Raw genomic sequence first — 72,089 nt, 5'->3', positions numbered from 1 at the left:
ACTCGGCGGTCAGTTTTAAAACCGATTCACTTGAATGAGTTTGTAAAGGTGACTGCCCGCGTCTGTATGCGGCCTGTCTGCGGGAAATCCGTTTTTATTTAAGCCGGACACAAAGTCGGACATGCAGGACTTTGTCCCCAGTTTCGCCAGGGCTGAAGACAGAAACCTGACGGAATGCACAAACCGGATACCGAGCGCAAGTTAAAGGAGTAAAAGGACCCCACAGTTTGGTACACAATTTCTAAAACAATGTAAATCTGTTCTGGGTGCTACATGCAGGTGTCAGCCCAAAATGGCAACTCTTTCCAGAGCCAACATTAATGAATGCCTTAATGTAACACTTTTGCCTCCCCATGCACTTCATTATATTGTCTACAAGCTTGTCAGGGAAATTAGAATTATGGGTTAGATACAACCTAGAACTAAGGAAGCTCCTTCCACAAAATGGACTTAGGCAGGTGTTCTTTGGTCTTTATCCAAGACTGACCTGTATAACTGCTTAGTATGTTTACTTGTGCTCTGTGAATCTTATTGTACATTTTATACATACTTCACTGAATATACTGTTATTGCATTGTATGATGTTACACTGTCACCTTCATTGTGTATTTACCACAACTACCTGATACAGTCTGGAATGAGGGCATTGTGAGGATTCTCCAAACTTAGGTATGCCCATTGGCTGTGCAGTGGGTGTTGTTCCTTTGATTCTGCTCAACATCTTCATGCATTATGACTTGTAGCTTTCATATAAAAGGGCGGATTTCCTTGGGGTTTTCTGTCCAACCCTCTTTTGGTACTGGTCCAACATTCCATCCATGTGATGTGATGCTGGAGTGAGCCTGTGCATCCAAAGGCTTGCTGTTGTGTGCCTGAGTACTAAGTACTGTGAGTGCTGAGAGCAAACCCCTGTGAGGACTGGGAAATTGCTGTGTGCACCTCAGGACGGCTCCCATGTTTAGTAATTTGATGTGTTCCTGTCACATTGAACTGCTGACGGTGATCCTGGCAGCGCCTAACTGCTAAGCAACTGGTGTTTAGATTTGTTGTGCTGACATCATCTACCTCGGTAAAAGCTGGTGACAGTGTCTAGCATGTTCATATCTACAGCCCCATACACATGCCTGTGCATTATCATGGGCCGCCTGTGTATGTGACAGTGAGCCCAGAGCAGAACACAGAACAAGTCCCATATATGTCGATTTTGTAACCAGGGCTCACTAAATGAAGTGAATAAGTCCTTGGAAACACAGACAGAATATGGATGTCATCTATGGATATCATCCCTACAGTGTAGCAACCATTTAATAACAATTTACTAGAGATGAGCGAACACTAAAATGTTCGAGGTTCGAAATTCGATTCGAACAGCCGCTCACTGTTCGAGTGTTCGAATGGGTTTCGAACCCCATTATAGTCTATGGGGAACATAAACTCGTTAAGGGGGAAACCCAAATTCGTGTCTGGAGGGTCACCAAGTCCACTATGACACCCCAGGAAATGATACCAACACCTCTGGAATGACACTGGGACAGCAGGGGAAGCATGTCTGGGGGCATAAAAGTCACTTTATTTCATGGAAATCCCTGTCAGTTTGCGATTTTCGCAAGCTAACTTTTCCCCATAGAAATGCATTGGCCAGTGCTGATTGGCCAGAGTACGGAACTCGACCAATCAGCGCTGGCTCTGCTGAAGGAGGCGGAGTCTAAGATCGCTCCACACCAGTCTCCATTCAGGTCCGACCTTAGACTCCGCCTCCTCCGGCAGAGCCAGCGCTGATTGGCCGAAGGCTGGCCAATGCATTCCTATGCGAATGCAGAGACTTAGCAGTGCTGAGTCAGTTTTGCTCAACTACACATCTGATGCACACTCGGCACTGCTACATCAGATGTAGCAATCTGATGTAGCAGAGCCGAGGGTGCACTAGAACCCCTGTGCAAACTCAGTTCACGCTAATAGAATGCATTGGCCAGCGCTGATTGGCCAATGCATTCTATTAGCCCGATGAAGTAGAGCTGAATGTGTGTGCTAAGCACACTCATTCAGCACTGCTTCATCACGCCAATACAATGCATTAGCCAGTGCTGATTGGCCAGAGTACGGAATTCGGCCAATCAGCGCTGGCCAATGCATTCTATTAGCCCGATGAAGTAGAGCTGAATGTGTGTGCTAAGCACACACATTCAGCACTGCTTCATCACGCCAATACAATGCATTAGCCAGTGCTGATTGGCCAGAGTACGGAATTCGGCCAATCAGCGCTGGCCAATGCATTCTATTAGCCCGATGAAGTAGAGCTGAATGTGTGTGCTAAGCACACACATTCAGCACTGCTTCATCACGCCAATACAATGCATTAGCCAGTGCTGATTGGCCAGAGTACGGAATTCGGCCAATCAGCGCTGGCTCTGCTGGAGGAGGCGGAGTCTAAGGTCGGACCTGAATGGAGACTGGTGTGGAGCGATCTTAGACTCCGCCTCCTCCAGCAGAGCCAGCGCTGATTGGCCGAATTCCGTACTCTGGCCAATCAGCGCTGGCCAATGCATTCTATTAGCCCGATGAAGTAGAGCTGAATGTGTGTGCTAAGCACACACATTCAGCACTGCTTCATCACGCCAATACAATGCATTAGCCAGTGCTGATTGGCCAGAGTACGGAATTCGGCCAATCAGCGCTGGCCAATGCATTCTATTAGCCCGATGAAGTAGAGCTGAATGTGTGTGCTAAGCACACACATTCAGCACTGCTTCATCACGCCAATACAATGCATTAGCCAGTGCTGATTGGCCAGAGTACGGAATTCGGCCAATCAGCGCTGGCTCTGCTGGAGGAGGCGGAGTCTAAGATCGCTCCACACCAGTCTCCATTCAGGTCCGACCTTAGACTCCGCCTCCTCCAGCAGAGCCAGCGCTGATTGGCCGAATTCCGTACTCTGGCCAATCAGCACTGGCTAATGCATTGTATTGGCGTGATGAAGCAGTGCTGAATGTGTGTGCTTAGCACACACATTCAGCTCTACTTCATCGGGCTAATAGAATGCATTGGCCAGCGCTGATTGGCCAGAGTACGGAATTCGGCCAATCAGCGCTGGCTCTGCTGGAGGAGGCGGAGTCTAAGATCGCTCCACACCAGTCTCCATTCAGGTCCGACCTTAGACTCCGCCTCCTCCAGCAGAGCCAGCGCTGATTGGCCAGAGTACGGAATTCGGCCAATCAGCACTGGCTAATGCATTGTATTGGCGTGATGAAGCAGTGCTGAATGTGTGTGCTTAGCACACACATTCAGCTCTACTTCATCGGGCTAATAGAATGCATTGGCCAGCGCTGATTGGCCGAATTCCGTACTCTGGCCAATCAGCACTGGCTAATGCATTGTATTGGCGTGATGAAGCAGTGCTGAATGTGTGTGCTTAGCACACACATTCAGCTCTACTTCATCGGGCTAATAGAATGCATTGGCCAATCAGCGCTGGCCTATGCATTCTATTAGCGTGAACTGAGTTTGCACAGGGGTTCTAGTGCACCCTCGGCTCTGCTACATCAGATTGCTACATCTGATGTAGCAGTGCCGAGTGTGCATCAGATGTGTAGTTGAGCAAAACTGACTCAGCACTGCTAAGTCTCTGCATTCGCATAGGAATGCATTGGCCAGCCTTCGGCCAATCAGCGCTGGCTCTGCCGGAGGAGGCGGAGTCTAAGGTCGGACCTGAATGGAGACTGGTGTGGAGCGATCTTAGACTCCGCCTCCTCCAGCAGAGCCAGCGCTGATTGGTCGAGTTCCGTACTCTGGCCAATCAGCGCTGGCCAATGCATTCTATTAGCCCGATGAAGTAGAGCTGAATGTGTGTGCTTAGCACACACATTCAGCTCTACTTCATCAGGCTAATAGAATACATTGGCCAATCAGCGCTGGCCAATGCATTCTATTAGCTTGATGAAGCAGAGTGTGCACAAGGGTTCAAGCGCACCCTCGGCTCTGATGTAGCAGAGCTGAGGGTGCACAAGGGTTCAAGCGCACCCTCGGCTCTGATGTAGCAGAGCTGAGGGTGCACAAGGGTTCAAGTGCACCCTCGGCTCTCCTACATCAGAGCCGAGGGTGCGCTTGAACCCTTGTGCAGCCTCGGCTCTGCTACATCAGAGCCGAGGGTGCGCTTGAACCCTTGTGCACACTCTGCTTCATCAAGCTAATAGAATGCATTGGCCAGCACTGATTGGCCAGAGTACGGAATTCGGCCAATCAGCGCTGGCCAATGCATCCCTATGGGAAAAAGTTTATCTCACAAAAATCACAATTACACACCCGATAGAGCCCCAAAAAGTTATTTTTAATAACATTCCCCCCTAAATAAAGGTTATCCCTAGCTATCCCTGCCTGTACAGCTATCCCTGTCTCATAGTCACAAAGTTCACATTCTCATATGACCCGGATTTGAAATCCACTATTCGTCTAAAATGGAGGTCACCTGATTTCGGCAGCCAATGACTTTTTCCAATTTTTTTCAATGCCCCCGGTGTCGTAGTTCCTGTCCCACCTCCCCTGCGCTGTTATTGGTGCAAAAAAGGCGCCAGGGAAGGTGGGAGGGGAATCGAATTTTGGCGCACTTTACCACGCGGTGTTCGATTCGATTCGAACATAGCGAACACCCTGATATCCGATCGAACATGTGTTCGATAGAACACTGTTCGCTCATCTCTACAATTTACTTAATGTATTGTGGCACCATACAACACATATGGCATGACTGCATACTACTTTTTTATGTAACATTTTTACTAGTTTGCATTCTAGGCAGTGGTGAACCTAGCCTCTCTGCTGCCTGAGGCGGACGATCAAAAGACGCCCCCCCCCCGTATTGAGTTTGGGGGGGGGGGCTTGTTCGTCTTATGATCATCTGCCTCAGACAGCGGGGGGATTGGGGGTGCTAGCAGTACCATTACATTGAACATTACAATAAATACAATGCAATGTGATATTTTGTGCAGTAATACTCACAGGAGACGTCTTCCCACATTTCCCGTCTCTTCCCTTTGGACTGCCATGACCACTTCTTCCAGCTGTGACTTGACTCTGTAAAGTTTGAAACATAGACATCTTTGACTCCTCACTTCTCCACACATCCAACCCATATATATATATATATATATATATATATATATATATATATATATATATATATATATCTCAGCAGCCCCTGCAGCCTATATTATGCCCCACAGTGGCACAATAGACTGTGGGGCTTAATAGAGGTTGCAGGGGGGCCGCTGTGGGGCATAACAGAGGTTACAGGGGCCACAGTGGACCCTTCAAGCTCTATTATGCGCCACAGTTGCACACCCATGAACTATTATTATACTCAGGGGTCTTTTCAGACCCCAAGTATAATAATCGGAGCCCCAGGGAAGGTGAGGGAACATAATAAACACTGTTACTCACCTCTCCTGGATCTGATGTTACTCCTAGCAGGCTTCGGGCCTATATGGTAATGTGTCAGACATCACGTGGTCTGGGATATTACCATATAGGCCCAAAGCCTGTGCTAGCAGAAACATATAGGCCCAAAGCCTGTGCTAGCAGTAACAGGCTATTACTACTAGCACAGGCTTCGGGCCTATATGGTAGTATCCCAGACCATGTGATGTCTTACCATATAGCCCCGAAGCCTGCAGGGATTAACACCGGATCCCGGAGAGGTGAGTATCAGTGTTTATTATGTTCCCTCACCTCCCCTGGGGCTCCGATTATTATACTCTGGGGTCTGAAAAGACCTTGCGCAGGTTGTGAGGGGGGGGAAAAAAAAAAAACTTCACATCGCCTCATTAGAGGTGCGGCCCTGATTCTAGGGGAAACATAAATCTATGTTATCCTTTACTTATCCATATCTATGGATTTTTTTTCAGTTGTTCAAATATAATATTACTATTATGCCTGCATACTATGCAGCAAACATTAAAGCTTAGTTCACAAGGGGGGCGGAAAGGTGGATTTTGGCACCGAGAGTGACGCGGCTCCCCGAGTCACTCTCGGGCCAAAATCCACCTGCCAGGACTGTCGCGGCTTCTCCCTCCGGAGTAGGCTCAAGTGAATGGGCCAACTCCGGAGGTTGCTGCCGGAATCCGCCTGAAGAAAGGGCAGCTCGCTTCTTTTTTGCCACTAGCGGAAAAAAGAATGCTAGCGGTCTCCATAGACCACCATTGTGAGAGTGCGGATTATGGCGTGGATTCCGCGCCATAATCTGCCCCCTCTGTGCCTATGTGAATGGACCCTTATAAACAAAATAAGAAAAGTCCCTTATAGGGACTAAAAACTAAAGGGGGAAATTTTTTTTTTTTTAATATAAACTTTACTACATGAACACAAAGAATTTTAAATAAGATATATGTATTGGCACTCTTGTAATTCTACTGTAATGATAATAAAATAATTAAAAAAAAAACTACATGTTATGTCTGCTGGAATGTGAGGAGGTAAAAGGTGAAATTCTTCTACTCCTTAAGTTCAAAATTGTCTTGAGGGGGTTATGAAGGTCAATGCAGTGACTGTGAAGTCTTCAAGTTTAAGCATGAATGTATGGTCTGTAGCGGAGCTTGTACAGCAGTTAAAATGCTTTTAAAGAATAAAACAGTCTGGAAGGCAATTTAAGGAAAATAGTAGAAAAAAAAAACAAAAAAAAACAGCATACAGGTGGGAGTTGATGGAGATATAAGAAATGTTAAAAACTTTCTATTTGTAAGCTATTGTGTGTTGTATTCTCACTATAATATCACCCACTAAAAAAGGTTAAAGGGCTTTAAAGGACTTTAAACTGCTCCCATAGTGCTAAAATAAAAAACTTACCTTTCTTAAAGGGGCTCTATCATTGGGAAAAGTCATTTTTAACTAATCACATCCTGGCATAGCCTATACAAAGGCTATTCCACACCTACCTTTGTATGTAAATTGCCTCATTGGTTGTTGAATGAGCCCATTTTTATTCATATGCTAATTAGCTTCCAGCCAGCACAGGAAGTTCCCAGCAGCATTCGTCTCTGCTATTCTTTCCTATCTGTGTGTGCAAACAGGAAGTCAGCAGCAGCAGCTTGTGCTGTACACATACACAGGAAAGAATAGGCAGATGGTGCACAATGAGACTTCCGGGGTGCACCGAGAGACTAATTAGCATATGAATAAAAACGGGCTCATTCAAAAACCACTGAGGCGATTTACATACAAAAAGTAGGTGTGGAATAGCCTTTCTAAAGGCTATGCAAGGATGTGCTTAGTTAAAAATGACTTTTTCCAATGATAGAGCCCCTTTAAGTTTCAGAGTCCCAGGGATGCCTAGAAAAAGCATTTTTATTCTTTATTCAAATGACGATCTTAGAGCACAGGTGGAGATTTCTTCTATTACTGAGCATTGCATCAACACCAAACACACCTATCCTACATTCAGCTCCTCCCCCTCAGGAGGAGATAAGCAGAATGCAACACATGTGAACTCACCTGCTAAAGAAGGGATTCCCCCAGTGCCACTCCATCACTGACATTGGGATCATGTGCACTACCATGCTGCTGGTGTAATGCTCGCACCTTGTCTCTGCCATGCACAGAAGTACATGGTGGGAATGCAGAGGTATTTACCTTTACCAGCACGGAGTATGTGCAAGTAGCATGATATGGTGGCGGCAGATGTAAGTTATTGCTACAAAAAGAGGCCGGTTGGATCCTGAGGACTAGGGCCCTGGGACTGCTTGGCCTTAACAACAAAACTGATATGACTCTCAGTTTCAATGGCTTTTTTTTTTTTTTTGGGGGGGGGGTATTCAAAAATTAATAGTTCACTTTAACATTCAATATTTAGATTAACTTGTCCTAGTGTGTGTGTGTGTGTGTGTATAATATATATATATATATATATATATATATATATATATATATATAGGAACCCTTTGAAGTCAATGGTAGGCTTTTTTTCAGCGTTGAAATTCCACACCAAATTCCTCACCATTTTCCTCCATGTGAATGGACCCAAATGAGGAGCAATATGTCTCTTAATAAGTTTGGCACGTTATACTCCAGTGTACTTCGGATAAGACCTAAGTATGATATACCGATCATCTTTTTATCCAAGTAGAAAACATTATTCAGTTTGTTATTGTGTTTATTAGATTTTTTATTGACTTAAAACTCTTTCAAAGAATAAAAGTATGGAGATTGTGATGCTAAACCTAAGAAGTCTAGTGCACACTGGTCAATTCATTATTAGACTATGATCAACTATACACTACATAAGATGTCTTACCGGTAGTCAGCCATCCTACAACTACAATACAGTGTGAAAATTCATGTCAGAGTTTCCGGGGGTGCCTTCCAAAAACTAGCCGTCTGTAATTAAGTGGACAGGAAGAGAAGACATTCACATTAAAGACTAAAAAGCCGCAAGTATAACATTTTTAGCAGGATGTTGGAAAGAGAGCATGTTGTACGCAATGTGATGTCCACATGTCATACCACATTTGTAGTGGGACAGTATAATGAAAAGCTCATATTATACTCTCTGGTTAAATGTGATCTAGTATCTCCGCCTGAGCTGACTCTCACATCAGTGCACATCAATGCATATAGAAATAAGAAGAGCAATGACAGATGGAATAAAATACATCACCCGGCATCTAAAATAATGACCTGAGGTGGTGAAAAAAAAAATGGGAACCTCTATTATAGACAACCAGGTGGCATCAATTTGATATTTAACTGAGATTGTCACTGGACTGGCAAAACTCTGCTTCCTTGAAGAACTGTATACACTTAATATATTTCAGCCCTTCTGGTGTATCACTGGACTTCTGGAAGCACTGAAGGATAAACAAAAAAACAGTTTCTTCCATGCCCTGTTTTAAGTTTTGCAGGAATCTGTAAACTGGAATGTAGAAAATGCAATTAAAATATTAAAAACAAATAAAACAAATATGTAAAGTATTAAAGTAAAATGCGGAAAATCAGTTAATGCATAAAATAAGTGTGTAATGAAATTGCCATTAGAGCCATTGCCCAGTAATGGAATCGCAGGAGAATGAGGCAGCACTCTCATTGGCTCAGTGTCTTAGAGCTCTAACGGGATGCAGACCCAACCACAGTTTCACTTGTAGGCATAGCAAATGTGAAGTGATGGCTGTGAGTAATGCTGCACTGAAAAGTATGGTAACCAATATTAAGATTCATAGCAGCATGTTTAATTTACAAATGGAATAGGGAATAAATTGCAGCCAGGTGCCACTAGTACAGATTTATTTGCAAAGGGAATAAAATGCTAAACGTCAGGTCCCCAAACTCTGTACACAATAGTTACCCACCAATCCTATGTACAGTTAGCTATAGGAACTATAGCCAAATCTGTATATGGTGTAATTAATTTTTTACTTTTTCTACTCATTTTTCATTTTAGCTGTGTAAGGATGCTATTACACATATACATTTTACTCATCTTAGTGTTTGCAGTTGTTTGTAATCACAAAGGTATTTTCCATTGTGAGGGGAAAAATATCTTTGGAAAGAGAAAGAGATTAATTTTCTGCCATCTTGGTTTGCAAACTCCATTTTGTTCTCATATTCTCCATTATATAACAAGCTGTCTCTCATGAAGTTTGCCTAAACCTTGAGATTTGTAGTTCTGCTCTCTTGTTTTATTTAGAAGAAAAGGTTAGAATGTTCCTAAGTATATCATGTCCCATAACAAGACGCAGCATGTCCATAAGATATAAAAGGCTGCGCTGATGAAGTCCAAAGAGACAGAAACAGAGCTGTCCGTAGCTGAGAAATTGATTTGGTTATAACCCCGCATCATGCAGTGAAGACTTCTGGGAAGTTGGGCATGTTGTTCAGGGTACTTGCTATAGAGGGCAGCATAACAGAGGCACTGTCTCCCTGTTTACATCTTGGGAGACAGATTTGCATACTCTTCCCACAAGATATAAAGTCAGTCTAAACCAGTTTTAATAGATCAAGGACAGATCATCCATCTTAGAGGTCTGTGCAAATACTTTCAGAAGACTAAAAAGACTAAAATGGTGGACAAGGACAACCATGTGTTAACTCATGAATTGCTTCTGGATGTATTTATCATTTGTAAACGCCCATTCTGTACTCTGACCAATGATAATTCCTATTTCTATGTGATGTAGTTTGTTATGCCTATATTAGCATACAGCCATTTTTCCTCTATAAAAGCTAAGTAACACGTAATAAATGTCAGATTACTTTGATATAAAGCGTCTGCGTATGTGTGTCTTTGTGTCCCCGAGCTCGGCAGCCATTTTGTTTTAATTTGGAACCAACGGCATCCAGTCCCTGGGGTTGTTCCCCCAACAGCATTTATGATCAGTGTTAGTGATTTTCATTGGTGTAGAAAAATAGCATGTGTGTTAAATGGAGCACACAAACCATGTTTATATGAAAATAGACCACAATCTAAAACCAAAAATGCATATCATACAATTGTCGTGAGACCACTTTGATCGGGGGGCATTAACTCTTTAGATGCCTCAGTCACACACTGCCATGTTTGAGAAGATCGTCATAATTCCTTAGGATTTTCAACAAAGCCTTTCAATTACCTTTATCGCACATGAGAAACTCGAACAAAAACGCGATGAAAAACTCAACAGAAAACTCATAAGACTTTGCGCAGCACAAAACTGAAAAACGCGATGAAAAACGCATGTACATGCACAGTTTTTTCTGTGACAGAAAATGCAGCGTTTTCTCTGTTTTTTTACGCTGCGTTTATTTGCTGCGTTTCCGCCCAGTGGGACCTTAGCCTTAAAGGGGTTTTCCGAGCAAAAAACCTATTTTTTTTTTAAAGTTTTTTTTGTGCTATTAATGGGTTATTAATTGCACCAAAATACCTTTAGCAGCGCTTTGAGTGATTTCTGGTTCTCTCTGGGAGCTCCTGACATTTGTTTACATGCTTCCTTCGCTTCCTGCTGTCCTAGCCTAAAACTCCCATGATCTTTCCTACTAGCCTATCTATCTACCTACCTCCCTCACTCAGCCCCAATCTCCCCGCAATCATACTTACCGGTCTTCAGTCCTGTTGGCATCTTCTTCTGTGGACTTCTTGCACATGCGTACTATGCGGTCTTCGCTTCTCCCGGCAACTGTACAATAAAGCTCTATTGCACATACGCCGGCAGAAGCTGAGGAAATGCTGCTTGGTGCCAGAAGAATGAAGATGGGTAAGTATGTAAGGGACGGGGGCGAGGGAGTTTTGGTGATGCTGTGTTTATGGAAATGCATAAATGAAAAGTCACCGGATCATCAGAAAATATGCCTGCGGCGGTCACATGACCGCCCCCAAGTATATAGGTAAATACAGATTTTTTAAAACAATTAAAGTAAATTAGAAGTTAGGCAGGGGGATGGGGTTTAGTTTAGGGATTGATTTTCTATTTATCCCGGACAACTCCTTTAAGGCTGAGGCCCTACATTGCGGAGATGCAGCTTTTTGTGTTGCAAATTTTGTTGATGTTGAGCCAAAGCCAAGAATCGCTACATCCTGCAGTGAACTAGCACTTCACCTTGTTTCAGGTAAATATGGCCTGTTTCTAATGATGTATCATATTATTAGCACCACTAAAAACCCTAGAATAAGAAACATAATTGTAAGGAACCTGCTGCTGCCATATTAGGTTTGTTCTCTGTGGTGGCATCCTTGTTCTAGTGATTGTCTGGGTTGATAGGGACATCAATGGATCCCTCCGTATGTTGTAGAGGTCCTAATTAGAGATTAGATCGCAGGCCTGGAGAAGTCACACACACAGCTGATGGTGTACCACGTGAATTCTAAATTTATTGTAAGAAAAAGGTAGTTTAAATACATTACAGACAAAGAGCTGGCTTGGCTATTCTAATTAGTATAACATGATTGGTTATAGAGATATAAGATAAGCCTGGCACATGACGATTGGCTGAGGCTCATTATAACTTTCCAAACTGGGATGGACTTTCCCATGAAACAAAGAAGGATTCAAAATACTTATGTGTGAGCTAACATCCCAGACTATGTCTATATGTATATATCATGGCAAAAGAGATAAGATGACATGCTCCAACCTAATTAACAATAAGCTACATAAACTCTGTGTCTATACACACTCTAAGTGACCTTCATATACCATAAAATATGACAGAGTGCCCAGATACCATAAGATTAATACTTTTGTTGGTTATGTGTCCATACATCATGTAAAGGAGATAAGAGATATACAAAGTCAGCTGCATCTTCTCAAAATGAGGCCCTTGAGAGATAAGGATTAGCAACCTATGCATTAACGTTCATTATCACATTCCTTAAAGTCTAACAAGGGGCCTCCTTGACTTAAGCAGAAAAATACATACTTATACAATTTATATGTGAAAGAGTACAAGATGGCTGCCAAAATACAAGATTAGAGGATTTGACTCTCACAGGGTTAATAATTGGAAACCCCATAGAGATAGATAGAATATCTAGATAGTCATACCAAGTATGGCTGGAAAACCCTTTTAAGGCTAAAACCCCACTTTTCACAGAAAGAGGTGAAGGACCAACAACTCCGATCCAGTGGGAATCCAGGAGTAAGGAACTCTCTTGTTTGGTAAAATAGCCTATTCAATTTTATTTACTTCAAAAACTCTCACACAACGCGTTTCGGGTGCTATACTGCGCCCTTCCTCAGGTGTATCGGTTTCTACAATTAAAATATATAGGTACAGCACATATCTGAGCATTATACACTCAAATGCATAAATACACATAAAAAATATAAAACTGCATATAAAATGCCTCAAAGATTTTTTGATAAACCATAACCATTAGAATCTGTATGCACCCTTAGGGACTAAGTTCCAAATAATCCAAACCCAGTCTGCCAATACCTTTACATACTATGTCACAAATCCTCTATACCATATGAGGCAATGGGTGAAACTTACTACTTCGTTAAGGGGCTATCCCCCTCTCAATTTGTGTTAAAATCCAGACTGCTGTCTGTATAATCCAGTGTTGGTACAAAGGACCCATAAAAACACATGAAAACACATGAATAAATAAATAAATTAGATGTCAGTCTTACCTTCCGCTGCTGGGCTGATAACTTGGCTGCCCGGCGGAAAGCAAGACTATTTATAACATTGGTGGAAGTGGTGGAAAGGAAGCTACTGCTTCCCGCGCTGGCGCATGCGCTCTAAGCTGCACGTGCGCCCGCATCGGACAGATGGATCGCGTCCGTGAGACCATCAGGCGCATGCGCCATCTGTTTGTTCTGCGCATGCGCCCGCTCCGGCAGGCGCGCATGCCTCCATCTCAGAAAGCTTTCATTTTAAAAGGTATTGAGTACATATTGACACACAACGTGTTTGAATTTGAGGGAGATATTTTCCTACAGACGACAGGGACCGCTATGGGTGCCCGGTTTGCACCGAGTTATGCGAACCTGTATATGGGAGGGTTCGAGGATCATTATATATATGCTGAATCGAAGTGGTCTGTCAACATAGTGTTCTATAAGAGATATATAGACGACCTCATACTGATCTGGGACGGATCAGAATTTGAATGTAATCAGTTCTTGACAGAACTGAATCTGAATACATGGGGCCTAAAATTTACGGGTTCTTCCAACCCAACAAGCATAGATTATTTAGACCTCACACTGAGATGTGAGGGTGACCGGATAGTCACCAGCACATTTTTCAAGAAAGTGGACTGTAACAGTCTCCTTAACTATCACAGCCTACATCACCGTAAATGGAAGGACAACGTGCCCTATGGACAGTTTAGGAGGTTGAGAAGGAACTGCACAAAAGAGTCGGACTTTCAGGTTCAGAGTATTATAATGAAAGACCGATTCATAGAAAAGAAATACCCTAAGGGTCTAATACAGGGAGCTCTAGCCAGAGTAAGTGATTTAACACAAGAAGAATGTCTGCAGCCCAAAAGCAGAGAAACAAAGTCTGACTTTAAACTTAATTTTTTAACAACTTTCAATGGTCAACATATAACGATAAGGAAGATCTTAAGGAAATATTGGCCAGTTTTACGAGCAGATCCTTTTCTGAAAAAAGTACTTCCCTCCAACCCGTGTCTTACCTTCAGGCGGGCACGTACGTTGAAATCTACACTGGCCCCTAGTAGACTAAAGAAAAAAGATCAGGCCAATGTGAACATCCATGCAGCTACTAAACCTTTAGGAAGTTGGAAATGTCAGGTGAAAAAGTGCAAGTGTTGCACCACCATTATCCATGGTGCAAAAAACATCTGTAGCACAAGCACGGGAGAAATTTTCAACATCAAACATCATCTCTCATGCAATTCAAAGTTCATCATCTATGTCTTGCAGTGCCCTTGCGGTCTACAATATGTGGGTCGGACCATAAGAACACTTAGGGAGAGTCTAAACAAGCACCGGTCAAATGTACTCAACAAATTCGAGAAGCATAGTGTATCAAGGCATGCTGCCCAATATCATAATTGTGAGTTTAAAGATTTCACAGTAGTTCCGATAGATCACATTCCAGAAACATATCATGATAGGTTTCAGCTTCTCCGTAAGCGAGAAATGTTCTGGATTTATCGCTTTAATACATTGGTTCCATCAGGGTTAAATGAGGCATTGGAGGATATCACTAAGTAGGATTTGTGATAGCCTCAGCCATACAGGCAAGCCATAAATCACCCGCTGACATTATTATTTTTTATTAGTTTTAGGTAATCCTTTTATGTAAAACTGTTCATAATTATTTGTACTATGCTGCACTAAGCTGATTATTTTTAAACATAATTTTTAATTACCTATAGCTGAACTAGTTTGGAGGAAAACTGGTACAGTGTGTTAGTAGTAATATCTACTGTGATCCAGTTGTTTGAGTAATTATTGCCAATGTGTTCTTTTCCCGGCTGATGAAATATTTCCCCCCATCAGTCTTATTGGTTTTAGCTTTTCCCTTTGTGTAAAATCGTATATAACTGGTTATACTATGCTACATCTAGCTGTTTATTTATTTATCTTCTAATTATTTTTTACTTATTTATAGATGAATTAGACCCATTCATTAACTCATAAGTTTCTTCTATTTGAAATAAGGTTGCCATATTTGCTTTAACTATTTTTAGCAAGTGAGACTCATCCAGTCTTTCAAGCCACTAGAAGGAGCGTCTGACCGGCCTTTTAATTATGTCAGCGAGCGGCCGCGTCGGACGCCTGCGCACTTGCTGCCCTGGGTGGTCTGTCTGTATATCGGGCAGCTCGTGCGGACGGTTTGAGTGCGCGTGCGCGCCTGCCGGAGCGGGCGCATGCGCAGAACAAACAGATGGCGCATGCGCCTGATGGTCTCACGGACGCGATCCATCTGTCCGATGCGGGCGCACGTGCAGCTTAGAGCGCATGCGCCAGCGCGGGAAGCAGTAGCTTCCTTTCCACCACTTCCACCAATGTTATAAATAGTCTTGCTTTCCGCCGGGCAGCCAAGTTATCAGCCCAGCAGCGGAAGGTAAGACTGACATCTAATTTATTTATTTATTCATGTGTTTTCATGTGTTTTTATGGGTCCTTTGTACCAACACTGGATTATACAGACAGCAGTCTGGATTTTAACACAAATTGAGAGGGGGATAGCGCCTTAACGAAGTAGTAAGTTTCACCCATTGCCTCATATGGTATAGAGGATTTGTGACATAGTATGTAAAGGTATTGGCAGACTGGGTTTGGATTATTTGGAACTTAGTCCCTAAGGGTGCATACAGATTCTAATGGTTATGGTTTATCAAAAAATCTTTGAGGCATTTTATATGCAGTTTTATATTTTTTATGTGTATTTATGCATTTGAGTGTATAATGCTCAGATATGTGCTGTACCTATATATTTTAATTGTAGAAACCGATACACCTGAGGAAGGGCGCAGTATAGCACCCGAAACGCGTTGTGTGAGAGTTTTTGAAGTAAATAAAATTGAATCTGCTATTTTACCAAACAAGAGAGCGCAGTTCCTTACTCCTGGATTCCCACTGGATCGGAGTTGTTGGTCCTTCACCTCTATCATTTACACCTTTAAGGTATCAGGAACATTGCTGCCTCGACCTAGGAGAAGCATTTTGTGGGTTGACATTTGCAAAACAGTGTTGTGGCTTAGATCCACAACCCTCCAAGGTGAGCTCTTCTGCCTAACTAGGAATATACCGTAATCTAAGAATACTACACTACGGTCTGCTCGGTGTTTTTGTCATTTTTTATCTTTGAGACTTTTCACAGAAAGTCTTTCTGCTTCAGTTATACCTATAGAGAAACTGCCAGAATTTCCATAGGTATAATTGACATGCTGCAATTTACAAAAATCTGGAATCCCATCCACTTTGCAGGCACTTGGTGCGATTTTTGCCGCGCTATTTTCTCCACGGTCAATCCGCTGAGTTTACGCCACCTGTGACCCTGACTTAAAGGTATTTTCCAAATATAAAAAAGTATTTTTATTATTGCTCCGTTGCTTCTGTTCTGATGCTGCCCTGGTTGAGGAATGACAGGAGCATGTTACTGCTGCAGCCGGTCACTGTCTGTAGACGTCACCACAGTGACCAGTGATTTGCTGCAGCAGCACAAGCTCCTCTGGTGACACGTCTTCATTGGAATAGGAAGCAGAGACCAGCAGGGGACTAAGGCTAGGTTCACACCAGCGCATGGGTTTCAGTTCTTCGGGTCCACTTGGGGATCTGAACAACAGAAACCTAATCCACTTTAAAAGCAGTTACCCGCAGGCCCCATGACTGTAATGGGGTACACTCGGGTTTCCCTCCGAAAAATGTGGAGAGAAAAGTCCTGCTTGCCGCATTTTTAAAGTGGAATTGGGAACGGAATCAGAAACAGAAAAACTGTTAAGCAAAATGATATTTATGATAACTTCATATACATAATGTAACCAATAATTTGTTGTGGAACCACTCTGCTACCAAACTGGTGTGGGCCAGTGCTAAGGGTATGTTCACATGGCAAAATTTGCAATCTGTCGTGGCATTCCGCTCTGGATTAGGCCCAAATGAATGGACCTAATCAGGAGGGAGCCTTGTGCCTTGGACGCTGCGGCTGATTCAGCCGTGGAATCCGTGGCAAGAAGGGTCACTTCGATTTTTTTTTTTTCTGCTACTAGCTAGCGGAAAAAAGAAGCGAGCGGCTCCCATTGAAGTCAATGGGAGCTGGTTTTGGCAGCAGATTTTGAGGCGTATTCTGCGTCAAAATCCGCTGCCAAAAAACTCAGTGTGAACTGACGCTAAGTGACCCTACTGGTTTCCACACTGTAACCCCTGTACGGAAATCTGGACTTTTCTGCCGAAACCAGCAGGTTTCTACCCCTTGGAGTTACACACCAGTCCCTATACAGAGACCTGAGTTACACAATACAATTATTAAATAATGTCTTATGTTAATTCTATACATTTATTTGATTTCGAAACATTTTTACCATTTAGAAGAATCAAGTCCACGCCAGATTGTCAGTTCTTATTTAGTCTAAACAGCTGTGCAACATTTTTTGGAAACCTATAAATTAAAAACTTATTAACAACAGTTTCCTAGTTAAAAACATATGATAATAATACACAGTAATGGCACATGTGTCTGCTGCAATGGAAGTGTCTACACACAATGATCACAGTGTTCATTAATGTAATATATTAGATGGGTTGATGGCGCTGGGGAGAACATTTCTTCTGATTATATGACATCAGCTTCACATAACATGGACATGACACCATGAAATACATCTGGAGCAATCCTGCAGACAAGCCCTTCATAGTCCTGGCTGACTGCAGACATCTGCTAGAAGATTATATAAGAGTTATATCAGCCCAAAATCTAAAAATACCTTTCGGATGTATTATCTCATTATTAATAGTGTGAATTGTACAACAAATAGATTTCCGGCAGCTTCACAACTGCAATGATATTGTGGCTGCAGAACTCAGCTTCATGTGAACGCTGCCTGATGTGAAGCAACATTTAGTTTTCATGCCACAGCCAATTTTCATTTTTGCATTTCCGTTTTTCCCTCTCCCCATTCCAAGAGCCATAGTTTTTTCATTTTTCAGTTCACAAGATGGCTTATTGTTTCAAAACAAATTGTACTTTGTAACAGCACCATTCAATATCCTGTACAGTGTAATAGGAAGCTTGACAACAATTTCGAATAAGGTGGAATAAAAAAAAACCAAAAACGCATTTGCACCAATTTCTTATGGGTTTAATTTTTACGCCATTCACTATGTGTTAAAAATGACCTGTTACCTGCATTCTGTGGGTCAGTATGGTCATTGTGATACCGAATTTATATAGTATTAGTAATGTTTTGATGCCCCCTAATTTTACCACAAAAAATGGGGAAAACTTATTGACTCGAGTATTAGTCGAGGGGGGGAAAATGCATGACATTCTGTTTGTGCTCATGTTAATCCTAGCCGGCTTCAGGCCTATATGGTAATATCCCAGATGTCACGTGGTCTGGGATATTACCATATAGGCCCAAAGCCTGTGGTAGTAGTAATAGCCTGTTACTGCTAGCACAGGCTTTGGGCCTGTATGGCAACAGGCGGCTACTACTACCACAGGCTTTGGGCCTATATGCTAATATCCCAGACCACGTGACGTCTGGGATATTACCATATAGGCCTGAAGCTGGCTAGGATTAACATCGGATCTCGGAGAGGTGAGTAAAACTGTTTATTATTTTCTCTCACCTCCCCTGGGGCTCCGATTATTATACTGGGGCTCGGGCCTATTCACTGCCGTCCTCCGCGGCCTATAGCATAAGGTGACACGGGAGTCGGCAGTGAGCAGGCCTGGGGAGGTTGGTAAATAGGCAGATACCTGCTGGGAATACTTCTGCCAGTAGCGGCCTATTATAAAACAAACATTAAGTTCTCATACTTACCGACCTCGCGCTGCTGCTTGTCTTCTCCCGCGGCTGCTCCTGCGTCTCAGCGTAGGGGGCGTGATGACGCCGCCTGTGCTGAGACGTAGTAAGACGTCATCGACACACGCCGGGTGTGGGCCTGAGCTAACGTGGCCACGTCACCTGGCGTGAGATGTACCCGGGGGAGGGGGCCGGGACTGGAGCAGAGGCCCGCTGCAGCCGAATCAATAATAGTATTGACTCGAGTAGTAATTTAACTGGTGCGCAGTGAAAGACATCTGTGGGAGGCCGCTGGAACAGTGCTGCTGCCGATAGGTGGTCGGTGAGGCAGCGCTGTCTCCAGGGCCACCTTAAAATGTTCCCAAGGCAGAGAAGATGCTCTGGAAACATCTTGGGTCGGTCTTGGAGGCAGCGCTGCCTCACCACTCACCTATCGGCAGCAGGCTGCTCCAGTGGCCTCCCACAGATGTCTTTCACTGCGGATCAGTCATGTGACATTTTCAATTACCGTATTGACGCAAGTATAAGCTGAGGCGCACTTTTTCAGCACAAAAACTGTGCTGAAAAGCTCGGCTTCTCCTCGAGTATATACGGTAAATAGTTTTGTGTGTGTGAGTGTGGGGGGGGAAGTTTTAAACATAGGTCCAAGTCTTAGTAATAGTGGTAATAGGGCATTTCCCATTATTTAAAGATTATCCAGAGAATAATACCCTTAGGCCCTGTTCACATGGGGCAAGAGGGGGCGGATTTTGGCGCCGAATCCACTTCATAATCTGCCCCCTCACAATAGCGGTCTATGTAGACCGCTAGCGAGCTGCCCTTTGCTCAGGAGAATTCTGCTTCTGAATTCCGACTCGCGACAGCACCCTCCAGACTAGGCCTATTCATTTGGACCTAATCCGGAGCGGAAAGCGGTGCACTGCACCGGCATCCTGTCACGGCAACCGTGATGGAATATGCACCGCGGAATTCCCGTGTGAACTAGCCCTTATTGTCTTGATCCAATATACATGCTCCAAGCAATTCTATAGACCTGGCTATACCAATTTTAATAAGCCTGTCAATTTTACTTTATTACGTTTTCTTGTGATTCTCATTACTTCCCCTACTAGGAATCTCTTGAACAACTTGCTCATAATATTCAGAATCTAAGGAATGTGACCAACAATGAACTGTTAATATGACATATTTACTACAGGATATCTGGCAGCACAGTAAGTCATAGTATATCAGCTATAGTAGTCTTCAGCACTTCTTGCAGAAAATCCTCCAGTAACAGCTGTGAATATCCCATGTTCTAGCCTGCCTGGAATGCAAGTTTTTATTGTGGGCTGGAAACATCTGCAGGTACAGAGCTCTCTAATAGTCAATGGCAACATAAAATAAGATAAACTTCCCCTGAAATACATGTCTGTAACTGCTTGAGTACAGGTATACAGTAAATTAAGATGCCAGGTTAAGGATGTTTTGTACGGAGCTGTAAATAGCCTGCCATAGAGATCTTAGGGTCTCTATTGTCCGTGTTTGCCTCTAGTTTCATACAAAGATCAGCAATTTAGTGTAAAAAAATATGTTCAGATTCTGTATGTAGCATTTTGTCTATGGGAGACTATTTCTATACATACTGCACCTATTATGCAGAGGCCAGGTCATGCCCCCAAAGCTTGCATAGGGTCGCACAAAATTATAACTAAATGAGGTTGGCATCAACTACAGAATTTATGGATCACACAACACATTCTAGTACGACTGTACAGTAGATTTCTATTAGAATGCAATGCAAAAACTAAATAATTATGAGTACCATTTCTAGGCAGGCAAGTACAAGATATGCCATCTAAGGTGGTGTTCACAATTGTGCCAGTGTCTACCCACAACGATTCCATCTAAATCCCAGGAAAAACAGATGGGGACAGCTTGCTGACAATCTTTTTAAAAACCCATTAATTTCAATGAGTTTTATGCAAACCGCCATTGTCTGTATGCGGCCTCTCTGCCATGAAACTAGTTTTTTGTTTTTTTTGAATGGACACAAAGTTGGACATGCAGGACTTTGTGTCTGTGCAAAAAAAAAAAAAAAAAGGCAGTTTCACAGCAGAGAGGCTGCATAGGGACACCAGCAGTTTGCTTTAAAAACCCATTGAAATTAATGGGTTTTTAAACTAACCGCCAGCAAGCCATCCCCAAGGTGATTTTCCTGGGATTAAGGTGGAATCACAGTGGGTGGACAGTGGTGCAAGTGTGAATGCCGCATAAGACCATTCCAGTGCAGCTCCTGGTAATATTTACAGTCCTATGAAAAAGTTTGGGCACCCCTATTAATCTTAATCATTTTTAGTTCTAAATATTTTGGTATTTGCAACAGCCATTTCAGTTTGATATATCTAATAACTGATGGACACAGTAATATTTCAGGATTGAAATGAGGTTTATTGTACTAACAGAAAATGTGCAATATGCATTAAACCAAAATTTGACCGGTGCAAAAGTATGGGCACCTCAACAGAAAAGTGACATTAATATTTAGTAGATCCTCCTTTTGCAAAGATAACAGCCTCTAGTCGCTTCCTGTAGCTTTTAATCAGTTCCTGGATCCTGGATAAAAAAAACACAAAAAAGCACCGCGCGGCACCTAGTGCATTACCTTTGATAGCAACACAAGACCAATATTAATGTATATGCAATCACCTTGTGGTGCTGTGAAATGATCACAGCATTCAAAACAGCCCCACATCCAAATCAAAAGTCAAAAGCAGCAGATGACAAACGCACTAGGCGTATACAGGATATCCAACCATGGACCAGTTCAAACTTCCACCAACAGTGTAGGGAAAATGAAAGAAATCCGCGCTTACCGACTTTATTCTTTGCCAATAGACCTTTATTAAAACCTTCCACTCACACAACGCGTTTCGAAACCTATAGCCGGTTTCTTATGTACCCTTATGTACACCTGAGGAAGAAACCGGCTATAGGTTTCGAAACGCGTTGTGTGAGTGGAAGGTTTTAATAAAGGTCTATTGGCAAAGAATAAAGTCGGTAAGCGCGGATTTCTTTCATTTTCCCTACACTGTTGGTGGAAGTTTGAACTGGTCCATGGTTGGATCCTGGATAAAGGTATTTTGGACAAACAATTCAAGTTCAGTTAAGTTAGATGGTTGCCGAGCATGGACAGCCCGCTTCAAATCATCCCACAGATGTTCAATGATATTCAGGTCTGGGGACTGGGATGGCCATTTCAGAACATTGTAATTGTTCCTCTGCATGAATGCCTGAGGATTTGGAGCGGTGTTTTGGATCATTGTCTTGCTGAAATATCCATCCCCGGCGTAACTTCAACTTCGTCACTGATTCTTGAACATTATTCTCAAGAATCTGCTGATACTGAGTGGAATCCATGCGACCCTCAACTTTAACAAGATTCCCGATGCCGGCATTGGCCACACAGCCCCAAAGCATGATGGAACCTCCACCAAATTTTACAGTGGGTAGCATGTGTTTTTCTTGGAATGCTGTTTCTTTTTGGACGCCATGCATAACGCCTCTTTTTATAACCAAACAACTCAATTTTTGTTTCCAAAATGAAGCTGCCTTGTCCAAATGTGCTTTTTCATACCTCAGGCAACTCTATTTGTGGCGTACGTGCAGAAACGGCTTCTTTCTCATCACTCTCCCATACAGCTTCTATTTGTGCAAAGTGCGCTGTATAGTTGACCGATGCACAGTGACACCATCTGCAGCAAGATGATGCTGCAGCTCTTTGGAGGTGGTCTGTGGATTGTCCTTGACTGTTCTCACCATTCTTCTTCTCTGCCTTTCTGATATTTTTCTTGGCCTGCCACTTCTGGGCTTAACAAGAACTGTCCCTGTGGTCTTCCATTTCCTTACTATGTTCCTCACAGTGGAAACTGACGGGTTAAATCTCTGAGACAACTTTTTGTATCCTTCCCCTGAACAACTATGTTGAACAATCTTTGTTTTCAGATCATTTGAGAGTTGTTTTGAGTAGCCCATGATGCCACTCTTCAGAGGAGATTCAAATAGGAGATCAACTTGCAATTGGCCACCTTAAATACCTTTTCTTATGATTGGATACATCTGGGTATGAAGTTCAAAGCTCACTGAGGTTACAAAACCAATTTTGTGCTTCAGTAAGTCAGTAAAAAGTAGTTAGGGGAATTCAAATCAATAAAATGATAAGGGTGCCCATACTTTTGCACCGGTCAAATTTTGGTTTAATGCATATTGCACATTTTCTGTTAGTACAATAAACCTCAATTCAATCCTGAAATATTACTGTGTCCATCAGTTATTAGATATATCAAACTGAAATGGCTGTTGCAAACACCAAAATATTTAGAACAAAAAATGATTAAGATTAATAGGGGTGCCCAAACTTTTTCATAGGACTGTACATGCTTGGAGCCATAGTGCTCGCTTATTGTACAATGTGTACAGATGGGTTAAGGTACAGACTTAGGGACATCATCTGTCAAACCCCACAGATTTAATGAAGGGATTCTACCATTAAAAACTTTTTTTTTCTCCCTAACACGTCGGAATAGCCTACAGAAAGGCTATTTGTCTCCTACCTTTAGATGTCTTCTCCACCCCGCCGTTCGGTTAAAATCCCATTTTCCGCCAGTATGCAAATGAGTTCTCTCACAGTATTGTAAGCAGCCATTTTCTTGTGGCCGGCCAGCATGCGCAGTCGGCTTTGCCCGAAGCCTAGAAGTTTGAAGCCACCGTCGGAAGAAGACGCAGTGAAGAGGATGTTCCTGAAGAAGATGGAGGCGGCGCTGGAGAGTTCTCTCGCAGCATTGGGGACGCCCCTTGTGCTGTTTGAGTCCTGGGGCCCGCCCCCAGTGCTGTAAGAAAACTCATTTACATACTGGCGGAAAACGGGATTTTAACCGATATCTAAAGGTAGGAGACGAATAGCCTTTCTTAAAGGCTATTCTGACGTGTTAGGGAGAAAAAAAAAAGTTTTTAATGGTAGAATCCCTTTAACAGTCTATCATAAGGATAGGCCATCAATATTACAAAGGTGGGTGGATAACCCCTTTAATGCTTATGGCCAGGTTATAATGCGAGGAAAGTTCAAACTTACACTTGCACCTTATCCACAACATGCATCACTATTTCTCCAGTCAATATTGCAGACCAGGCTGGGTCACATCAGCGTTGTTGTGTCCACAACTAATCATTTTTTGTGATCCATCCAATGATCATAAAAACTGATTAGAACGGGTCATTTAAATTTCCCATTGATCTGCAGGTGTGTACAGTATCTGGAGTATGCCCACCAAGTATTTTTCAGATGGAGACAAAAGGTTCACTGGATCACAACAGATGGATGCCCGGTGCAGATGTGAACATGGCATCATCATGCAATGAATCCAGCAGCGCATTGTAGTTTTCATTTAACAGTGGAAACCACAACATGGATATGAATAAAGCCCTTACATACTGTAGACCTATAGCATATATATATATATATATATATATATATATATATATATATGATTTTACCTGCGACTTTGTCTGCGGTGATTTGAGAATTGGGCGGACACAGACGTGTGAAACTGTAAAAGTGCTTTAAAAAGTTTGGTAGGCTAGCAAATGTGATGTGTTATATTGTGTATGTAGTGATACAGACAATGTGATGTGTTGTATTGTGTATGTAGTGATACAGACAATGTGATGTGTTATATAGTGGAAAGCTATATGTAAATGTGAGTGAGTAGAGTGAGGGCTACTCCTGAGGTGACAGTAAGGAGTGTGCAGGCAGGTTGAGGCAGGAAATGGCAGGCAGTGTGTGTGAGTGTGTATGTAGTGATACAGACAATGTGATGTGTTGTATTGTGTATGTAGTAATACAGACAATGTGATGTGTTATATAGTGGAAAGCTATATGTAAATGTGAGTGAGTAGAGTGAGGGCTACTCCTGAGCAGGGGTGAACCATAGCTTTCTGCCGCCTGAAGCAGACGTCAGAAAGCCGCCCCCCCCCCTCCCGGAGGAGGCGGGGCCGAGCAGAAGGGGGCGGGATGAGGCCGCACAGAGGGGACGGGGCCTAGCGGAGGGGCGGGGCCGAGCGGAGCAAGCGTCTTTAGCAGGCAGAGAGCAGGCACGGAGAGGACCTGCTCTCTGCCTGAGCGTGATGGGCGGCCGCTGGAGCAGCGCTGCTCCAGCGGCCTCTCCAATACACCGCTCAGTGACGGTGACCCTAAACCAGTCCAGGACAGCTTGTCCTGGACTGGCTTAGGTCAGCAAAAATGTCGCCCTCCCTGTGGCCCTGGCATAGCGCCGCCTGAAGCGGTCGCTTCAGGTCGCCTTATGGGAGGTGCGGCGCTGCTCCTGAGGTGACAGTAAGGAGTGTGCAGGCAGGTTGAGGCAGGAAATGCCAGGCAGTTTGTGTGAGTCTATAGCTGGGGCTAGGAGTCCTGCTTTTGTGAGTCTCCTGCTAGGAACCCATCCAAACTCACAAACTTTCACACTTATAATATTAGTAGGATATATATATATATATATATATATATACACACACACATACATATATATATATGTTCTCTATATGGATATACAACTTTGATACTGGAACTTTTTTTGCTGAACAACAGGCAGCTAACAATAAAATGTCTGTGTGTAGATGCATTTGGAAGAAGGACCAACAGACAGAAGACGACTTTGGGCAGTTATAAGGATTAAGACACAAACTATGTACCACTGCTTTATTTGGTGCATATATCACATTAAAGCAAGGTAATATTGGTTACCAAGGTCCAATGAATAAAGATTTCCCATCAAGCACATTACCTCTCATTGGGTGTGCTGTATACATTTTACATTTGTTCTGTCTCAATTCGTTACCCACACCTTAAAGATGTCCAATCCAGAGGGCTTTTTAGGAACGTAACCTAATACACCGCTGCTATGGGGCAGAAGACAGCCAAAAGCAGGAATAAACATCTTGACAGCTTCTCTTGCCTTATCATCCAAGCATCACTGGAGTAATGGTATGGCATGACTAGCTGGTCTGGAACGTGTTCCTTGGTCTTAGCGATATTGAAAACTAATATAATCTTATTTACAATCTAAATTTTGCATATTGGATTGAATAATTGTAAACAGTGACTGGTTCTCCACCATATCCATCACGGTTACCGCAGAAGCCTCAGTTTCTTTTTTTTCCAACGTTTATTGTCCACATCTTCAGCAAAATCTGGAGGATCTGGTATCACAAATCCATCCGTCAATTTGTAGTACACTATTGTTGAATCAGTTTCAACTATAGCTAAAAGAACAGAACAGGCAGAGCTTTGGTCCTCTTCTGACGTCTGGTTCAATTTTAGGAACTGCTGAATTCTGGGGGGAAAAAAAAAGTGATAAAACAATTAATCTAGAATATATACCATTCATATATCATATTGGAATATACAATGTGATATATAAGAAATATCTACAATATCCTCCTTGGTCCTTCACAAAAAGTGTACCTCCTGCTTATTCTTATTTATTTTATTAGTATAATTTCAGACTAAAACATTACAGTATATCAGCCAGTTGGCAGGAATTTAGTGTCAAATGAATCAAAACTACCGTATTTTCCGGACTATAAGCCGCACATAAAAACCTACGATTTCCTCAGAAATCGTAAGTGCGGCTTATAGTCCGGTGCGGCTTATATATGGATGGAAGCGGCGGCAAAGACTGCGTGCCGCTTCCATACATACATAAAAGGCACCGTAAGGGTGCATTCACACTACCGAACGCCGGCGTGTATCACAGCCGTACACGCCGGCGTTACAGCAGGGCTGCCGGACACTTCCTATTCATTTCTATGGGAGCAGGCATGCGAGCGCTCCCCATAGAAATGAATGGACAGACACTTCCCATTCATTTCTATGGGAGCCGGCATGCGAGCGCTCCCTATAGAAATGAATGGAAAAAAGCAGTCCATTCATTTCTATGGGGAGCGCTCGCATGTCGGCTCCCATAGAAATGAATAGGAAGTGTCCGGCAGCCCTGCTGTCACGCCGGCCTGAAACAGAACGTGAAACTTACCCAGCGGTGCAGGGCGGGCGGGCGGGCATTCAGGCCTCCTCTGCCTCCGATGTTCCGTCCTTCTCCTCCGGCGCTCGCTGATAAAGGCCGGGGCGCATGCGCAATATCATAATGCTTCTACTGCGCATGTGCCCTGGCCATTATCAGCTTGCGAGCGCCGGAGGAGGACGGAACATCGGAGGAAGAGGAGGCCTGAATGCCCGCCCACCCTACACCGCTCGGTAAGTTTCACATTCTGTTTCAGGCTTTTATTTTAAAACGGGGGGGGGGGGGGGTTAGTTTAACCTAACGTTTACGGTTGGGCTCTATCAGCATGATTTTGCTGATAGAGCCCCTCCTCGCCTGCCGAGCGCTTCCAATAGAAGCGGCTGGCACGCGGGGGGTTAAGCGGCCGCTGGCAAAGTCTGCCTGCCGCCGCTTTCAATAAGATATAATGCGCACCGGACTGCGGCTTATAGTCCGGTGCGCCTTATATATGAACCGAGACGGACTATAAGGCGCTCATGGGCAATGCGGCTTATAGTCCAGTGCGCCTTATAGTCCGTAAAATACGGTACATATAAAATAAATGGAGTTGTAATTTAGCATCTACACAAATATCCTTAACCTTTCTTAAAGGGACTGGCTAGCTACGAACATTTTCTTTCAAAATGGCAAATAATAGTATGTGCCACATAACTGACTTCATTTGGGGATACTCCGGAGCGCATTGTCAAATTGGTCCTCTGGTTTCCACCTTTTACAGCAGTGTTTCCCAATCTTTTTAGACTAGGGGCACCCCTGGAAAATAAAATTTCCTCTGGCCACCCTACCAAATAATTTATACAAAAAGACCAAGAACTACAGTTTAATATGCTTTTTTTTTAACTGCAGTTTTATAAATTATAGCTGGAACCACATCAAAACTACATGCACTTTTCGGTTGTAACTGCATCACAACTGCACCATGTCAATGCATCCTCAAAGCGACACCATCCTATACTTACCACCCAGCGCATACAAAGATTCTCCTTTTACCATCATCAAGCTCCCTTAATGGCCCTGCATAGTATCATGCTCCCCAATGGCCCACCATGGTTCCAGTAGCTCCCAGACCCTAAGAATGCTCCCCACTGGCAATTAGACACCTAATGATGCCCCCCCACTGGCCCCAGGCAAGTAGTAATACTCCCCAGTGGCCCCAAAGCAAGTAGTAATAGTAACGTAATAATTTGATGCACAATGTGACCCTCGGACAAGTAATTTCCTCAGTGGCCTTTAGAAAATATTAATGCTCCCTATTGGGCCCAGACATCTCATGATGCTCCTCGGTGGCTCCCAGACAACTAATATTGCTTACCAGTGGCCCCCTAGACAACCGATATATCTACTCAGTGACCCGCAAACACCTAAAAATGCTCCCCAGTGACCCCCAGGCAACCAATATTGTCCCCCAGGACTCCCCTGACAACTAATAATGTCCTTCCATATTGTAGTTGTGCTATATAAAAAAATAAATAAAAAAACAAAACAAAACACATACCATGGGGAATGTCTGGGGACATATTACAGAACATGTAGGCTGGCACAACCTGATAATGAGCACTGTGTAAACCGCTATATTGATGCCATGATGCGACTCCCCTTTCTGCCCAGCAGTCATGTGATCTGCTTCAGGCCACCAACTACAGAAACTTCTGGGTTCTAAAGGACCCATATCGGCCTTACAGTGTACCTACATTTCTCTTGTAAGTGGAGGACAAAAATCAGAAAAAAAAAAAATTATGTTGAAATGCTCTACAAGGGTGCTTTATGGCAGGAACACTGTATAAATAAACAAAAAAAAAAATTAAAAACCCTCCAATATTACACCCATATCACAGGTTCTAGCCCACGCCCCAGGTGACCCCTACATAAAAATTACCATATTAGGTGAGTGGGAAAACTAATTAAAAAAATAAATAAATTGTAGCTTTTTTGTATACAGTTTTCCACAACCAGGTTACATTTCCTGAAGCAGGAAAAAGGGCCTGAAGTGGTTAAGAAAGCAACAGTGGCTGGTCGAAGTGATGAAAGGACCTCCTCGCAGGATCGGTCTCATCTGGACAAACACTAATTACATTTTATTCACATTCTGTCCTCTTCAGCCTAAAAATCTAGATAAAAAACAGAAGCGCTTCCGCTGAATTAAATAATGATCTCTTTACTGTCATTTTATTGTCATCTGTTTGTACTTAAAAAAAGAATATTACATATTTTTCTATGACTGTCCAATAATCCAGAATATCTGATAATCCGCTTGCTTTTTTCTTGCTAAACATTCTCTTACAATGATGTCACAAATTTACATCTTTTTCTAATAAGAACCAACAGGATTTGTATGTTATTAATACATGCTATACGGAGCTCACTATTGCATATTGTGTGTTTTGTACGGTGTATATTGCTTCTAGGTTCCCAAATTATAGAGGAATACTAGCAGACTAACTAGGTTTCCTCAGTCATTCTATCTAATCAGACTATGGTGCCTTTAAGTACCCTGTGCAGGAATAAAATAAGAACTGTCATTACATGTAACACAACCTGACAATGTAGATGAATGAAAGACATTCACTGGAACAGTAACGTCTCTATGGCCAGGCACAAGCGAACACCAGAGCCTCCACTTCAGCCCTGTTCTTCCTAAAACCTCTGAATATGCAAAGACAGACAACGGGCACAGTAGCTTTACACACCACAGAGCATTTCTACAAGTGACTGTACGAAATGAAAGGAAGTTGTTCCCTGGGGAGGATCCTGAACAATCGTGTACTTGTGTTGCTGGCAAGTGTAGATGTGGCTACAGAAATTCAGTGCTTTCAAGGACATTCCCAGTTTACTCCATTCACAAGCTAAAATAACACCTAATTCAGAGATTTGTGCCCCTGGATTATTCTATACTGCTGCAGCAGCCTTATATATCCAGGTAAACAAAAGGAGCAAGTACTGGATCTATTAGGCAAAAATAATAGATGGCATTAAAGGGGTTCTCTCATTTGTAATGATGAGGACCTACCCTTAGGATAGACCCTCAAGTACTGTCCCACAGCCCACAGTCATCAATGGGGCAGAGTTGCAGCATCCAATGCCTCTGATATACTTTGTAAGGCAAGTGGGCAGCGCGGCTCCTGGACTAGCTGACCGCCAACACTTCAGTATATAGAATATTGATGACATATTCCAAGGATAACAAAAAGGACAGAATGAGTTAAAAATAAGGGATACTTACTGTATATACTCGAGTATAAGCCGGCCCAAATGTAAGCCGAGGCCCCTAATTTTACCACAAAAAACTGCGAAAACTTATTGATTCGAGTATAAGTCGAGGGGGGAAAATGCAGCAGCTACTGGAAAATTTAAAAAATTAAAATGGTTGGAGATTTTGGATGCAGTAGATGCTGGGAACGGGGAAGAGGTGTTTTTGTTGTGTGTCTGCCCCTTCCCTGAGCTTGAGGACTGTTTTTTTTTTTTTTTCCCTGTGCTGAAAAATTCGGCTTATACTCGAGTATATACAGTACCTTACCAATCCATCGATTACCTGGTCCCTATCACTCTGTACATCTTGTTCTGTCTTGTTAAACAAGAAATTGCTGAAAAAGCCACAAAATGAGACAAGTTGCCAATCTAGCCAGTGACTGGCTAAGCGGGAATTTCCAGCCACTTCCTTGCTTCAAAGATGGGCCCCAGAAGTAGAGACTAGTAGGGAAAAAATTCACATTGGAGTGACAGTATTGGGGAATCAGTGAAACCAGGCTGACACTTGCGCTGGGCTCACCTGCTAATACAGCAATTAGCCGCAGACAGGGGTGAACCATGGGTTTCTGCCACCTGAGGCGGACGCCAGAAAGCTACCTCCTCCCCCTCCCCCGGAGGAGGGGGTGGAGCGGAGGGGGCAGGGCCGAGCGAGTGTCTTTAGCAGGCAGAGAGCAGGTAGGGAGAGGACCTGCTCTCTGCCTGAGCGTGAGGAGCGGCCGCAGGAGCAGCGCTCCCCAATCCACCGCGCAGTGACGGTGATCCTAAGCCAGTCCAGGACAGCAAATACTAGAAGCCTTGCTGGAATTCCTAGTAAATCCAGTTCTAGTAAATCCAGGAATTTCCCTCATAAGACATCTCTAGGTAGAGCAAGACCCTGTGACTGCTGCTAATGTGCCCGATATCTATGAAATCTATAACTGCCAATAGTATGCGGATATAGTCTTATCTCCATCAATCTCATGCAGTTGAAACGGATTGGTAGTGTGCATGCTTGACCACTACTCCATTCAAACAAGGGATCTGGAAACTCCATTGTCATGGTCAGCAGAAATCCCAGGGGTTGGATCCTCAGAAATGGTACATCTATCACCTATCCTTTGGATGTGTTTCTGATCCAATCATTTTAACATCAGTGTCTTGCAGAAATAGTGATGCTATGTGGCTATTCAGCTCTAAGTTTAAATGAATTCTATCATTAAAAAAAAACAGTTTTAAACTAATAACACGTATAAAAGCTATTCATCTCTTACCTTTATCTTGAAGGTCTGCACTGACTTTTTTGAATTTTTCTTCTTTATGCTAATGCGTGAGCGCAGCATTCCAGCACCGCCTTTCTTCTACTCCATCCGACATTCTTCTCTTCTTCACAGGAGACTACTGTAAAATGGCCGGCGAAACAGCCGACTGTGCATGTCCGTTAGCCATTTTGTGGAGGTCTCGTGTAAAAGTGCTGGAATACTGTGCTCATAGCATAGAGTGCACGCGCCCTGTGCTGTCTAAGCTCAATTAGCATAAAGAAGAAATAAAGAAAAATTCAAAAACGGTGGCATGGCCCTTCAAGTTAAACATAAGAGATGAATAGCCTTTATAAAGGCTATTCCTACGTGCCATTAGTTTAAATAAATTTTTATATAAAATACATATCTATAAAAAAGCAAACACAGTTACAGCAGAGCCACATCAACGTCTAGGTGCCGTATTATAGCTCTGTGCAACTTGGAGGTTACAGATAGGATTCATGCATAGCATAGGGTATAACACCCAACATGAAAACCTCAGACAAGAGAATTTTGCATAAGTTTATCCTTTGGTTTGACAACACTGTTCTGGATACTTAAAATAACACTCCAATAGTTTTTTCTTTCACTATTCCAAGTGAGTGTGTATGTATATTACATATTTCAGCTGGTATTAACTTATTTAGTCATCCATTTCCAACTGAATATTCATGAAATTCTCTTTGATTGGGTTATATGATCTCATGGTAAGACCACTGGGAATTAAATGTATTTCTATTGTATCCAGGGCGTCACCACTGCAGACCCCAGAACACTGTATAATGCAAATGCATGGCCTGTTTCACCTACTGTAAGTTCCACCAAGGGGGACACTAACATCAACCATGGTTACTGCTGATGACTACACAGGCTGCCGCCACACAGTTATGCTGAAGAAAGTAACAGTGCAGGCTCCCTGAATGTACACTTATGGTATTTTATTGTATATTATATGGAAGAATGCAGTGGTCCCTAAAATTAAAATGACCCTAGAGTACATGTAATCTGAAACCAGACTCAGCATACAAAGCTTGGCTGGAAATTTCAAAAAACCAGCATGGTCATTTCACCAGTATTAGTGGAGATGATGCCCTGACTGGCAGACTAGTAGCGCCTCTCTACAGTGCAGTTCCACATGGCAATACTTTTTACTGGGCCAGTATGAGCTGCTTCTTTGAACTTCAGGTGAGAACGACTTACCTTTTTTTTCGGGTGTACTGTGTAAGGGTATGAGGCCTCTTACACTACCGTAGATTTTGTCAGTGGTGTGGCGCGCCGCAACCGTGGTCCGAACAGTATACCGCATGTCCGTAATGGCCATGCTTTTACGGCACAGCACGGCAGGTCCAATAGAAGTCTATGGGCATGTGCATTTTTGCGGATATACACTGAACATACATCAATGTATACCCGCAATTACGGATGTCAACATGTGTGTTTTGTGGTGTGTTTTGTTTTTTGCGGATCTGCATAATACTGATACACACGGAACGTTGCGGATGCACTTTGCGGATGTCTGCGGAATTAATTTTTAAAGTGAAATTTGTTTTGCGGATCCGCAAATTGCGGACCGCAAAAACCACTACGGTCGTGTAAGACCAGCCTAATTTCACACAGGGATTTTTGGATCAGAACCTAAGGCGTCCGATCCAAAAAGCGGGTAGCAGTGATTGAAAGCCAGTGCACTGCACTGGCATCCAGCCGCGCACTCTGCTCCGGGTTAGGCCCAATGAATGGGCCCAGTCCGGAGGAAGGTATGTCTTCAGGCCGAATCACGAGGCGACTTGGCCTGAAGAATGAGTACCTCGCTTCTTTTTTCCGGGAGCCGTCTTTTTGGTCAGGATATTGAGGCGGATACAGCCTCAAAGCCCTGATCAAAAAAACTCTGTGTGAACTTACCCTAATTCTTTCAGGACCCTGAAAAAGTTCCTGCCATTAGCAGAGAAACGGATTTACAGATTAAAGCATTTTTTTTTTTAGCTATGCGTGTAATAATTTGTTTTCTTCTTCATATTTTTCTCACTATTTGGGATCTTCAGAACCAGCTACTAGGTTTCCCTAGAGTTATGGTCTCTAGTTGCAATGGCTTCATCGCATAATAGTAATCCCAAAACCAAATCATATTGGAACATAAATTACATAGTCCCTTAGCAGTCAGTGAACATACTGGCTCAAGCTGCCCATGTAATGCTCCCATGCATCTCCCATACTCTGGAACTCCCTACCAAGACACATAAGACTGACCTCCACAATCACAGGCTTCAAGAAGGCCCTGAAGACTCACCTATTCAGGAAGGCCTACAACCTCCAATAACACTATCACCACACCGCCATCTGTACAGTCTCCCCCTCTCCTTCTGTCTCTACCCCCTTCCCTCATAGATTGTAAGCCCTCGCGGGCAGGGCCCTCTACCCCACTGTGCCAGTCGGTCACTGTTAGTATTATATCTACCTGTATATTCTGTGTATTGTATGTAACCCCCAAATGTAAAGCACCATGGAATTAATGGTGCTATATAAATAAACAATAATAATAATAATAATAATGTGCAAAGGCACACATGATACTTATCTTGTACTGCAGGGGTATCAATGCCATATACATAAAAGAAGTTTGGAGTGTGATAATCAGGTAAGGAGCTCGGCATCTTCTTTAAGGAGAAAAACCTCCATTCTTCCACTGTTTAGTTATTGGCCTCTGTTGTGAGTTTCCTGTTTGTGTTTCTGCGATTGCCTGTACTTGACCTGACATCCTATGTATTAACCTCTGGCCTGAACGTGCCTTCCATTAACTAACTTGGACCTGGTGTTCATCTGATTGTTACAGATCCAGATCTGTTTTCACTGAGAAATAGTTCTAATTCAGTTCTTCTGACAGTCTACCCAGGTAACTGCAAATTCCACACTTTCCTGTGGAGGTTAAAGGTTAAGAACAGTAGATTCCTTAAATTTCACACTGCCAACCTAATTTGAGACTAATAACAGTCTCAAAGTTTTCTAGTTTGCTGCTAGCAACCAATGTCTGCATGCTGTAAATCTTGGATTAGAGTCCTTAGCGGGTAAAACAGTATATATATATATATATATATATATATATATATATATATATATACACACATATACACACTGAAAGAAAAACTACACAAATTGCATTTAGTAAAAGCAAAAAAAGTCGAGACCCAACTAGAAATAGTCCTCTAATTTTACTACAAAAAGATAACCACTACATGTCCCTGTGTAGGAACAAGAAAGTCAGTAGCCCCTGTCCTGTTATATCAGTGAATTGTACACAATAAGAGATTTGTTTTTCACGAACATTAATAAAATTTCAGTTTAACCCCTTCCCTGTTGCATTTAAGTTAGTGAATTGCGTCACTTGAAAACATATGGCCACGGGAGGAATACACTATTAGAGATTGGTTGCTGAGGAACATCTGGAAAATTGACAAATGACGTAACACATCCCAGTAAAGGGGAAGTTTTCCTTTTAGCATCTCATGTCATGCAAGGAAAGCATATCCTAAGAAGAAGCCATGGATGGAATAAACAGCCTGGACACGTTTTATGTTGGGGTATCCTTTAAAGGGGGTTTTCCAGGCTTATCACTTGTTGTGCTACGTTTAGGATAGGTTATCAATCAAAGAACAGCAAGGGTCCGACAACTGGGCTCCACACCAATCAGCTGTTTGATGAGACTGCAGCATTTTGATGAGTCCTGCCGTCTCTCCACATGAACCAAGCACATTCTACAGAGACTGTACCCTATACGGCAGCTAAGCCTCATTCACTTGAATGGTACTGTGCTGCAAATAGACCATGTGACATATGAACGTGAAATCAAATGGCCTGTGAAGCAAAAAAGGCACTCAATGACCATGGCTACGGCTTCAAGCACTTAATTTGCTGAGGTCCAGTATATCAGACCCCTGCTGATCTTCAATAGCTGACCATTGCTAATGAATCATCAATTGATAAGATTGAAAAAATGCCTTTAATGAAGTACCAATCCCATAAAAGGTACCAATGCCATAGTAGGTAATTAATACCATTTTACCACCTGAACATATTTCCACATGTCCTAATAATCAAAGATCTGTACACGAGACAGTTACGCTAGGTTCACACCTGCGTTCAGCACTCCGTTCTGTGCTTTCCATCTTCTACATGCAAGAAGACGGAAAGCACAGACCGGGTCCGGCCGTGAACGTTTTATGCTCTCCGCTGCAAAACCGTTTTTTTTAATCCGGACACAGAGTACTGCATGGCCGACTCTGTGTCCGGATTAAAAAACCTTGTTTCGCGGCGGAGAGCATAAAACGCTCACTGTCGGACATCTTTCTCACCCATTCAAATGAATGGGTGAGAAAGAATCCTGCAGGTTTCCGTCTCCTGCCTCTGTTTTATGCAGGAAACGGAAACCTAAATAACGGAGTGTCGGGCGTAGATGTGAACGAGCCCTTATTTTGTTTTCGGAGATCACATACCTTTCATGGCTGCACGACATGGTGACTGGAGTGGGGATTATGACTTGTGGCATGTTGTCATCTTTCTCTTTCCCACATAAGTAAATGACATGAAGTTCCGATGAGCCCAAAATCTGCACACTCGTCCAGTTCCTCACTGAAACAAATTGTACAAAGTACTAGTAAGCTGTGAAAAATATCAATATAGAATGACTCATCTACCACCTTTAGCCCAATAGTAGAATCTAACCATCTAAACACGATAAGAGGCTACATGGGTTTTTATTATTTCCTAAAAAAAAGGAATGTGTACTAAATGTACACAGTATCAACAACGTAAATAATCTACCCCAGAAGCTAGGTTTAGCAGAAACAGTTGATCCTTTTAAAGAAGACCTTTCACCACTTCCCACAAGTCCAGCTCTTTACATCAATTCATCAGGGCTGCTCCACTGATTCTGACACAGTTGGAATTTTTTCTCTAGCCCCCACCATTCCAACGCAAACAATGCTGTTAGGTTTGGTGCTTGATATGGTATTCAGACTGTACTGTTACGTGGGCGGTGTCAGGCAGGAGCCGGCAAGGGATTCTGAGATCTAACACTGACTGCTTCTTATTGGAGCTCTTAATCACGCCCCCCGCCTGACACTGCCCTTCTGACATTACAGAACATAATTAGAACTTCAGGCACCAAAACTAACTGCGCATTTTACTCAGGAATGGTGAGGGCTAGAAAGAAAATTCCAACTGCATTGTGGAGTGGAGCACAGCCTATTCACAGATGATACAAACTTGAATTGATGGAGGTAGTGAAAGGTCCTCTTTAAAAGAGACTTAGGGGCCCTTCATATGGAGTATACGCTGGCTGATTCTGAATGTGTAAACGTTCCGAATCAGCGGCGTTTAAAACAGATCCCATTGCTTTCTATGGGAACTGGCATACGTGCGCTCCCCATAGAAATGAATGGAAAAAAGCAGCCCATTCATTTCTATGGGGAGCGCACGTATGTCGGCTCCCATAGAAAGCAATGGGATCTGTTTTAAACGCCGCTGATTCGGAACGTTTACACATTCAGAATCAGCCAGCGTATACTCCGTGTGAAGGGGCCCTTAGAGTATTTTTTTTAAGACATTCTCCCCATAGACCCTTATTCCCTACGCACAGCTTTGTGGATAAGTGTCTGAGCTAAACAGAAGAATGGCTACTGCAAGTCCCTCCTCGTGAAATCTTTAAAGTGGTTATACATTTTCTAAAAAAATGATGGTTTACTTTTAAGATAATTTAATTTTAGATCAGCAAAGGTCTGCCACAGATCAGCTGTTTCTAGGAACGTGCAGCTCCCAGTGTTTCACCAGGTGTTATGCTGCTCACTTGCCCTACCTTTAGTAGTAGCTGCAGTGCCCTTAACCACAGTTACTAGAAGGACAGCAAGTGAGTAGCACAGTAACCAGCATGTAAACAATACTAGACGCTGTCTGCCCCGGGAAGCAGCTTATTGGCGGAGGTCCTAACAGTTGGACACTCGCAGATCTAAAATTGATGGCCTTTCCATCAATTTTAAAAGGAGGATAACCCCTTTGAAAAAAGGTGCCTGGTTGAATAATTTGTGCTGCAGCAATAAGAAAAACTTGAAATGATTTGTTGCTATATTGGGCAAGAAGCTTATACATTAAATTAAAAGCTAAAAATTATATTTAATGTTCGCACAGGTTACCTTCTAGAAGATCCATGTACACTAGAAACGCTGCATAAACCTGTGTGCTGTCCGCCACATCCAGCTTCATCATCTCCTTAAACTGCAGAAAAAAATAAAATAAAATTAATCCTCAATATAATTTTATTACACCAATTCCTTCCATGTAATAAGTTAGGTATACTAAATTAACTTTCTACTAACTTACACATAAGACTAGCACCATTGCAGACTTCTTACAATGTTGGTTTTAATGTATGAACCTGAAAATTTATAGTACACAAGCATGATGGTTACAGTCTAGTCTAGAAGACGTGTGATGAGCTCAATGGTTTTTATTACCCTGGTGAGCAAATACAGAAACAGGAGAATGTTTGAATTTCAGTACCATGTCACTTCCTGGGGCCTGGAAGACAGTGTGATAGTATTCAGGTATCAGGTTGTGCCCAAGATGGATGCCCGCTCTCACCTGATCCTTCTGTGCACAGTATGCCCATACTTTAACGGTGAAATAGGCATGTGTAAGTCCTTCTCCTTACCAGAGTGAGACAATGCGCTTTGGGTGAGGATTTCAAAAGCTCTTTGGCCAAGAATATGCCCGAACGGTTTCTGAAAATTTAGGACTGTCCTGGCAAATCCAGGACAGTTATATGCCTTGCCTAGGCTTTATTTTGTAGGGCTGCACCAGCCTCGTCCACACATGGCCTTGAATTTTTCCTACTCTGTTAGCCGAATCTCTACTGACCCGTCGATAGCTGCATAAATTTAGAATGTAAACCATCTACAATTGGCATTAACAGAAAGTTCAACACATCAAATGACAAATCCGCTATCTCTCTGCTAACTCTCTGCTTGACCCCTTACAATCTGGTTTCCGCGCTCTGCACTCTACTGAAACGGCCCTCACAAAAGTCTCCAATGATCTCCTAATGGCTAAATCCAATGGTGACTTCTCTCTTCTTATTCTTCTGGACCTCTCTGCAGCTTTTGACACTGTTGACCATCAACTCCTCCTCACTATGCTCCGCTCAGTCGGCCTCAAGGACACTGCGCTCTCCTGGTTCTCCTCTTATCTCTCAGACCGCACTTTCAGTGTATCATTTGCGGGCTCTGTTTCTTCCCCTCTTTTCCTTGCTGTTGGGGTTCTTCAGGGCTCGGTCCTTGGCCCCCTGCTTTTCTCTCTACACAGCCCCCATTGGACAAACCATCGCTAGATTTGGCTTCTGGTACCATCTTTATGCTGATGACACCCAATTATACACATCTTCCCATGACATCACCCCTGCACTAATACAGAACACCAGTGACTGTCTCTCTGCTGTCTCTAATATCATGTCCTCGCTCTATCTGAAACTAAATCTCTCCAAGACTGAACTACTACTGTTTCCACCATCTAATAGATCTGTCCCTGATATATCCATTGCAGTCTCAGGCCTTACTATAACTCCTAGGCAGCAGGCCCGCTGCCTCGGGGTCATGTTTGATGCAGACCTTTCCTTCATCCCTCATATTGAATCACTCGCATGTTCATGTCACCTCCACCTCAAAAACATCTCCAGAATACTCCCTTTCCTCACCAGAGATACACTAAAGACACTTACTGTCTCTCTGATTCATTCTCGCCTTGACTACTGTAACTCCTTACTAATCGGTCTTCCCCTCACTAAACTCTCCCCTCTACAATCTACTGTATTCTGAATGCAGCGGCCAGGCTCATCTATCAGGCTAGACGCTACAGCGATGCCTCCGGTCTGTGCCAGTCGCTACATTGGCTGCCTATTCATTATAGAATAAAATATAAAGTATCACCCTCATCCACAAGGCTGTGGGACACTGTTACAACCTGGGAACCTACCATCACCCACCTACCCCAGGAGTTATGGAAGCTTGGCAAGAGAGCAGCACCATGTATACCTGGATGGTCTCTGACTTCCTTGGGGCAGTAGAACACTGTGGTAAGGAGGAGGAGGAGGGCTTGTGATGAAGGACATTTGGGGCATTTTTTGTGGTTAAAAGGACAATAGTGCTGATGCAAGATACCGAACTATCAGCTGTGAGCAGGAGATCTCACCACCTACCAAAGGAACTGCCACATGTTATCATAATAGCTGACTATGTCCCCCACCTCTGCAAAAATTTCTGCTTGTTATATCCACATGCTGTGACCCCCCCTCCTCGTGTCCTACAACCAAGTCGGCTGTATTATTATTATTATTATAACTATTATTATTAACACCAATCTGCACAGAGAACTAAATGATCCTGCAGTGTGTCTGTGTTTCTTTCTTTTTTAGTTGCTATGATTCCTAGGATTTCTCTATCTGCCATGAGCTTCTATGTGTTTTCTCTCTTGTTATATACTACTGTACCATCTATGAAACTGTATCACTGAAATTTCCCCATTGTGGGACTATTAAAGGAATATCTTATCTTATCTTATAATGCTGCACCTCCCTACATTTCTTCCCCCATCTGTCTATCGCCCAACCCATGTTCTCCGCTCACTCAATGATCTAACACTTACATCCTCTATTATCAGAACCTCCCATACTTGTATACAAGACTTCCTAATTACATCATGGAAGACAGATTTGCATATTCTTCCCATGGTCCCTTGCAAAGTGGAGTGCTAAGACTTAATAAGTCTCCACACACCTATATGGTGGCCTCACCCTAAGGAGTGACTATATTCCCTTAACCCTTACAAGTCTGTCAGACATAGGCTCAGTTCACATCTGTGTTCAGGGATTCCATTCCCCTCTACGCATGGAAAATATGGAGAGAAAAGGGCTGTAAGCAGCAATTTTCTTTCTGCATTTATCGTGCGGAAACCACACGGACCCCATTATAGTCAACAGGGTCTGCGGGTTTTCTAAGGTAACTGATTTTTTTATGTGGATTAGGGTTCCATTCGGGGAGATGGGGAGAGAGAAGTCTCCAAGCGGACCCCCAAACGTAAACCCATGCGCAGATGTGAACCATGCCTGAGACATCTCTGCCCCGCTTTGCCCACATCCACAGGAAGTGGCATAACATCTTTGATACAAGAAAAGGCTTTGTTATAAAGAGCCCCAGAACATAGGAGTAAGGGCTTGTTCACATGGCGTAAACGTGCGTGTATTTTAGCAAAATACTGTACAAGTGTAAAAATAAGACTCCCATTGACTTCAATGACATTTTACACGTGTATTTTGAAGTTTATTTTTTTTACATGTGTAAAAAATGTCATTGAAATCAATGGAAGTCTTATTTTACACGTGTATTTTGCCAAAATTCATGTGCATTTATTCCGTGTGAACAGGCCCTAAGGCTTGAGCAGCACTTGGGGGTTCTGTTCCCCAGTCTGCTTGATTTTTCAGGTGCAAGCAGACCTGAAGAACGGAAACTGAGTGCAAGTGTGAACCTAGATTTATTAGGTTGATAAATCCCCTACAATAAGTTTTATGTATGGGGTCATCCAAAAACCCAGATCCTTAAACAGCTGCACCAATGTAAAAATAAAACTTTAAAGAGCCAAAAAAAAAAAAAAAAAAAACTCCAAAGAACTTGGTCCTAAAGTGCAAAATACTTCGGCCTTAAACGGGTTAAAAATCCCATTCCCAGCAGCCGCACAGTGAGAGCCGGGGCTGGGCTCTGAGCTCCACTAGTAATGTCTGCAGTCTGATCTATTGCTCGGCGCTGACTCCAGGCTTTCTCCTGCCAGTACTTGTAGTCCTGGAGTTATTACCACACCGCCCAGCAGCCATTAGTACACAGACCCCGGCTGCTGCATGCATTCTCCTCAGGCACCAATAGGGCTGAGCCTGAAGGTCCTGGACCCAGTATCTGCACAGAGAGCCGGAGACTACAGCAGCTGCTTCTCCTCCCTCACCTTGGGGTGTTCTACTATCCAGGGCTCCTCCTCTTCCCGGGCACCGCCGGTTAATACCGCTGACCCAGCCATGAGATGGAGACGGAAAGTATTGGATCCCAGAAAGTGAAAGGACCTTTGGTGATGTCATAGCCACGTGATCTGCGTCACCTGTGTAGGCGGAGGAAAGTCATAGCTTGTGTATAGGAGTGTGTGCTGCGTGTTAGGTGCACCTGGTAATGGTGCAGTCAGTGCTGTGTGTGGTCTGTACACCTAGACTAGGCTGTACTGCAGGGCTGGCTGTGTTCTCTATACCTATAAATGGCAGGATGCAATATACACAAAGATGGCTGTGTTATATACCTGGGACGTGAAATAAAGATTACAATAGTTTGAGCATCTAAGAGGGTGTCTGCTTCTGTCTGTTCTCCGAGCTTGCCCCCATCTTTCCCAAAATTTGCAAACCAACAGCATCCATTCCCTGGGGTGTTCCCCAAACAGTGTATAATATACATTGCCGCAGAGTAGTATTTGTTATTTAAGTAGGCTCGGTTCACATTTTCGTTGGAGATGTCACTGCAGAATCCGCTAACAATCGGCATAGATGTAGGACTTTTCTCTCCGCCAGTTTCAGTATAAAAACGGCAGACCCCTGTCATACAGGCTGGTGTAGCATGTGGTGTCGGTGCGCTGTCAGGAGTCAACTCACTCAATCTTCCACTCACCCTTCATTCAGTCTGAAAATTGAGTATAAATCACACCCCAACACAGTCCACGAACCCCAAATAGAAGCTGTCACCATGATCACTAACATACGCATGCATCTCTCCAGTCATACACAGACTCAGAACAAGTAATAAGCTCATAGATGGTGGTGGACTTTAGTAAACGTAGAGGTGCTCCGATCCTGGTGGAGATCCAAGGAACATGCATTGAGATAGTCAGGACCTATAAGTACCTGGGCGTGATCCTCAATAATAAACTAGACTGGGCTGATCACCTGGAGGCGCTGCACAGAAAGGGCCACAGCAGGCTCTACCTGCTCAGGAGGCTGAGGGCCTTCGGAGTCCAGGGGACACTTCTTAGGGCCTTCTTCAACTCTGTGGTTGCATCAGCCATCTTTTTCGGTGTGGCCTGCTGGGGGAGCAGTATATCAACCAGGGACAGAAATAGACTTGACAGGCTGATCAGAAGGGCCAGCTCTGTCCTGGGGAGCCCCTTGGACCCAGTACAGGTGGTGGGTGACAGAAGGATACTGTCTGTGGTGACCTCCATGCGGGAGAACAAATCCCACCCCATGTATGGGACCCTGATGGGACTTGGCAGCACTGTAAGCGACCGTCTGCTTCACCCCAAGTGTGAGAAGGAGCGCTATCGCAGGTCCTTCCTTCCAACTGCGACCAGGCTGTATAATCTACATCAGACCAAGCAAAGATCACTCCGCACAGAGAACTAATGATTATGATTTTGAGGTCTTCCTCTTTCTCTTCCGTTTTTCCTTAGCTGCTATGGACTCCTAGTATATCTTCTCTTCCCAGCTTATGTGTGTCTACTTCTGTAATATATTACTCTGTATCAGGGGTGATCCTTCCCCTTTCGCCGCCCGAGGCGAACTACAGAAAGCCGCCCCCTCCCCATCGGGGGAGTGGCTTAGCGTATGGGGTGTGGCTTATCGGAGGGGGCGGGGCTTAGTGCCGTTCGCCGGCAGAGAGCAGGCCCGGAGACGGCCTGCGCTCTGCTTGAGCGTGAGGGGAGGCTGCTGGAGCAGCGCTGCTCCAGTGGCCTCCCCAAACCACCGCTCGGTGCTAAGCCAGTCCAGGACAGCTTGACCTGGACTAGCTTAGGTTAGCAAAAATGCCGCCCTCCCTGAGGCCCTGGCATAGCGCCGCCTGAAGCGCTCGCTTCAGGTCGCCTCATGGGAGGTGCGGCACTGCTCTGTATTATCCTGTACCCGTATTACTATGCTGCTGTAACATGCTGAAATTTCCCCAATGTGGGACTATTAAATGATTATCTTATCTCTTATCTTATAGTGCACACACAATGTAACATTAAATTTAACAACTTAATATCCAAATGGTTCAGTGGTATATATTTAAGAATAAATAACAAATGCAAGCAGCCTTAAATTAATGGAAGATAAACAGAATACTTAAAGGGGTTTTCCATGCAATTTTTTTCTTTTTTTTTAATGTCTGTTAGTGGGTTAATAAATGCACCCATATACCTTTTAGTGTGTTTTGAGTGTTTTCTGGGTGTCTCTGGGGTCTGCTGTTATCTCTGCTTTTGTTTATATGCTCAGCTTCCTGCTATGTAACTTCCTCACTAGACCTCCCTGTCTCTCTAACTATCCCACCCTTTCCTACCTACTCACCCAACCCCCGACCCATATTATAAACTTGCCCCGCCACACTTTTTTTCGGTGAGATAGCCCCTCCTCTTGTATTGCTCCTGTACTCCTTCTTAGCAGCGATGAGCCGCTTCTACTGTGCATGTGTGGAAGCGCAGTAGAGGTGAATAACAGGCGGTGGCGCGCATAGTGTAGAGGATCGTGCACCGCTCAGACAGTATCATTACAGGAGGAGTTGTCTCACCTGAATGGTAAGTATAATTGATTGGATGGGGGGAAGGGTGTAGTAGTGATGATCTGGAAATGGGGAAACTAAATGTCACCTGGATAATCAGAAAATGCCCCTGGGGCGATCACATGATATGGGTAAGTATACATTTTTCAGAATTGATGTTATTTAGAAAGTAGGAGGGGGAGGGTATTGAGAGCAGTGTAGGGATTTCAAGTTATCCCGGACAGCCCCTTTAACTGTCTTTGGTCCCAGGGAGCTGGGAGGAAAAGCTCTGTTTTCTGACCTCCACAGATGTGTGTTGGTGATAAGGTAAATCAGTTTCTTATGGTTTGTTCTTAGCCGCACCTACCTGTTAGGGTGCCCCCATCCTCCTACTCCCTGGGGTGGGAAATCAACAACTCATCTTTATCTGGGAAAGATGAATTTTCTTTTCTTAGCTTTGTAGAGCTGTGTTCTTGCAGAGCACTGCAACTATGTAAAACCACACATTGGTTTTGAACAGCCAGGTAAAGCATTTTACCTCTAAGGGGGTGTTCACACTACCGTCGGTGTCCGACAGCTAGTGTCCACTGTTAATGTCCGTTCAAAATCTTGTGTGGACATTAGCAGCGGACACTAGCTGTGTCCGTGACATTTTTCATTGATTTAAATGGACATCAGGTGCATTCATTTACAGTTGGTGCCTGTCCTTAAAGGGGTTGGCCACTTTATAACTAAAACTCTGCAATGTGTAGCCCAAAGATAAATAATAAATTTACTAATAGAAATTCATTTTCATTTTTGCTTCTGTCCCTTTATTTTTAATGCCACGCCCCCCCTAACATGGCTCTGCCAGCTCCCTGACATGCCTCCCTTGACCACCGTGCGTGTGACATGGAGGGACATGTGACATAGTGTGACCATGTCATGTGACTTTGTGCGCGCCTGCGCTGCTCTCCTGATTTGTGTTAACCCCTGAGATGCCGGCATCTCAGGGGTCAACATGAATCAGGAGAGCAGCGCAGGCGCGCACAAAGTAGTTTCCTTATATTCTGGGCTCTCGATCGGCACCCCCCGTGACGGTTTCGGGGGGTGCTGGTATTCCTAATAGGCAGCCCGGGGTCTAATCACTGACCCCGGGTCTGCCCCATGCTGTCCCCTCCACTTACCCGGTTGATCCTGCCAGGAATGGAGGCCGTCAGCCCGTGCACGGGCTGACAGCCTGATATACATTTGCAGGTGTCAGCCGTATGATAGACTGACACGGCTGACACTGTGCTCAACACCCGTGGTTGGAACTGGGTCCGATCGTGGGTGTTAACCCCTGAGATGCCACGGTCAAACATGACCGTGGCATCTCAGGGAGTTTCTGTATGTGTTCTGGTCCCGATCGGCACCCCCCGCGACGGTTTCGGGGGGTGCCAGTGTCCCTAATGGACAGTCTGGGGTCTGTGCAGTGACCCCGGGTCTGCCCTCCATGTGTTCCCTGCCAGGAATGGAGGCTGCCAGCCCATGTGTCTGCACGGGCTGACAGCCTCCTATACACTGCAATACATGTGTATTGCAGCGTATATGTATTGAAGCAGTGATCAGAAGATCACTGCTTCAATCCCCCATGGGGACAGAAAATAAACAAAAACAAAACAACTTGTTAAAAATATGTTAAGAAAATAAATAAAGCTGCAAAAATCCAATTTTCCCATATAAAATGTTTTATTATGAAAAATAAAGATTTTTTTTTTTAAAAGGGATTCTACCACTAAACTAAAATTTTTTCTAATTACCACGTCGGAATAGCCTTAAGAAAGGCTATTTGTCTCCTACCTTTAGATGTGGTCTCCGCCGCGCCATTCCGTAGAAATACGGGTTTTAACCGGTATGCAAATTAGTTCTCCGCAGCAATGAGGGCGGGCCCCAGCACTCAAAAGCCGATGAGCATGTCCCAACTGCTGCCCTAGAGCTCTTTCCAGTGCTGCCTCCATCTTCAGCTGCAACCCCGCCTCTTCTGTCTTCCGATGTGATCCAACTTCCGACGCCTGCGCAGTACGCTCCTGTATTGAACTACAAGAGCGGCCTCCCAAGAATGGCTGCCGGTCGGCGGCCATTTTTGGGTGGCTGCTCTTGTATATTCAATACAGGAGCGGCCGGTGGCCATTTTTGGGAGGCCGCTGTATGAGCTCTTGTAGTACAATACAGGAGCCTACTGCGCAGGCATCGGTAGTTGAACCGCGTCGGAGACAGAAGAGGCGGAGTTGCTGCTGAAGATGGAGGCGGCGCTGGAAAGAACTCTCAGACAGCAAATGGGGACGCGCTCATCGGCGTTTGAGCGCTGGGGCCTGCCCTCATTGCTGCGGAGAACTCATTTGCATTAAAGCTAGTATTTCTACGGAATGGCGCGGCGGTAGGAGACGAGGTCATTAGAAAAGAATGTTAGTTTAGTGGTAGAATCCCTTTAAATACATATTTGGTATCACCATGTCCGTAAAAACCCGAACAATAAAAATAAAACATTATTTAACCTGCACGCTAAACGACATAAACGTAGAAAAAACAAACAAAATAATGATTATTCACCACCTTTCAGAAGATGGCGATGCAAAAATAATAGATTTTTTCCCTAATTTGAATTTTATTCTGCACAATTAGCAGCAAATGGAAAAAGAATATAAATGAGGTATTGCTGTAATTGTACCGACCCGCAAAATAAAGGTCACATGTTACTTATGTTGTATGCAGCACGGGAAAAAAAATTAAATGCTAAAACGCAATGTCAGAAATTTAAAATTTAGAAAATAAGTTACAGGTACCCCAAAATGGTGGCATTGAAAAGTACACCTCATATCGCAAACATATATGGCGACATCGCCAGAAAACAAACGAAAATTTAGCTTATACAATGTGAAGACAAAAAACCCAAAAATCGCCTAATCATTAGAACACAACTGGCTGCGTCAGAAAGGGAACGTATAAGCTGTGTGAGCGAATATCAGCAGACACCCCAGATTTACAGTTTATGAGAGAGAATACGCAAGTGCTCCCCACCCCCCCGTCAGTGTTATAGTAGCTAGTGGGAAATTGGGTTCAATGTCTTGTCACAATAAGGACACATGCATTTTTATGGGCCCAGACACACAATTGCATTTTTTGCAGCTGTGTGTCCTTGCAATCTACATGCATGTGCTATAATTATCTGCATTTACAGCACTGACGCTCCTATTCATTCGGGCCTAATCAGGATGCCGCGACGGAAGGGCTCTCCATGGGCCTCTGTGTTTTGTTTTTTTGTGTTTGTTTTTGTAATAGGCCATCACCTGCTGGAGTAACCCAGCAGGTAACTGGCCCTATTTACTTTCCGATCCCCGTTCCTCTTCACAGCCACCTCTACTTCCTCTTGTTCCCTCCATGGGGCCCTGTGAGCCTCATATCATGTGCTGACAGCAACATGATATGGGACACACAGGGCCCCCGAAGGGAACAAGGGGAAGCAGAGGCGGGTAGAAGTAGGATTGGGGATCAGTGAGTAAGGTCATGAGCCCACAGCATGAAAATATGTTTAGCAAACCCCATGAGATGTATTTTATAAGATTTGCCTGGTGGTTCTGTTCGGACCAAAGACGTTCAAACTGAAACTACTATTATTATACTCCTGTATGTCTTCAACCCCCTCTCTCCCGTGGGCCACGGGAAAGGGGGAGCAAGGGGCGCGGGTTGCGGAAGCGAACGCAAGGGGACTTAGTGGAGGGGGAGCGGAGAGTGCCACACAGGGTGGATGGGGCGGGGGGCCCCGGGGGGAAGAGGGGCTGGTGGGTGCCTTGAGGGGGGGGGGGGGGGCAGGGGCCCACTGGAGGGGAGGTTGGGGGTTGGGACGCGGGCAGGGAGGCCGCGAGATTGGGGTGGGGAGCCGCTGAGGGAAATGGCGCCTGTGAAGGGGGTGCCCCGGGATGAGAAGTTGGGGGCCAGAGGCACGCGACACAGAAGGGGGGCCAGGGGCGCCAACGGAAGCAGGGCCATAGGCGCGGCGACGGGAGGGGGCGGATGCGCGGGGGGACAGGGGAGAAAGCAGGAGCAGGCGGTAGATAGAGAAGCCGCGCGGCCTGGCCACGGCAAAGGGAGGTGAGGGCGCACGGCGGATTGTAACCAACATGACTTGGCTAAATAGAAGTGGCTCAGCGCCAATGCCAACCCACAGACGGAGTCGCGAGCAGAGCAGATGCTAGTACAGCTATATATATATTATATTATTATTCTGTATACATTACACAGTATATGTTTGAATGTATACATATAGCTTCAGATGGGTAATAAATAGAGATGAGTGAATGCCGTTTGATCGAATACATATTCGATCAAATATCAGGCCGTTCGAGGTGTTCGATTGGAATTGCACACCACGAGGCAAACGCAGTAAAAATTTGTATCCCCTCCCACCTTACCTGGCGCGTTACCAATAACTGCGCAGGGGAGGTGGGACAGGAACTACGACAACGGAGGCAGTTAAAAAAATTGAAAAAACCCATTGGCTGCTGAAATCAGGTGACCTCCAATTTAGACGAATGGTGCATTTACCATTCGCTTAATTTGGGACTGTGAACTATATGAGTGTGAGACAGGGACAGATCTACAGGCAGGGTTAGCTAGGGATAACCTTTATTTAGGGGGGAATGTCACTCACCCAGCTCTTTGGGGCTCTATCTTGCCGGGATCCCTGTCAGCTTGCAATATGCGCGAGCTGACTTTTTCCCATAGGAATGCATTGACCAGCGTTGATTGGCCGAATGCCGTACAGTGGCCAATCAACGCTGGTCAATGCATTCCTATGGCGAGATATAGCAGAGCTAGCTGTGCGGTTATCTCGGCTACTCCTGAAAGAGTTCTGCTACACCCAACCATCCCTCCAGCTACTCCTCCTGTCACACACATCTCTGGTGTAACATAGCTCAGCATACACTCAGCTCTGCTACATCTCTACACTCTGTTGTAGAGATGTAGTAGAGCTGAGTGTGTGCTGAGCTCTGCTACACACGAGATGTGTGTGACAGGAGGAATAGATGGAGGGATGTTGCTACACCAGAGATGTACAGAGCTGGCCGATGTTAGCAGTCCTGCTCTCCTACATCCGGAATAGTTGAGCTGAGTGTGCAGTTCGGACACTACTAAGTGGGCGATGCTGGGATTTTAAAGACGATCATATTTACTACACAGCATGTAGTCCAAAAATTGTTGGACCCCACGCTGTGTAGTGATTAACCCCCTCCCCCCCACCGGTGTCCGCTTACCTGCAGCTCCCTGTTCTTCTTTGGTCCGGTTCGGTCCTCTGTCCAGTCTTCAGAGTGCCCGGCCCCCTCTCCCCCGACTAGTATTATAGAGAAGGCGGGGCTTAGGAGAGTGTGGGCGGGTACTGGGCAGGGAGACGTCTCCCCGCCCAGTGCCCGCCCACACTCTAAGCCCCGTCTTCTCTATAATACTAGTAGGGGAGAGGCGCTTAGGAGACCAGAATGGAAACTGCTGTGGACCGATTTTAGACTCCGCCTCCTCAGGCAGAACCAGCGTTGATTGGCCGAATGCTGTACACTGGCCAATCAATGCTGGTCAATGCATTCCTATGGGAAAAGTCAGCTCCAGCATATTGCCAGCTGACAGGGATCCCGACATAATAAAGGTACTTGATGCCCCCAGACATGCTTCCCCTGCTGTCTCAGTTGCTTTCCAGGGTGTTGGCATCATTTTCTTGCGTGTGGTGACGCTCCTGAGTCGAATGGTGGGATCCCCTGTAGCGAAGCATTTTCTCCCATAGACTATAATGGGGTTCAATACGCGATCGAATAGTCAAATATTGAGCGGCTATTCGAAACGAATATTGAACATTTTACGGTTCGTTCATCTCTAGTAATAAACATTATCTAGTGTTTAGATTGGAGGAATCTTACCATTTTCAGTGTTTCTGTCACTGTCTGTGGAGGAGCTGAAGTGAATAAAGCTGTGTGATCACATCCTATGTGTGGAAAGATGCAGAGCTGTCATGTGACCTCAGCTCCACCAATGGACTGCAGGCAGGAGCTTTACTTTCAGTTTGTTGATTGTCCCGCCCACACAAGCTGGCTGAGCTTACACTGTAAAATCTCATTTTAATGAGGAACAGGTAAGATAAAAATCATTTTTATAGCACATTTGTCCTATAACCATCTTTCTGAGTTGTCTGGGGCACTTTGATTTTTTCAGCTTAAGGGTGGCCAACTTCTTTAACTGTCCGTTCCCAAAGATGTCCGACTTGAAAAGTCGGACATCTTTGAGAACGGACAGTTAAGGACACCCACGAACAGTAAAAAAACACACCTGATGTCCATTTAACTCAATAAAAAATGTCACGGACACAGCTAGTGTCCGATACTAATGTCTGCGCAAGATTTTGAACGGACATTAGCAGCGGACACTACCTGTCGGACACTGACGGTAGTGTGAACGCCCCCTAACTCCCTACTTTGTATAGACACATACCAGTGAGGAAGACTGATAACACAAACATTAACAAAACATTCACTAAAGATATATATATATATATATATATATATATATATATATATATATATATATAATTATATATGACTAATATGATATGATTAATTAATAGCTTCTTTCATCACAACCCCATTATAGCCTATGGAGTCCGTGGATGTCTGCATGTATCTGCTGTTTTAGCGGAGGAGCTCAGCACAGGTGTGAAGCTATTCTAAGGCAGAAATGCAGCAGAGAGAAATGCTGTGTTTTACAGTCCCAACAGTTTGATTTAATCTCATCCTCACGTGGCAGCGTTTTCTAAAATGAGTGCATGTTAATTTTACCCATGAAAAATCTGTGTATATGGCTTGCAAAATGTAGAAGAAAGGGGCAACATGGTGGTTCAATGATTAGCACTGCAGCCTTGCAGCACTGGAGTCCTGGGTTTGAATCCTGCCAAGGACAACGTCTGCAAGGAGTCTGTATGTTTTCTCTGTGTTTGCATGGATTTCCTCCCACACTCCAAAGACATACTGATAGGGAGATAATTTACATTTTGAGCCCTATATGGGGCTCACAATCTACATTGAAAAAAATGTAGAAGGAAAGCATTTATAAACAAATGCTTTTGGAATTGCACTTTCCACTGCCTTTTTCTGACAGTGGGGGGAAATTTATTAAGACTGGTGATTCTTACGAGGCTCTAGCACCACAGTGTACTAAAAATACTCCAAGCTGAGGCGCATTTTTGGTGACTTTCAGGGCTCAGCAGCCTTAGTAAATGTGGGCATCTGTGTTTTAGCGCTGAGGCCATATGTTGCAGAAAAGATGCTTTTTTCTGGTGTGGATTTTGCTGCAGTTCTTTCACTTCAAAATGTATGGGAAATATAAAGGACGCATTCGAAGGAGGGTTAACAGTGGCTGTAAATTTAGGGTGTAGAAGGTTTCCAAACACCTTAGCCAAATTCATTAAGGCTGAGGCCCCGTGTTGCGGAAAAGCAGCTTTTTTTTGTTGCAGATTTTGTTGCGGTTTTTTGAGCCAAAGCCAGAAGTGGATTTAGCAGAAGGGAGAAGTATAAGAGCTTCCTATATATTTCTCATTCCTTCTGTAGCCACTCCTAGGTTTGGCTCAAAAAACCGCAGCAAAATCTGCAATAAAAGAAGCTGATGTACACGTGTCCGAGCGCGGCGCTTCAAAACAGATCCCATTGATTTCAATGGGAAGTGCGCATCAATTCATTCCTATGAGAAAAAGTAAGCTCGCTCATAACAGCAAGCTTCCATCTCTCCCGACTAGCAAGGACGAGCCTGCTGCTTAACCAGCGTTGATTTGCCGAATGCTATACACTGTCAACACTGGCTCTGAATCAAATATTTACTGCGAATAGCTAGTAGTATTCGATTGAGTACGAATATATCGAATACCGTAGTATTCGATCGAATACCTACTCGATCGAATACTACTCACTCATCTCTACACATAACGCTTTTACACTTAGACCAAAGAGTTCAACTGTGGTTTCTTCTGACCAGAGCAAATTCTCCCTCATGTTTTCTGTGCCCCATATATGGCTTGTGGCAAACTGTCTTTCTTACAACAATGGTTTTCTTCTTGCCACAATTCTATAAAGGCCAGATTTGTGGAATACATGACTTTTAGTTGCCCTTTGGACAGATTTTCCCACATGAGCTCTGGATTTCTGCAGCTCCTCCAGAGGGACCATGGGCTTTTTGGCTGCTTCCTTGACAGTGCTCTCCTTTCTCTCTGTCAGTTTACGTGAACAGCCATGTCTTGGTAGGTTTGCATTTGTAGAATACCTTTCCCATTTTTAGATGATGGATTGCATAGTTCTCTTTGGGATGCTCAAAGCTTGTAATATGTTATTATAACCTAACCCTGCTTTAAATGTCTCCACAACTCTATCTGACCTGTCTGGTGAGTTCCTTGGTCTTTATTATGCTGTTTGTTCACTAGTGTTCTCTAACAAACCACTGAGGCCTTCACAAAACAGGTGTAATAATATTTAGACTAAATTACACACAGCTGGACTCTATTAACTAATTAAGTGACCTCTGAAGTCAATTGATTTTATTTCGGAGTATCAGAGTACAGGGGGCTGAATACTTTTGTAACTTTTGTAACACTTTTCAGATTTGTATTTGATTAAAATTTTGAAAACCATGTATCATTTTCATTCAACTTCACAATTACCTGCTACTTTGTGTTATATCACTTAAAATCTCAATAAAATACATTTAAGTTTGCTTGTAAGGTGACAAAATGTGAAAAAGTTCAAGTGATATGAATACTTTTGCAAGCCACGTATTATTATGCCATTTTAAAGCACATTAGTGAAAATGTTCTTAAATTGACCAACCCTTTTAAATTGTATAGCAATTGTATAACATAAAGACAGTGAATAACTTTTTTTTACTCCTGCTTTATCTCTTTTTTGCCAATTCCAGTAGTGGATTGAACAGAAGGTAGAAGTATAAAAGCTTCCTTTACATTGTCCATTACTTTTTGATCTCCATCTGAAGTAAAAGCTTGAAACCAGCTGCATCCAGGATGAATAGTAGAAAAAATCCCCGTAGTAGAAATAGATAAAATTTTACTTTTATTAAATCCAAAAAACATAAAAAAGTTACAAAGTAACCTAGATTAAAGCAACGCGTTTCGGGAACGCCATGTCCCTTCCTCTTGGCTTAAACATCGCACAACACTGAAAACCTTATAAACATGTTGAATGAACTAACCCCACCCCTAATTCCACATAAAAAGTGTTAACTGTTTGAATCCCAAATTACATAATATAGCTACACAAAAACCTATGTAAGCATAAAACAAAAATATATCCTTACATACATAGTCTAAATAGTTAAACACGTAATCCAATAGACATATATTAACATAAATAATCATAATAATACTACTGCACTGAAACCGCTTAAAAAACGCAGTATACAAAAACCAATTTCTGGTAACAATATATTGTTGGTCAGTAATCAACACCCCAAACACACATTAAAGGCAATTACCGTTGGGGAATTGATAAGGACGCGACGGGCATGTTCTGATTGGGGAGAATATTGTAGACAAAAACAGATTACTTTAGAAAGGTTACAAGCAGGAGGTTATCCCGAATGGAGTTTAATTAGAGCAGTCAATATTGTGGACACAAAGACACATGAAACTTTATGAATGGAATCTAGAAATAAAAAAAAGCAAAACGGAAAGATCTAATTGTATAGTTTTTTTCCACGCCTTTTAGTAGGCAGTTCTCACAAATCAGAGCCATCTTCATGCGAAACTTACCAATTCTTCTGCAGGATACAGCCAAACGATAGATTTGAAAAGATGGGGTACAAATTGTAGCGAGACATGGATGTTCTTTGGGTACAAAGTTGTCACCTAGTTTTTTTTTACCAGAGAAAATAAGAATACTTCCACTTGGTTGAGCCTTAAAGGGGCTCTATCACTAGGAAAAGTCATTTTTAACTAATCACACCTTTGCATAGCCTTTAGAAAGTCTATTCCACACCTACCTTTAGTATGTAGATTGCCTTAGTGGTTTCTGAATAAGTCCGTTTTTATTCATATGCTAATTAGACTGGTGCACGATAGATCGTGTACACCTCTCCTATTGTTTTCTATGGGAGACTGCTGCTGCTGCTGATGACTCAGCTTCCTCTTTGCTTCTCCACACATAGAAGATAATAGGAGAGAGGAGGCTGCTGGGAACTTCCTGTGCTGGCTGGAGGCTCATTAGCATATGAATAAAAACGGACTTATTCAGAAACCACTGAGGCAATTTACATACTAAAGGTAAGTGTGGAATAGACTTTCTAAAGCCTATGCAAGGATGTGCTTAGATATAAATGACTTTTCCCAGTGATAGAGCCCCTTTAAAGGTTTCTTCAAGTGTGGAATAAGTAGATGTAATACACTGTAACACTTTTTATGTGGAATTGGGGATGGGATTAGTTGATTCGACATGTTTATAAGGTTTTCAGTGTTGTGTGATGTTTAAGCCAAGAGGAAGGGACATGGCGTTCCCGAAACACGTCACTTTAATCATCACTAACCTGTAAGTTACCGTATATACTCGAGTATAAGCCGACCCGAATATAAGCCGAGGCCCCTAATTTTTACCACAGAAAACTGGGAAAACTTATTGACTCGGGTATAAGCCGAGGGGGGGAAATGCAGCAGCTACTGGAAAATTTCAAAAATTAAAATGGTCAGAGTTTTTGGGTGCAGTAGATGCTGGGTTCTGGGAAAGGGGAGGGGGTGTTTTGGTTGTCTGTCTGCCCCTCCCCTGAGCTTGAGGACTGTTTTTTCTTCTCCTACTTGGAATTCAGCCTGGCTGAATACAGGGAATCTGCAGTGCTCCTATTAACCCCTTCCCAACGGAACAGGAGCACTGCAGATCCCCCTATATTCAGTAGACCGGGCACTTTCAGACCCAGGGACACCTAATGTGTATGTGCTTCGCAGTAATTTTCTACTTTTGTATGTATTCTAGGGAAAGGAGTGATTTAGAACTTGTATTTATTTATTTTTTTTAAAATCTTTTTTATTTATTTTTTTGCACTATTTTATGGGAGATTCTATACAATAATATCGTGGCCTGTCATAGACCCCCCTCCCTCCTTAAAATTTTATATATATATATATATATATATATATATATATATATAATTTTATTTTATTTTTTTTTGTTTTGCTGACTCGAGTATAAGTCGAGTGGGGCTTTTTCAGCACAAAATCTGTGTTGAAAAATTTGGCTTATACTCGAGTATATACGGTACTTTGTAACTTTTTACTGTTTTTTGGATTTAATAAAAGTTAAATTTTATCTATTTCTACCGCAGGATTTTTATTACTATTCGTCCTGGATGCAGCTGGTTTCAAGCTTTTACTTCAAATGGAGATTTATTGACGGGTTGAGTTCACCTGGTTCCCGCGCTGTTCCAGGAGTAGTTTATGGACATTGATACGGTGAGCTGAATGCATCTTTTTTTGTGGTTATTTACATTACTTTTTGAGGCTCTTTTGACTTTGGCTTGAAAAATACAACAAAATATTTAGCAAAAAAAGAGTAGATTTTCCGCAATGTGGGGCTTTAGCCTAAAAGGTGTTTTCCAGGAGTTTTTAATTAATTAGGTTACAATTGAAGATCTATGAAGGTCTTACACCCAGGACTACTGCGGATCAACTGTCTGGAGTTGCAATGACGCTCCCTGAAAGCTGATTCCCTTCACAGGCAATGTAATATCACATATTTTTGGACCCTCCAAACAGAAACCTATATGCATAAAAAAGTGGTTACCTGGGAAACCCGTGTACCCCATAGACTATAATGGGGTCCGTGTGGTTACCGCACGAAACATGCGGAGAGAAAAGTCCTGCAAGCAACACTTTTCTCTCCACATACTGGTTAAAGACAATCAATGGCTGATCAATAATCTACTACTGAAATCCAATGGTTACTTTGGTTTTGACCTTTACCTAATTGGCTCTTACAGTAAGTATCAGATAGCTGGCATTGTATTAGTGAGGCTAACAATGTAAATTGATAATTACTTTCTGTCTTTAAAATGAAGATTTTAATGCACTCCATACACATCTATTGCTCTGCTTCAGTCTCCACTAACATCTGAATATTGTTTCATTAAGGGATGGTTTGCAATTCCCTAAATATGAAAAACAGGGCTTGTTGTGCCTACACGATATACCTCACATCTGGAAGTAGTTCATCAATTGTTACAATATTAATAGCATATGTTAAAAGAAATCAGTTGTGCACTCAGTTTGTCCTATGTGTACTTCATAGAGTAGCATAAGCCGAACACTTGTGTGAGCTAAGGTATGGCCCTTCCCAGTAATTGATCCCATATGCAACCTAAGCCCCTCATAAGAAGCACACTGCTTCATATGCTTTATCACATTGCAATATTAAGAAAGCTGGTTATGGCAAACAACCCAGACTTTTAAGGTGAAGGAAGAGGCGTAACATACAGTGATTCACATATGCTCTGATGATGTAATGTAGCAAAGCACACCATTACTTCCAGAACTTTTTATTTCTACTTTTATCTATTCTACCTACTTCATGTGTGTAGACTATTACTGAAAGACAATATATAACAGATGCTTTCACTGTAGTGCTGTCCATACTGGACTACCCAATCCCTACATATACATGAACCCTCTGCTCATTTATATTTATTTTACTTGTATAGTGTCATCATATTCCACAGCGCTTTACAGACATTGTCAGTTTTTTTTCCTATATAGAGCTCACAATCTACATTCCCTATCAGTTTGTCTTTGGAGTCTGGGAGGAAACTGGAGGACCTAGAAGAAATGCACAGAAACATGGGGAGAACATACAAACTGCTTGCAGATGTTGTCCTTGGTCGGATTAGAACCCGGGACTCCAGCTCTGCAAGGTAACAGTGCTATCTACTGACAACAAAAATCAGCTGAAATCAAACTGCTTGATCCTTATCTCCACAGATACAGTACAGACCAAAAGTAGGGAAACACCTTCTCATTCAAAGAGTTTTCTGTATTCTCATGACTATGAAAATTGTAGATTCACACCGAAGGCATCAATACTATGAATTAACACATGTGGAATTATATACTTAACAAAAAAGTGTGAAACTGAAAATATGTCTTATATTCCAGGTTCTTCAAAGTAGCCACGTTTTGCTTTGATTACTGCTTTGCACACTCTTGGCATTCTCTTGATGAGCTGAAATGGTCTTCCAACAGTCTTGAAGGAGTTCCCAGAGATGCTTAGCACTTGTTTACCCTTTTGCCTTCACTCTGCGGTCCCCAAACCATCTCGATTGGGTTCAGGTCTGGTGACTGTGGAGGCCAGGTCATCTGGTGTAGCACTCCATCATTCTCCTTCTTGGTCAAATAGCCCTTACACAGTCTGGAGGTGTGTTTCAGGTCATTGTCATGTTGAAAAATAAATGATGGTCCAACTAAACGCAAACCGGATGGAATAGCATGCCGCTGCAAGATGCTGTGGTAGCCATGCTGGTTCAGTATGCCTTCAATTTTGAATAAACCCCCAATAGCATCACCAGCAAAGCACCCCCACACCCCCTCCTCCATGCTTCACGGTGGGAACCAGGCATGTAGAGTCCATCCATTCACCAAAGACACAGTGGTTGGAACCAAAGATCTCAAATTTGGACTCATCAGACCAAAGCACAGATTTCCACTGGTCTAATGTCCATTCCTTGTGGGGGTTTTTTTAGCCCAAACAAGTCTCTTCTGCTTGTTGCCTGGCCTTAGCAGTGGTTTTCTAGCAGCTATTTTACCATGAAGGCCTGTGGCTGCACAAAGTCTCCTCTTAACAGTTGTTGTAGAGATGTGTCTGCTGCTAGAAATCTGTGTGGCATTGACCTGGTCTCTAATCTGAGCTGCTGTTAACCTCCGATTTCTGAGGCTGGTGACTCGGATGAACTTATCCACCACAGCAGAGGTGATTCTTGGTCTTCCTTTTCTGGGGCAGTCCTCATGTGAGTCAGTTTCTTTGTAGCACTGGGTGGTTTTTGCAACTGCACTTGGGGACACTTTCAAAGTTTTCCCAATTTTTCGGACTGACTGATCTTCATTTCTTAAAATAATGATGGCCACTCATTTTTCTTTACTTAGCTGCTTTTTTCTTGCCATAATACAAATTCTAACAGTCTATTCAGTAGGTCTATCAGCTGTGTATCCACCTGACTTTTGCACAACACAACTGATGGTCCCAACCCCATTTATAAGGCAAGAAATCCCACTCATTAAACCTGACAGGGCACACCTGTGACCATTTCAGGTGACTACCTCTTGAAGCTGTAAGCCGATGGCTAGCCAGGAAATGGAGGGAGTGTACATCTCACCCAGACTACTAAGGTGGGTTAGATGAGAAAACTCCAGAAGTAACGTTTGTTCTCAGCAGACAACTTTCGTCTGCTGAGCATTTTGGTAAATGCTCAGTATTGGGCTGGATTTTTAGGAATGGCAGGTAGATTGGTAGTGGGACCTGTCATTCCACCCCCCCTCCAGTCCACACTTTGGGGATGTTCCGGCAGCGACTCAGCTGCAGAGACTCTGCTCATCAAGGGAGCTTAAGAAGCCAGCTCCAGCAGCAGACTTTAGGTAGAGCTTGGCTGGAGAGCCAAAGGAAGAGGTCATATTTTTGGAGCTGTGTCCTGAGTGATTCAACTGGCTTTTTGATTTCTGTGATTCTAGGTGAGGTAACCTATTCTTATGTTCAGTTAGAGCCTAGCCGGGCAGGTATTTATTTTTATATTGTTTCCTTTTGTTGCTGCACTACCTTTTTGAGTGAAAATAAAACTCTATTTTTGTTTTGGACTAAAGAAACTGGACTTGTGTGTCTATGCCACCCCACCTAGCAACCCCAGGCCCTGACAAAGCTCATCAAGAGAATGCCAGGAGTGTGCAAAGCAGTAATCAAAGGAAAACGTGGCTACTTTGAAGAACCTAGAATATAAGACAGATTTTCAGTAGTTTCACACTTTTTTGTTAAGTATATAATTCCACATGTTACTTCATAGTTTTGATGCCTTTAGTGTGAATCTACAATTTTCATAGTCATGAAAATACAAAAAACTCTTTGAATGAAAAGGTGTGTCCAAACTTTTGGTTTATACTGTACAGTATATGCCTGTGGGGGTAAGATCAAGGAGTTTTCCGGCCCCAAATTGATTTTTCATACTAATGACCTATCCACAGGATGAGTCTTCAGTATGTAATCTGTGATGGTCTTACATCCAGATCCAGCACAAATCAGCTGTTCCAGCAGCCTCCAGATGTCAGGAGCTATAGCAGTGGTTTAGGAGAGTGTGCATACTTTCCTATTCATATTACAAGCGTAGCACTACACTTTCCTGAAACCACCTCTTCGCAATGGACAGGGCTGCTATGGCAGGGTTCACACTACTACTTGAAGGTGTTCGTTAAAAACCAAAACCCAGACACCTATCGTAAGAGACATTAACGGACACTAACTGATGTTAATGTGTACGTTTTTTTAACTGATCCATTTAATGAATCCACTTTAAAAAATGGACACATTAGTATCAGTTAAGGAGCGTTCACACTACCGTCGGTGTCCGACATGTAGTGTCCGCTCAAAATCTGTCACGGACATTAGGAGCGGACACTAGCTGTGTCCGTGACACCTGTCATTCACTTGAATGTGCATCGGGTGCGTTCTTTTGCACTCCGTGCCCGTCCTTCCCTGTCCGCAGGAGAAGATGTCCGACTTCTCAAGCGGACAGAAAAACCCTGCATGCAGTGTCAGTTTTTTTATACTGTCCGTTTTTTTTTTTTTTTGCTTTGTTTTGTTTCTGATTTCTGAGCATGCGCAAACGGACACAAAATAATGGACAGTAACTGGTGGCTATCAGTTACTGTCCATTATAAGTCCGTTGCCCATATACTTCAATGTTAAAAAAATAACGGACACTTGCCCTCTGTTTTTTTCTAACGGGCAGAAAAGTCCTTTCTGTAGGATTTTTTGTCCACTGGTAAAAAATGGACTTCCGACAGATTGGATGTAAATAGACACAAACGGACACTAATGGACACAAGATAAAATCCAATTGGAATGAATGGAAATTTGAATGGATTTTTGATGGTTCAGCTAGTATCGATTGCTAAAATCTTGTAACGGACAATAGCTACGGACACTGCTGACAGTCACCAAAATAAACAAAAAAAATAAAAAATAGATCCGGTGGGAAGGGGTTAAAAAATAGCAAAATTGCGGCATTCTCACAATGGTGTAAATGGTGTAACATCTCAGAACAGAAATGTTAAAGGGGTTGTCCCATCACAAGGATCCTATCTATACTGCTGGTTAATGTGGATGTAAGACTTTTCCTAAATACATTGCTTCAGCAAAACTGCTTTGTTTGTCCACTATCTTACTTTATTCAATTCTTTGTGGCCACAGCCCTGACCTAGCTGCTCATGAGTCAAGTGATGTATCTGCTGCTCTCAGGGGGGAGGGAGGAGGGGCTAAGTGCATGGAGCCAGCCTGTGTTTCTAGCTAATCCTGTGTCTACACCACGTGACCTAGGTCCTGCACTCAGATAGAGGAGCTGCTTTCATTTCTTCTGTTCCCCCAGTTATCAGGCTAGCTAATTCAATTGTGTTCATTATGGCAGAGACAGGCAGTGTCTGTATGTAACACAGAATGGAGTTGCTGCTGCCTGTACTTCATAGTCCAATGTGGGTGGGCGGAGCTACATGCACATTTGGGGGCGGAGCTAAACGGTAGGTTGCCTGTGAAACCCCGCCCACCAAATGATGCAAGAAACCAGGAAGAAAGAAGATTTTACAGCAGTAAAGACTGATGAGAATGTGAGGTGGGAATACCCCTTTAAATATGCTCAAAATTTATTCTTGACAATGAAAATGCAAACTCTGGAAAAACTGACTTCAAAAATTCTCAGCATCATAAATTCCCCTTTAGCATTCGGAAGGCTGTTCGTAATTTATTATCGACCTCTCTGCGATATTTGAGCCAGTGTGTCTTTGCTGCCAAAATGTCACAAAATAAAATTAAGCATGTAAGCAGTATTAAGCTAATGTCTGAATGTCAGCCTTTTACATAGCTGTAGGGGACTTTTGGTTATGTGTGTCTTCTAGCAGTTTCTCAATACCATTTTTGAAGTAAAAACTGAGAGTGGAACCACAAAAATTGCAAAAGTAGAATCTCAAATTGGCTTTATAACTGCCCAAAAAAGAGATTAAAACAGCATGTGTGAAAGAACTCTAATGGTAAGTTCACACGGGGTTTTTTGGATCGGAACCTGAGGTAGAGGCTGCCTCAGGTTCCAATACAAAAACCGGGTAGCTGTGACTGAAAGCTGGTGCACTACACCGGCATCCAGCCACGCACTCTGCTCCGGATTAGGCCCAATGAATGGGCCCAGTCCGGAGGAGGGTGTTTCTTCAGGCCGAATCGCAAGACGACTTGACCTGAAGAATGAACATCTCACTTCTTTTTTCCGGGAGCTGGAAAAAACGGCTCCCATTGATTTCAATGGGAGCTGTCTTTTTGGTCAGGATTTTGAGGCGGATACGGCCTCAAAACCCTGACCAAAAAACCCTGTGTGAACTTACCCTAAGGCTAGGGATACACACAGAGGGATCAGAGTAAAAATTCTGCAGACTGGACATACAGTGGTTTTTCAATGGCTGTTTTTGGAACCAAGGCCAGAAGTGGATTCTAAATGATTGCTAGATCTACTCCTGGCTTAAACATAAAAAAACCTTACTCACCTCTTCCCGATCTCAAGTTCACAGATCTCCTGGTTGTCTGTGCCATTTGACCATTGCATTCAGTCAAAGGCTTCAGTGGGCACCTCTTTACAAATGGCACATCACAGTAGTCAAGTGCTGTTTATGGAGAGGTCACTGCTGAGGCCTGTGATTGGGCCTAGCACAAATAGGGGACCTGTATACAGAATACTGGAGCTACCACTGCTGGAAGTAGGGGCCTGGTGAGTAATATTTTGTTTATTGGCCCCTCACCATCAATATTAAATAATAGGAAAGTAAGTTGTAACCCTTTAATTCAACAACATTGAAAAACTTTCAGGCATAAAGTGCCTGTTACAGCATCTTCACACTCCACACTGTATGTGAAGCCGCTATACCTGAAGGAGCAGTTTATTCTAGTCCTGTCTTTTACACTAGGATGCAATCTCATCATGTCCATGCTAAAAAGGATTCTTTACTTTGCTGTCAGATGTGCAAAAATCAACACACATTTTCTGTTATCATGGGAACATACCAAAATACAATCCAGAATAGGCTTTATAGGAGTATTTATCTTTAGGAACCAAACTGTGCCAATGTTAAATGTTCTGTACAGTTATTTCTTTTAGATAGGGTTCCTTACCAGCGATAAGAGATCATAAGAGTTGGGTCTTCTCTGTGACAGCACCATTCTTGTTATCAGAATGAAGGTTATACAGCAGTATCCTATCCTAGTCCTACGTGTGTTTGTTTCTCAATTATGCAAAAAGCTGAACGGATTTGAATGAAATTCAGCACACAGATAGATTGTAACCTCGATTAAAATATAGGCTACTTTTTATTCCGCTAAATGACATGGCTTCATGACTGTTATGAATTTAAGTTCACATACTATATTAAAAAGCTGTTAGCAGCACCTTATCTCAGCCAGGGCTGTTATCACTCTGTGTAAACACACGCTAACCCACAGTGTGTATACACATTTGCATATTATCTGTTCTGCTCCAGTGCTGACAAAAGGACATGGGCAAACACCTTTAACCCAAATTGGCGGTTTGCCAATTTTAAACATGCCTGGAAAAAGAAAATCTAATTTGTCACAAACAACGATAGCTATGAAGGTAGCCAGAAGTTGCACAGTTCTCCTCAAGCACAGCTGTGGGGGATCATCAATTCCATGTATACTCATTATATGGTATCCCAGCGAGCTGCTGACATGCTGGAACAATCACGGGCACAGCGCGAGGAATGAGTTCAACGGCAGGCTAGCTTGACAGCTGCCGAAATGCCGGAGCAGGCGGATCATCAACAGCAACAACACGCTCATTATATGATGTTCCAGCGAGGTGCTGACATGCCGGAACAATCACAGGCACAGTGCAAGAAACAAGTTCAGCGGCAGGCCAGCTTGAGAGCTTCTGGAGCATGCAGATCAACAGCGCCAACAACATGCTCATTATATGGCTTCAAAGCGAGCTGCTGAGATGCTGTAACAATCATGGGCACAGTGCAAGGAACGAGTTCAGCGGCAGGCCAGCTTTACAGCTGTTGAAACGCCAGAGCAGGCGGATTATCAACACCGACAACACGCTCATTATATGGCTTCCCAGCAAGCTGCTGACATGCCGGAACAATCACAGGCACGGTGTAAGGAACAAAGTTCAGCAGCAGGACAGCATGAGAGCTGCCGAAATGCCAGAGCAGGCAAACCATCGACGGCAGCAATTTGCTGAATATAGGCGGATCATTGATGCCAACAACCTGCAGACAAAGTCGCGGGCAGAGGCTAGTTGCTTTATAAGCAGTTCCCCACTGACCAAAGCGAGTATTTTCCATAAATGTCTATGGTTGTAATATTCCTTTAGCTTAATCATGTACCAATCTTTATTTGTTGGGTTTTTCCTACCTTTGTTTTGTAACCCCTGGTTCACATTAGCATTTGGATTCCGTACGGGGGAGTCCGCATGAGGACCCCCCCCCAACGGAATACCAACGCAACTTCAAGTGCTGTGCAGTTAAAGCACACGGAACCCATAGACAATAATGGGGTTCGTGTGCTTTCCACGCACTGCCTGCACTAATCATTCGTGAATCCAAACGCTAATGTGAACCAGGGGTGACATTAAAGGGGTATGGCCAGTTTATTTTTTATATTTTGGTTGTGATCAAGAGTCTATACCAAAAAGATGTGTACTATAACAACATGTCCACCTTGAACTCACACCTCTAATCCAACTCACTCAACCAGACAACTACAATCTGGGATCCGTCACCACCACTCTATTGACTAACCTGATAACTGCCAAAGCCAAATGACACTACTCTGTGCTCCTCCTTCTTGACCTTTTCTTTGACACAGTTGACCACTCCTTCCTATTTCACTCTCCCTTGTTTCCACTGTCTCTTGGCATCACAGCCTTGGCTCTCTCCTGGATCTTATCATAAGTCACCAACTGTACATTTAGTGTCTCCCACTTGAACCCCAGACTGTCTCTTTGTAAGGGGAGAAGGAGGAAGGGAAAGACACGGCAGCCGACTGGCTACCGGGGCTCTTGCAGGAACTTTTAGGATACAGTGGTTCCACGGACAGGCACAAACACACCAGACACGAAGTAAGAAATATAAATTTTACTCTATACCCTTTTTGGGGGAACTCCAGGCTAACAGGCCTGATGAAATCAATAATTACAAGACACTCAGCCGAGGGCCGAGACCCCTGAGTGACACTGCACCGTGACCTAATATGTCAGAACTAGAGAACTATGCCTTTAACTAGCGGCTACCTATATAAAGCAGCTGCAATTTACCTGTTAATACCAAGCTAACAAAACAATGTAAATGTGCAGAGGAAGATCACCTGCGGTGTCACACCGGGGTTAACAATATCACAGTTTACTATTTAACCTTCCCAATTCTCAATGTCCACATTTCAACACACTACCCCAACCCTGCAGGGAGGACTTCAGAAACCGGTTTTGTTTTATCAGAAGTTGGTGCTTAGCTGCACAAGTCTTAGTGAAACAAATAACTCCTCTTATGACATACTTCTGGTACTATAATCCAGGATATAGTGTCTCTTTTGAATAGCAGGACAACACGTGCTGTATCTCCGTTTAACTGGAACTCACTTTAAAGCAAAATGGCCGGAACCAGTCTATGCTAGGTTTTTGGCGCCAAAAAAACTATTTACTGCGTGTATACACTATTCACCCTTATGAAAGGTGAATCGGAGCTCCGCTTACCCGGGTTAGCAAGGGGGCGAACAGTGATAATGGATTTTCCGAAGGAAACAGGAATTTCTTTGCCTCCAGGCAACTGGAACACGATGTCACAAGGGCTGGTCCTTCTTGTCATCCGCTCCGCGGCGTCTGTACCGCAACCGTCTCCAACTCTCCTGACATGGGAACCAGCAACAGGTCCAGGCTTCTCCAGAGCTGGCCCTGGCCTGAAACAAGCGTTGCACGGCAGCAAAATGGCGATGGATTGTCCCTCAGATCTCTCACTGCTCAAACAGCCAGCTTCTCCTCACACTACTCCAGTTCACTTCCTGAACTCGTCACTTCCTGGTTTTTCCTTTACCTAACACAGCGGCATCTTGTGGTCAAAAAGAATTACTACAATAGAATTTTTCATTACAGAAATATCTCCTTTTACCACTGCTATTATCACATCACACACTTGTCAGTGGGAAGTGTTCTGAGACTGTGATAGCATTAGTCACCCCGTGACATCTTATCTATAGCCTCTTTGTTTTCCTCCCACTAAAACTCGACATAGAGAAAATCTTGGTAATGGCTCCACACACAAGCGTATTAGGAAACCTTTGATTCCAACTTGTCTTTCGAAACACATATCCAAGCCCTTCCTTCTTCAATTATAAAAAAAAAAAAAATTAACAAATCCGCTCTTTCCTAAACTGTAAGTCTACAAATATGTTAGTCCATGTCCACATCATCTCCCATTTGGACTATTGCAACATCCTCCTCTGTGGTCTCCCATCTAATGCTCTTGCTCCCCTCCAGTTCACCTTCAATTCTGCTTCCAGTTTCCTAGCCCCAAATCGATCTTTCATACTGATGACCTATGACTTGTATCAACATGTGCTGAATTCTGCTTTTCGATTATTATGATTTTTATGGAAACAGTTGGTTTCCTAATGAATGTTCTAGCAGAAATCTATCCTGGAAAGCATAGCTCACCTACTTTATTCTTAATTATATATAAAATATAATTACATTAGTTTCTTCTAAGGGCTAGTTCACACGGGGCTAGGGACCGCGTATTTTGGTCCTGATTTTGATGCGGGAAGCGGATTCCGACAGTCGTGGCTTCCCGCGCCGGAGTAGACCCAAATGAGTGGGCTTAGTCGGGAGGATTCTGTCGCGAGGCGGACGCCGCAGCTGAATCAGCCGCAGAATCCGTCTGAAGAAAGGGCAGATCACTTCTTTTTTTCCGTGAGTGGGAACAAACCGCTCACGGAAAAAAAGTATGCTAGTGGATTTTGAGGTGGATTCAACGTCAAAATCTGCTCCCTCTTGCCCCGTGTGAACGAGCCCTAATAGACCCTATTTACACTGTGCACTATTTGTGCAGTTTTGGCCTTTGATGTCAGGAGTGGATAATGAATATGAGAGGGGTATTAAAGGGGTTGTCGGGGATAATTTGAAATCCCTACACTAATCTAAACCCTCCTACTTTCTAAATTACATTAGTAATAAAAAATGTATATTAACCCAAGTAACCGCCTCAGGGACATTTTCTGATTATCCGGTGATGATCTGTTTCCCCATTCCTGGAAACGGATCACCAGTACTACTCCCCCCATCCACTCCATCATACTTACCATCCATGGCGTCTTCTGGTGAGACGGCTTCTCCCTCCGTACTGACAGGGTGCGCGCTCTTCTCTTCCTCTCCAAGCACTGCGTGAGCACTGCTACCAGTAAATCAGCTCTACTACGCGACCACACATGCACTGTAGAGGTGGCTCATTGCTGGAGAAGAAGAGCTCACACAGACACAGTACAGGAGGAGGAGCCGTCTCACAGGAAGAAGCGTGGATTGTAAGTATGTACCGTATTTTTCGGACTATAAGACGCACTGGACTATAAGACGGACCTAGGTTTTAGAGGAGGAAAATAGGGAAAAAAATTTTTGAAGCAAAAACTGGTAAAATATTTAATATATGGGAGTTGTAGTTTTGCAACAGCTGCAAGGCCACATTGACAGGTGACCCTGCAGCTGTACGGGGATGTATAGGGCGTTTTTTTTTTGCGGGGCCAGATGTACTTTTTAGTTATACCAATTTGGGGAATGTCTATTTCTTAGATCACCTTGTATTGAAAAAATAACAGGAGGTGATTTAGAACTTTTATTTATTTTATATTTTTATTATATATTTTAAAGCTTTTTTTTTTTTTTTTTTTACTATTTTATTCCCCCCCCCCCCCCGGGGGCTTGAGCCTGCGGTCACTTGATTGCAAGTCCCATAGACGGCAATACAACTGTATTGCCGTCTATGGGACATTCTGTGTATTAGTATTACGGCTGGTCATAGAGATCAGCCGCAATACTAATATAGCCGTGACAGGCCGGGGAGCCTCATTAGGCTCCCGGCTGTCACCTGAACAGGTCGGCTCCTGCGATATCGCCGCGCAGGAGCCGGCCTGCAACGTCACAGGTACGGGGCCGGTGGGGACCGGCCCCGGGGGAGAAGAGGCCACCGATACTGACCCGGCATCCGCTGTACTAGAGAGGCGGATGCCGGGGAGGGATAGACTCCATCACATGTGCCGGGGCCTGAGACATCGCTGCGCTCCTCTGCCCTGCATGAAGCCAGCGGCGGGGGGACGGAGAAGCGGAATAGCATCACTCCTCCCGCTGCTGGCTTCATGCAGGGCAGAGGAGCGCAGCGATGTCTCAGGCCCCGGCGTCTATCACTTGCCGGCTTCCGCCTCTCTATTACAGTGGATGCCAGGCACCACATTCAGACTATAAGACGCACCCTTCTTTTCCCCCCAAATTTTTGGGAAAAAAATACGAAAAATACGGTAATATGAGTTAGGGGTTGGGCTCAGTAGGTAGGGAAGGGCAGGATAGCTAGAGAGACAGGGAGGAGGTGTATAGGAGGGGGGAGTGAGGTGAGAGGGGTAAGGCCCAGTTTACATCTGTGTTCGGGGATTCCACTTGGGGACCCCCCAAATGGAAACCTATACACATTAAAAAGCAGTTCGCTAGGGAACCACACAGACTCTATAGACTATAATGGGATCTGTATGGTTTCCACACAAAACATGCGGAGAGAAAAATGTTGCTTGCAATACTTTTCTCTCCACATGATTCGTGTGGACACCGCACAGAAACCACACGAACCCCATTATAGTCTATGGGGTCCATGTGGTTTTATAGCTAACCACTTTTTAATGCGTATAGGTTTGTGTTCAGTGGTCCCCAAGCAGACTCCCTGAACGAAATACCAAATGCAGATGTGAACTGGGCCTTAGTAAGTTAGATAGCAGGAAGCAGAAGGATGTAAACAAAAGTAGGAGACACCAAGGGCCCCCAGAGACACCCAGAAATCACTCACAACATGCTAAAAAGTATATGGTTACATTTATTAACCCATTAGTAGCACTAATAGACACTTTAAAAAAAATAATAATCATTTTGTCTGAAAAAACCCTTTACGCTAAGGCCACGCAATGCGGTTCTAACCACAGCGCTTTAGACAGAAAGTTTGCGGAGTTTTCCTCTGCAGACTTTCTGTTACAATTATACCTATGGGGAAACCGCCAGTGTTTCCGTAGACATATTTGATATGCTGCGATTTTCAAAACCACTCTGGTTTTGGAAACCATGGCATGTCAGCACTACGGTTTTTACCGAAAAATGGGCATGAGATTCAGTAGAAACCCATCTGCTTTGCCTTTACTGTAAAACGCCGTAATTTTTCGCATGGTGTTTCTGCCGCAGACAAATCGCAGCGTTTCCGTCCCATTGGGCCCAGGCCATAAGGAAGTACTTTGAACATAGCCACATACCTAGGTATTGTATCTCTTTCCTTATAAGTTACTATTCTGCTCCCTAGGAAATAATCAATATTCTATATTCATTGAGGGAGTAATAGTTTTCAGGATGAAGTATATATGTATTTCAGTCTCCTAATATATTATGTGTGTCTGCAAGCTAAAGAGAACGTCAATTAATATAGCACAGAAGACACATTCAGAGACTTGTCCTCATTATGCAAATCATTCACCAGTCTCATGTCTAAATTAAAATTTTCCTAGTGCTGCAGATATTTTCAGTACAAACACCTTTCCTTCTTAGCCCGCTTCTAAAATTCCCTAGGTATCTCGAGGTTAACCACAGGAGACCAGAATCAATGGGGATGGGTATAAATCTGGAACATGGCATCTGCATGCTGGGATAAAATACGATGACCTAACGGAACATGATGTCACTATGTAACCCTGCCACATATACATACCTGAGGTCGCCTAAAAATACGAAACTTAGTATTTTTTATTTACCTGCTGCCAGACTCAGGGTGTGAAGAGAATTACAAAGGATGAGGAAGATGATAGTGCCAGATGTGGCTCCTTATTGGATTTATTTAGTGTTTACTTCAGAGAAAGTTTGTCGTCTCCCATGGTGCTTGTTGGTGTTTGTCACAGATGAACAGTCAGAACCTGAAAGGGGCAAAAAAAATATATATATATATCCAGTGCCTTGCGAAAGTATTCGGCCCCTTTGAACTTTTCAACCTTTTGCCACATTTCAGGCGTCAAACATAAAGGTATAAAATTTTATTTTTTGGGGAGAGAATCAGCAACAAGTGGGACACAATTGTGAAGTGGAATGAAATTTATTGGATATTTTAAACTTTTTTAACAAAGAAAAAACTGAAAAATTGAGTGTGCAAAATTATTCAGCCACCTTGTGTTAATACTTTGTAGCGCCACCTTTTGCTGCGATTACAGCTGCAAGTCGCTTGGGATATGTCTCTGTCAGATTTGCACATTGAGAGACTGAAATTCTTGCCCATTCGTCCTTGCAAAACAGCTCGAGTTCAGCGAGGTTGGATGGAGAGCGTTTGTGAACAGCAGTTTCCAGCTCTTTCCACAGTTTCTCGATTGGATTCATGTCTGGACTTTGACTTGGCCATTCTTTTCTTTTTTTTTCAACTGTAATTTTTATTGAGTTTTCAAAAATAAACAATACAAGGAAGAAAAGAGGCAAATAAAAGCCAGAAACAGACGGGAAAGACTGGACTGCCAATTCCCAAATAAAATACAACCAAAATATACATACAACACAGCATCAAAATAGTAAAAAGGGGGTGACCACAGACACACAGAAACAAGAGGGGGAGAGGGGGAAGGAAGGTCCAAGATCAGAGGCCATGCAGTGCACAGTGAGCGCCCCAAGGATCAGGCATGCGGGACCAGGAGAAGACCCCTGAAGGAACATCTCAAGGAGCAGGGGACCACCTGGAGACCTAGAGGGAAAAAAAAAAAAAAAGGGAAGGGGGGGAGAGAGGGGAAGGGGAGACACAAGAGGGTACACAAAAAAAACAAACACAAAGATCAACATTTGACAAGTGAACAAAATACATAAAGAAACCTGAGTGATCAGTCAGAACTAATTCTCCTGACCGGGAGCAAAATGTAAGGGGGCCTTCACACGGAGTTACGCTGCGCTCATTCTGATTGTAAAAACATGTTCAGAATGAGCGCGTAAAAGCAGCTCCCATTGACTTGCATATGTGCGCTCCCTATCAAAATCAATGGGAGGCTTTTTTCTCTTTTGCTTTCAATGTATTACGCGCGTAATTTCAATGGGGAGTGCCCACTGCAAAGGGGGAGTGGGACGGGGTCACCCCAATGTCGGCATCTCTGTCCAGGCAGCATGTGGAGGAGGCTGGAGAGTGTGCAGCAGCAGGGAGCAGCTGAGAGGAAGTCCCTGCAGTGGTGGTGGGTATTTCAGAGCCCTGAGGAGAGATAATGGAGGGCACAGAGGTAGTGGAAGTCCCCAGGGGAACAGACAGGGGCCCCTAGGTAGCAGAGACACGTTGTGGGAGCAGGGGAGAGGCAGATGGTGATGTAGAGCCCGCACTCCCCTTCCCCAGTACCTGGAGGGCTGTAGCCGCCATCTGTGCTGATTGCTGCAGGAATGGAGGAGGTTGAAAACGAGCCAACACAGCGGAGGAATGCAGAGGAGAGGCTCGTTTTGTAGGGGATGTGAGGGAGCCACACTGGAGACGGCCGCCGGAGCTGTAGAAGCGAAGGCAAGATGGCCGCCGCCACGTGGAGGGCCGGAGCGCCGACGTACCAGCCTGCAGGAAGGCAGTGAGCGTAGACTGCCTAGGTTAGTCAGCGGGCAGAGGATCGGCAGTAGAGGCAGTTTGGATGGTCTTTTTTCCCATGTGGAAGGAGGAAGTAGCGGTAGGTCCCGTGAACAGCACTACCAGGTTAGGAGCTCAGGAGAGCAGCGTCCTACGCCATTGATGTCCTGGCCACGCCCCCGAATTTGCCATTCTAACACCTGCATGTGTTTATTTGTGAACCATTCCATTGTAGATTTTGCTTTATGTTTCGGATCATTGTCTTGTTGAAAGATAAATCTCTGTCCCAGTCTCAGGTCTTTTGCAGACTCCAACAGGTTTTCTTCCAGAATGGTCCTGTATTTGGCTCCATCCGTCTTCCCATCAATTTTAACCATCTTCCCTGTCTCTGCTGAAGAAAAGCAGGCCCAAACCATGATGCTGCCGCCACCATGTTTGACAGTGGGGATGTGTATTCAAGGTGATGAGCTGTGTTGCTTTTATGCCAAACATATAGTTTTGCATTGTGGCCAAAGAGTTGTATTTTGGTTTCATCTGACCAGAGGACCTTCTTCCACATGTTTGGTGTCTCCCAGGTGGCTTGTGGCAAACTTTAAATGAGACTTTTTTTTGGATATCTTTGAGAAATGGCTTTCTTCTTACCACTCTTCCATAAAGGCCAGATTTGTGCAGTGTACGACTGATTGTTGTCCTATGGACAGGCTCTCCCACCTATAGATCTCTGCAGTTTATCCAGAGTGATTATGGACCCCTTGGCCGCATTTCTGATCAGTTTTCTCCTTGTTTGAGATGAAAGTTTAGAGGGACATTAGGGTCTTGGTAGATTTGCAGTGGTCTGATACTCCTTCC

General features: G+C 43.6%; 1 protein-coding gene across 1 annotated transcript; it reads right to left on the bottom strand.

Annotated features, from left to right (window-relative positions):
- Positions 1-25,700: 25,700 nt before the first annotated feature.
- On the bottom strand, positions 25,701-41,680 carry TSEN15 (tRNA splicing endonuclease subunit 15). Its single transcript, XM_075287880.1, has 4 exons — positions 41,556-41,680; positions 37,706-37,787; positions 36,011-36,146; positions 25,701-26,277 (listed from the first exon to the last, which is right to left on the bottom strand). Exons 1-4 carry the CDS (start codon positions 41,625-41,627, stop codon positions 26,073-26,075), a joined length of 495 nt encoding a protein of 164 aa, XP_075143981.1. The 5' UTR covers positions 41,628-41,680; the 3' UTR covers positions 25,701-26,072.
- Between the last annotated feature and the right edge of the window lie 30,409 nt (positions 41,681-72,089).

The sequence above is a fragment of the Leptodactylus fuscus genome, chromosome 9 (genome assembly GCF_031893055.1).
Source record: "Leptodactylus fuscus isolate aLepFus1 chromosome 9, aLepFus1.hap2, whole genome shotgun sequence".
In the NCBI taxonomy this organism is placed as follows: Eukaryota; Metazoa; Chordata; class Amphibia; order Anura; family Leptodactylidae; genus Leptodactylus; species Leptodactylus fuscus.
The sequence above is the reverse complement of the archived record's forward strand: the minus strand, read 5'-3'. Positions and strand labels throughout refer to the sequence as shown.

Bases quoted from the DNA above. Each gene is read 5' to 3' on its own strand.
- TSEN15 (XM_075287880.1), bottom strand. From the start codon at position 41,627: ATGGCTGGGTCAGCGGTATTAACCGGCGGTGCCCGGGAAGAGGAGGAG. The intron at 37,788-41,555 runs GTGAGGGAGGAG...TTTTTTCTGCAG, and splicing joins GGATAGTAGAACACCCCAAG to TTTAAGGAGATGATGAAGCT. The intron at 36,147-37,705 runs GTAACCTGTGCG...AATTTGTTTCAG, and splicing joins GTACATGGATCTTCTAGAAG to TGAGGAACTGGACGAGTGTG.